Below are 70,932 nucleotides of genomic sequence, written 5' to 3' on the forward strand. Positions count from 1 at the left end.
TGGAAAAGATGGCTTATGCGTTGGTGATGGCATTGCAAAAGCTTCGCCATTATTTTATGGCTCACAAGATAACAATGCCCACCTCATTACCCATTTGCGACATATTTGAAAATCGTGAAGCTACAGGAAGGATTGGAAAATGGGGCGCAGAGATTGCATATTCATTTTGGCCTTCATCACAAGGACTCAGGCTTTAGCGGAGTTTTTGGCAAACTGGACGCTGCAAGCAGAAGCACTAGAGGAAATCCCATTGGACCCGATATGGATCGTGTACTGTGACGGAGCCTGGGGGGCTTCAAGTGCTGGCGTGGTGGCGGTAGTAACTTCGCCATCAGGTTTGAAGTTGTGATACGCTTCCATGCTTGATTTTCGGTCGACAAACAACATCACAGAGTACGAAGCAATTCTCCTTGGGCTTCGAAAGGCGTGAGCATTGGGCGCCCGAAGAGTCCTGTCCAGGACAGACTCTAGGGTGGTCGCAAGCCAAAATAACAAGACATTTTAGGTGAATGAGCCAGAACTAGTTAAGTATATGGCAGCAGTGCAGAGCATGGAATAACATTTCTTAGGGTTTACAGTCAAAAGCATATCAAGAAATGACAACTTTGAGGCCGATGACCTCGCAAAGGTCGCAGTGCAACATCTGCCAATTTCGTTGGATGTTTTTTATCAGAAGTTGAAGGTGTCAGCTGTCGAGGCCCCTTTGCAGGGAACATGTATTGTCACTGTCATTGAGAGCGAAGATTGGTACTCACCTATAATGGCCTACCTTTGGGGCTACTACGAGCTCGAAGATCATGTGGAGGCAAAGCGTATGGCACAAAGAGCTAGAAACTATAAGATTGTGGGAGCTAACTTGTACAAGATGGGAGTTTGTGCACCGATGCTTCGGTGCATATCCCAAGAAGAGGGGTAAAATTTGCTGAAAGAAATACACGAAGGACTATGTGGCTTGCATATTGGACTCGAGCACTTGTCGAGAAAGCATTTAGGCAAGGGTTCTTTTTGCCCAAGGCCATCTTTGATGCGGAGTCCACATTCCGAAGCTGTGTGAAGTGTCAATACTCAGCCAAGGGCTCAAACAGACCTTCAACAAAGACACTGCTCAGTCCACCAGTCTGGCCCTTAATGTGGTGGGGAATTGACATCATTGTATAGTTACTAGTTGCCCTGGGAAATTTGTGCTATGCTATCGTCACAGTAGAGTACTTCTCCAAATGGGTAGGAGCAATGCCACTGGTGAACATAACATCAAAAAATGTTCAAAAATTCTTAAGGCAAAACATCACCGTTCACTTCGGCATCCCTCATGAAGTGGCGGTTGACAACAACACGCAATTTGACAGCGAAGGGTTCAGGAAATTCTGCGAAGACTTGGGAATTAAAGTCCACTTCACATTAGTATATCACCCATAGTCAAACGGAGCTACAAGGTCTGCTAAAAGGAAAATAGGTTGAAGAATTGCCAAAGGTATTGTGGTCAGTGAGGACAACGACAACAAGACCAACATGATTCACATCATTTCGTTTGCTCTTCGGCGAAGAGGCGATGACTCCGGAGGAATGTAAAATAAATCATTTGGGGTCACGTCTGAATCAATTCAAAGTGAAGAATTGATATCCAAGGATGCACTGGAGGAGATTAGAATGCAAGTCGTCAAAAACTTGACAACATATCAGGAGGAAACTAAAATATGGAGAGACAAGAAAATATCACAAAGGATTTCATTCCTGGAGACCTAGTACTGCGAAGGCTCACCAATACTTCAACTGTGGAAAATTGTAGAGCTGGAGGGATGAACTTTTCTTGGTAAAGAGTTCAGTGAGGCATGGGTCTTATCACCTAGCTACTGTCAAAGGGGAAGAACTTCCGAACACTTGGAATGTTGACAACCTTCACAAATTTTATGTGTAGTGAAGATCAAAAAAGGTGTCTTTGCAAGTTTTATATTTGTGCAATTTTAAATTCCACATTTTAATCAAAGCAATATACATGTGTTGTACTCTTTTCCTCATAAGGGTAACCCTTTGTTAGGGTATGAGGTTTTTAACGATGCAGTAACCTTTGTAAACCCTCTGTAATATATATGAAATTACCCTCAAGAAAGCGTGTACATCTATGGAAATTATGCATAATTAATCATCAAAGTGGTGCAAGCCTTCAATAGAAGGAACCACCCGATCGACGATACGAGGTGGGCCAAAGGGTCACCATAAAAGTCGAGGTATGGAATGTCCAAATGGAAGACATCTTACCTTTCGACTTGACGGGTGCAAACCTGCAACATAAATCCAAAGCATATAAGTTACTTCATAGTTGTTCTTATGTTAAAACATTTATCCTTCGGCAACGTTTTCTCCCTTATAGCAAGGTAAGTGTTATTCAATTGCATCCATGCATATCTGTTTGATGCACGGAAAAGTCGAAGTGCTACCCGACCTCAAAACAAGGCGACACACCTCTCGACTTAAAAGACGAGGCTAAGAATGCCTGGTCTCGTACCGAAGGCAAAAGAGACATTCGAAAGCAAAAGCCGAAGTGTTTCCTGACAAAAAAAAAGAAGGCAACACACCTATCGACTTAAAAGACAGGGGCTAAGAGTGTCTGCCCCCACACCAAAGGCAAAAGAGACCTTCAGAAGCAAAAGCTGAAGTGCTGCCCGACCTCAAAAAGAAGGTGACGCACCTCTCGACTTAAAAGACGGGGGCTAAGAGTGCTTACCCCCACATCGAAGTCAAAAGAGACCTTCAGAAGCAAAATTTGAAGTGGTGCCTGACCTCAAAAAGAAGGTGGTGCACCTCTCGACTTAAAAGATAGGGACTAAGAGTGTCTACCCCCGCACCGAAGGCAAAAGAGACATTCGGAAGGAAAGGTTGAAGTACTGTCTGACCTCAAAAAGAAAGTGGAACACCTCTCGACTTAAAAGATGAGGGCTAAAAGTGTCTGCCCCCGCACCAAAGGCAGAAAAGACATTCAGAAATAAAAGTCGAGTGTTGCCCGACCTAAAAAAGAAGGCAGCACGCCTCTAGACTTAAAAGACGGAGGCTAAGAGTGTCTACCCTTGCACTGAAGGCAAAAAAGACCTTTGTGCCAAAAAAATCTAAGCATTTATATTTTATAATAATTATGAAGTAAAACTGAAGTGGGGGACTAATTACATCGTTAATGATAAATTGGCCATACATACTAGACCTTCGAAAACGAGTATACTAGCAAATGAATGGTAAATTTGCCAAGGCAGCGCTTGACATCATAGCCAATGCCAGATAATTCTTCATGCATTTTGTTGCCGAAGATACTTGTGGCTTAAAAGTCAGGAAGGTGTTTTTTCGGTCGACGCTTCACGCACGTTGCTGCCGAAGGTCCCTGTGGCTTGAAAGTTAGGGGGGAGGAGGGACGGTGTTTTTTTAGTCGACGCTTCACACACATTGCTGCTAAAAGTCCCTGCGGCTTAAAAGTCGAGGGAGACTACGTTTTTCCGATCAATGCCTTGCGCACTTAGCACCCGAAGGTCCCTGTGGCTTGAAAGTTGAGGGAGGCATTTTTTTCGGTCGACTCTTTGGCATGTTGCTGCCGAAGGTCCCTACGGCTTAAAAGTCAGGGGGAGATGGCATTTTTCTGATCAATGCCTTGCACATGTAGCACCCGAAGGTGCTTATGGATACATGGTCTAGAGGCAAAGACTCATCAAGGTTATATAGCAAGGAATAATATGTTTATTTAGCAAATTAATCGGCATCAGGATCTACAAAGTCTTTATACAATCGACTGCGACCAAATTGGAAAGCGATGCCCTGACTAGCATGAAAGGGCCACGCTGGATCTAACAGGGATCCAACATAGCTGTTTAAAGATGTACTAGATGAGGTTACAAGTGAAGCACTTTTATCTTCCACATGACGTGTTATTTGTGGAGAATCAGGCCTCCAACGATAGGAAAATTGAAAATGCTCGAGCGAGGGTTCGTAGGTGTTCTCTGGCTCAAGTTTTGGTTCGACGAACATATGCAAAGGCTCAGAGTCCCAAAACGCTTTAGAGTTAGCATTACTAATTTCATATGCCCTAGCCTTCACTCTCCAATATGTGTCAAATTTGATGGCTGGATGGCGGCGGTGAAAGGAATCCCAAGAAGCCCAACATCATAGTGATGGGAACAACATCTTTGACTACCTACGCAGTGTCCGAAGGGAGGACTTGCACAGGGAACAAAGTCAGTCAAACATTTAACAAGAAATAAAAGTGTATATCTGACAATAGGCAACATAGTGTTCCAGGTCTAAGACAACACTTCGCTCATTCCTCACTCTCTCTCTCTCTCTCTCTCTCTCTCTCTCTCTCTCTCTCTCTCTCTCTCTCTCTCTCTCTCCGACCACCTTAGTGGTATCCCCAATGTTTCACGAAGCGGTAGGTTGTGAGGCTGGTGGGGCAGAGGGTCTCACAGAAGAGCCACTACCCTTTGCCTTCACCTGCAAAAAATTCAGAAATATGAGGGAAATTAATAAAAAAAAATTGAGGGTGTAGCTAAGGAGCTTACTCGTTGACAGTTGTTCTTTGTCTCTCGGAGGGCCAGTTTGTGACCATGTTTACACCAATAATTGGTGGTGAATGATCGTGTAGTAGCCTTCGACGCCTTCATCACAGCCGTAGTGGACATATCTGAAGGATAGCAAAACGATGACTTCTGAAGATCCATGTGATGGTCGCAGCTAGTCATTTCAATTGATTGGTCTATAGTTCTGGCTGAGACCATGCTGTAGAAGTCACCATATAGTTGAGCTGCGAGCAGAAGGTTACTACTAGTATCATCGATCCATCTAAGGAGGCCACCTAGCCCAACATCCTAAAGCATTGGAGGTGTGGTCGAAGCACCAATCTTTTCAAAGGTCTAGGATCTCTAACCGCTCTTTAACGATGCTGCTAGACAGGTGCTTCGCTTGCTCTAACTCTTCACGCAGCCATTGGGCTTCAATTTTTTCAGCATCATGGAGGGTTTGAAGCTTTGACACATTAGCTTCGGACGCCGTTAAGTTTTGGCGAAGAACAATTACCTCTTGCTCTACGTCTAGTTTATCTGATCGAAGGGAGCCCACTTCTTTTTTGAGCTTTTGCGACTACAGAACGGCCTCCTTCATCTGCCGCACATACTCCCTCTTCTGGGCTTCAGCTTTCTCCATCCGTGCTTGATACATGGCCCTTATTGCTTCAGCATTTTTCACCCGAGCATATAGGTGCTCCGCACATCTACGTTGAGCATGTGAAAGAAGCATAACATGTGGTACTACAATAGTATGAGCATGTGTATGCAAAGGAGATAAAAGTAACAATACAAAATAACTTTCAAATTGCAACATCGGAAGCATCCAAAAGTTCAGTAAAAGGCTTCCGCGCGAGTTGAAGCTTGAGCTCAAGAAGGGTGAAGCTATTGAACATCTTCTTCACATCTTTCACCTTCCCGAAGCTTGGCATAAATGAAGCAAGCTTCAATGCTTCGGCGTCGATTACCTTAGCATCGCGCACCTCTCTAAAAGAAATAGGATCTTTGCGGAAATGGCGGGGAGGAGTTAGCAAGGTGCTCCACTCCTCTTTGGTTTCAGTGGCCCTGTGGCTCTTGGAGGAGCTAGACGAAGAGCTGGATGAGGAGCGAAAGGATGACCCGACTCCTTTTCCTTTGGTGTCTCTTGCTTCTTCAGATCCCTCACAACCTCCATTCGTTGTTTCCGCAGCAACGTGCGGATCCAGCCATTCATCATCTTCATCGCTGAGCATGAGGGTGGCGAGGTCAACAGGCGCTGTAGCAACAAGCTTCGGCGAGGCGGCAAAAGTTTCTTGCGTATTCTTCAATGGCACCTGTCGAAGAGGCACCACATGAATGGCTTCAGGGCCTTCGAGATCCTCAACATCCACCAAGTCATCGGAGGCCAGTTGGCGAGGCCTTTTCCTCAAGGCTGGAGCTTTCTTTTTCCTGGTTCCTCGCAGCAGAGGGTCTTCATTTTTTCTCTTTTTCTGGTTTTTGGCAAAGGCCTCGGTCGTCCTGGCATTAGGTGAGTGTCCACCTTTGGCTTGACCCGTGGAGGATAGGAACAACTTTGGTCTGTCTTTGTAAACAAGACCCCGTGGATCAAAAATCCAATTAAGTTGTCGATCAAAGGCCTGGTCGGCGCAAAGTTGAGCCTCACCTTGAGTGATTTTTACCAAGACAAGTGCGGCTCTGGTTTCCACTTCAGCCACTATCATATTTGTTCAAAAGGACATAATATAAGAAGGTAGTAAGGAAACAAAGCACGATTAACATAACATGATAACGAGCATACCTGTGAAACCTCTAAAATTAGGCTGGGGCAACAAAGTCCCTCCGGCCCTTTAGCACCGAAGGTTAGGATGGACCAGCCTTCGCTCAAGGGCCACACTCCGGATGCCACGAACTCTTCTACAAGGTCACGCGTGCTCAGGTGCTCCTCACACCGGGTAAAGGCTTCGAAGGTAGCCTTTTGGGAGTCTTTCAGCTGTACATCTGGGGCATGGTTCCTTTTGTATTCTTTGCACTTTGACATATGGTATTCCTTTTGGTCCACCTTATGGTAGAACCACCAATGAATCCAGTCCTTCGTCCACTTGTTTTTGTAGGCTACGATAGGGGTCGCCAGGCCGGCATGGCAGGTAAAGTTCACAGTCGCAGTGAGCCTCATTTTGCATGCTCGACGTAAAAACCGGCTTCGACTGGTGGTGAAGTTTATGAGCTACAACAAAAGCCCTGGCCGAGGCCTTCACTCCTTCTGACCGTGCCGCCCAAGCGAAAAGACTAAGCCGAACGATTGCGTTCAGCGTCAGCTGGTGGAGGAAGACTTCAAACATTTTTCAGAACCTTCGACGCCATCTCATCGCAGGGAAGGCGAAGCCCTGCTCGAAAATAGTCCACAAAAACTATGGCTTCGTCTTCTCCGAGCACCAAAGTCTCCTGGTCCTTCAGGAGTCTGACCTTCGAAACATCGTTTATCATGCCATCTTTGATTAGTCCCACCAGGACTTCTTCATCAACCTTTGATTGCCCGATCCAGTATGTCTTCGGGCAATTGGATTTGCTTTTCAGGGCCATAGGATCTCGCACGGCTTCGAAATGAGACATGGGAGTCTTCGTACGAGAGCAAATGCTTCAATGAGGACGCACAGTAAAAAGTGAGTTGTCGGGTACAATATATATAAAGTGGTAAAAACAAAGGCTAATGACAGGTGGAATGGTGTGTATTGGAAATTGAACCGTGGCCTTAATGACGGTTAAGTACGAACCGACGGTAACTAGCGTTTATGAATCCTAAAAGTCACGTGGGGACAAAATTGTCAACCTAGTAAAATAAAGACAAATGAATGAACAGAGGGGGTTATTTGCTAAAAGGTAAAATAGGTCACTAGATGTCTACAACGGGTCGAAGGGGGCGTCGTTTAGTCATACCATTTGATCCATAGGTTCAGCCCATTGAAGAAGAACCTTATCCATAGGGGGCTGCTATTGGGGAATGCTCTCGCAGGCCCCTTTCAGATGGTAAGTCGAAGACCTCTAGTGAACACTATTACTGACAGAATACAATTGTGTTATTTCAGAAAATGCTTGATGACAAATGGACCCTTTGGGCAAGTGACTCAGACCTTCGGAGGCTGACCAAAGGCCTCCCTACATCGCCCCGAGGAAATCCCCTGAAGAGAGCATTGAAGCTATCATTGCAAGCGAAGCCTTTGATGGGCCTTCGGAGGTCAACCGAAGAGCAATTTGTGACGCCACGACAAAGCTGGCTGAAGGTACACCGAAGGTCCCATCTGCGATAGACCTTCGGGAGCTCGGATGAAGGGGAGGCATTCGCTGGAAACCGAGGATGGTGGAAGGTACAATTGTAACTATGCTCATGTACTCAGCATAGTACTAAAATACCCTCGAAAATGCTAGGAATATGATAGTCAGAGGGGTAAAATTGTAAATTATAACTGAGAGTGGTTGAGTACGGGTTATACATAGGCCGATACTGTAACTAAAAAGACGGATGATATTAATGCTATTATATAGTTTCCTATAAGCGTGTGTCACATAAAGGAGCCTCCGGTTCCCTCGGAGAAGCCGAAGGCCCCTCCCTATGTTCGGTAACCCTTTTTCCCAACACCTAGCTCCCAAGAAATCCATAGAATCTCCAAATCCCCCCCCCCCCAATCGATGCAATCGTTGAGCGGATCTAAGGTATAGGATAGAGGTGAGGTGTAAAAGCAAGAAGAAGTAATAACGGATGGCGGCATGCAACGATATCATGGCTTCCAAAAGGGTGAGTCTTCTTTCCAAATGCATCTGAGTGTCTAGGCTTTTTTGCGTGTTCTCTCCCAATCCCAATCTTTGGAAACGTTAGTTCCGTAGTGATAGCACCATGTTCATCTGCAGGATGGACCCGAGAACAAGTTTTATGTTGAAAAGCATGTTGTTTGACAACAGCTGTAGACCAGAATTCAACTGCTTTTCCTATAACAAAGTGGTAGATTTGGACACAACCAACTTTAAAGACGTTGTTGATGATATACTGAATTCTCACCCTAAGGGTCACAACGAGGTACTTAAAGTGCAATACTATTATCATGAATCCAAAAGCCACCCTCAAGTCACAACAGGCCAAATTTAGTTGCTATGTTTGCCAAATATGACGATAGCAAAGTTATTCGCATGTTCATTGCATATAATGTACCCACTCGTGTGGATGTGTCCATACCTAAGTGGAGTTCACCAGAGAAGGGTCAGGGAGATGATAATGCTGTAGCTGAGCCTGTTGGTGACCCATGCACACCCTTGAGCACAGCTCCATTATAGGATGGTCCTAGTCAGGGCAACCGACAAATCAAGGTTGCTAAAGAAGACACCTATCCAGTGAATCCTAATCCTGAAAAGCAGACACATGTCTATTGATGTGCACAAACACAAGCTTGTCACATGCATTGGCATTGAAGGGACTACTGCATTGTTGATGCACACACACACAACCTTCTCACTTGCAGTGCCATCGAAGGGATTAGAAAAAATTATCAACAAGGTGTGAATCGAGGGCAATCTGGTATTTTTCAGTACCATTTAACTACCGTTGGAGCTACAAGGGATGGAAGTGGCAGAAATGGGACAGAAAAAAGCAAACAGTAGCAAGGAAGAGATGATAACTTTTTAAGTGGAAAATTAAGAATTCCTCTAACATTCAGTGGCTCACAGAATTCTCTCTTCCTCCTCCCCTCTCCTCTTCGCCTATTTTCCTATCGCTAATCAAATGTCTGCGCGTTGTAAAGGAAACCTAAAGTATCAATATCACCACACACCCCCTCCTAGCCCTGTCATCCACACTTATATCATCTTGGCAACGATCCATGTCGACTTAAGGCCCTTTCATGCCACCTTTTGCACAGCTCCTTATAAGCACCTTGAAAACAATTCATATCGACTTAGGGCCTTTCATGCCTTCTTTTGCATGGTTGCTTCTTTTACACCGAGATAAGTACAAGAGTGAAGTTTGTTGGTTGTGCGTTGCTACGGGTAAAAAAAAAAAATCTGGCCTAGAATTAAAAATCAAATTATCCTCACAACAGTCATTACAGAAATGGATGACATTGTATATTAATTCAATTTATGTCATATATTTCTGATAATCAATTATGTTCTAACCTGTTGCACAAAATAATCAACTTGCATCTAAAAAACAGAATTCACCATTTTTTGTTAACATAGGTTTCAAACATTACCACTTCTATTTTTTCCCTAGCAAAAGGGCCACCAGAGTACCCGACCTGCAGTTTCTTTATTGAAAATGCTAACAGGTCTTACAGAATATTAAAAACACAAGGATAAATATAAATGGTAGGCTCGTACAAAGCACCACTGCCTAAGTAAAATCAACTCAGGTTAACACTAAGGTCTAGAAATGAGCAAAATAGATGAACCATAAGGATCAACAAGAGGTATATGTTTTGGAAGAAAAATGATGTACTTCTAGACATTCAGATCGACCACATGGTTGCTGCACTGCAACTCTGCAAGCAATCACGAAATCTAAATGGGATTGCTTCCTGGGAGCACACTCTAAGAAAGCAGGTTAGAAGCACATTGACCAATACAAACTTAGCAAGAGACATTGATAAATAACTCCACACTGCCAAAAAATTGACACTGTTTCACCCCTTTTCAACCTCTCCTAAGTAAATTGTCCTTGGTTAAGAAAATCTGAGCACTAACCATAAGAATACTTTAATCTTGGCATGTTAATTTCACTTGTCAAATAAATTGGTTTGGGAATTGTACACTTTGAACTTTCAAAGCATAGTAGAAAGAGTGAATTGAGAATTTGCCTAAAGAATTCAGCAACCACACCACATGAATGCCTGATCTAGATCACTGAGCTGTATGCCTTTATCTATACAAATCTGCTGCAAATCTCCACATTAGCAACGTGTCCCCCTAAAGCTTCGAAACCTAAACATGGTCAATGCTTGTAAAATCGTCTATAACATGAACTCAGGGTTTCATTTCTAAAATATAATGTACACAAGCTAAAGTAAACCTGTCATTTATGCGAGGTTGCTCTATCATGAGGATAAAATTGAAATCATAGTAAGTGGAAGTGAAACATAGTCTGAACTCTGAATTGCAGTGTCAAAAGAGCATACGTTCATAGTTAATCTTTATGCACAGGAACAAACTTCTATCTATTGTGGAGTGGACTAAAAAATCATTAACAAAAATGTCAATGCAAAGCAAACCTGAGCAAATAATCCTTCAAAAAAATTCAAGGACATGGTCAACTGAGAACTCTGGTTAATACCGGTCCAGCAATAACTTTGCTTTCTTTACCCATGACCAAAAGCTTTGCTTGTACATATCTAACTTCTTCTCTCTTTTTTGTGAAATATACATATCTAACTTCGACATTCCAAAACTTCTGATTTCAGATATCTCAGCACCAAAACTGTGCTTGGACATGCCTCAGCTCCGTCGCCACACATATTAAATAATTGACCAAAGAATGTGGATCGTCAAGGATGCTTAGGTTCAGATACAAAGAAAATCAGATAACCCCAAAAAATAATTCCAAATATTATCACGATATGCTTGTTGACAAAAAAGAGAAATGAAAACTTCAGCAATATACATTGACATAAAAATGCCACAATCATATGAAAAAAGGAAATAACAGAATCCACCACACCTGTAAGATGGTAGTTTTCAATTTTGCATCCTTATCCACAAAAATAATATTTTTCTTCGGAGATCAAACTATCAGAGTGCTCCAATATATTCCATTAAACTAAAGTAAATCGTGCCTTGCCTTTTCCTATTCTTGGCTTAAATATGCGCTGGTAGCTCGAGGAGCCCTATGGCGCGGGTGCACTTGCTTGTGCCCTAAGGCACGGGCCCATTTGCTGTATTTTTTCTCTATTTTCTCTTTGATTTTTATATCCATTTTTTCACTGGTCTGATTCCAATATTTTTATTTTTAGCTTTAGCATGCATATAACAAATTCAACAATTTATTGGACCTAATGTAACAATCTTCACGAGACCTAGCTCAGTTTGTGTTGAACCTTAAAAACAATTTCACAAGACCTAACAACATTTATGAATGACCTGACGCAAAAAGTCATGAAACCCAATTGACAAAGACGTTTTCAACATTTGTGTGTATTTTGTTTTAATAGTATTTTTTTTATTTTTGGGTAGTATATTCGAATTGTTGATATTTTTTAGAAAAAATGCATAACAAAAACTTGAATATATGCTATATGGATCGCATTTTGCTTACTTAATTGTGAACAACATAATGATTCAAACCGTTTTCAACCAAACACTCAATTTGATAGATATTCTCTCCGTTTCTATATGTTTCACTTTCGAATACTTTATTTGTTTGTAAAGTTCACCTCCTTCAAGACATAATTTCAGTATTACCTTCTTCCTCTCGGCCAAAATGGGTCTAAGAAATATTTAGATTAGTTATTATAGGTATTTTATTTATCTCTTATTTAAAATAAGAGATACTTAGGTATGTGTGCTTAGTCAAATTTGAAAAGTATATTAAAAAAGGAGAGAGTAAATGAATTAGAATATTGAAAATGTCAAAAAAAATGCTAGGTATTGGGCCTTGACTCCTAGGCCACTGTCCGGTTCGGTCAGTTGGGCTTCTCTGCCCAGCCCAGCCCAAGCCCATGACGAGTACCAATCGGCCCAAATATTCACCATTCTAGCCCAACTGCCACGTCACTGTACCCAGTCACCCGCTCCATCCACCCAGCGCAGACGAGCCGCCGTTGCCAGAGCAAGAAGATGGTCACGCTCCTCCGCCCGCTCTCGCCCACCCTCCTCCTCGCCCCCGCCGCGCCGGCCGCCGGTTCCGCAGTATCCGTCAGCGATATGCGGTGGAGGAGTGTGAGGCCAAACGCTGGCGGGGGCTGGTTGTCCGGGCTGCTAGGCGGCGGCAAGGGCGGCCGCGCGCCCACGGCGATGACGGTGACCCCGGGGACCGTGAAGGCCGGCGACCCCGTGCTGCACGAGCCCGCGCAGGAGGTGGTGCCCGGGGACGTGCCCTCGGAGAAGGTCCAGGGCGTAATCGACCGGATGATCGACGTCATGCGCAAGGCCCCCGGCGTCGGCCTCGCCGCTCCGCAGATCGGCGTCCCGCTCAGGGCATGTCTAATTCTTTGCCTTGGAAGTTTGCTTGCTTGTGTTTAATCATCAAGAGAACTCATTAGTCACCAAATTGCTGTCCTGTTCCAAACCTTGTGATATTTCTGATAATTAATCGTCAATTGCAGATTATTATTCTGGAGGACACCCAAGAGTACATCAGCTATGCACCGAAGAAGGACATTGAAGCGCAAGATCGCCGTCCCTTCGATCTTCTTGTCAGTATATTTTGCATTGCGTTCGTTCAAAAAAAAATGGCATTTTTTTCCGGGATCACTGCCCATTACCACTTGGATCTTCTCAATCCTCATGCCCTTTCCTTGTCTTCTATTGAAGCCAGGTTATCATCAATCCCAAGCTTAAGAAGACAAGTAAAAGAACCGCACTTTTCTTCGAGGGATGTCTGAGGTTCATACCGGAATGCTCCTTTCTGAATTATTATCAGTTATCACTAGTAGTTCACGTATGAAGATAATGTGTATACGAAAGCTGCACATTGCACTGAATTGTATTGTGTATGATCTCATACTTGTCTTCTGGGCTCGCCAGTGTTGATGGATATAGGGCGGTCGTAGAGCGACATCTAGATGTTGAGGTATCAGGTTTGGACCGAAATGGGAGCCCCATTAATGTACAGGCTTCAGGATGGAAGGCACGCATCCTTCAGCACGAATGTGATCATCTTGAAGGCACATTGTATGTTGACAAGATGGTCCCGAGGACATTCAGGATTGTTGACAACTTGGATCTACCACTTCCCATTGGATGTACTCCGCTAGGTGCAAGATAATGTGGATACCTGGCAATTTTTATCATTAAGTAGAAGTAATTGGCCTTTGTAGGCTTTTAAAACATTTATTCTAGTACAACATTGCATTTCTGCTTCTCCTCTGACTGCTGTCTATGTCTAATTATCCACCCAATAGTAACAATCCTATTCAATTTGAGATGATTTTTTTTCCGGAAGCACTTTGGCAACTGTTCTATCTCTCTCTCTCTCTCTCTCTTTTACGGGAAAACAGAAGGGGAGTCCCCTACGGTTGTATATTAACCATCAAAGGAGGAAGAACAAAAATGTATAGGGTAGAGGTGAATATCCAGAAGCTAAAGCTATTGTACAAAGTTAAGCCATAAATAAAAATCAGCTTGGTTAGCTTGCGTCATCCTGAAGCCATGCATGAGAACATCATTTTTTGAAAGAAGTTTTCCACAAATAGATATCAGGTTGTTGTCTTTGAAAGATTAACGCATTCCTTTGTTTCCATATGTGCCAGTCAGCTGTGATTGTGATCTCTGTGAAGTATGAATTGTTGAAGTCTCTCTTTGCCTGACTGAGCATGTCGAAGAATTGTAATTCAAAGTGCCAATGCATTCCAATAGTGTTCCAACATTGCTGGCTGAACATGCAATGAAAGAAGAGGTGGTTCGTTGTTTCTTCGATGCCCTGTTTGCATAGAACACAGCTGTAGTTATTGTCTTGAATCTTGTGGTTTTTCCTCCGTAGAATATTCCTTGTATTTAATCGGTCCATTGTTCAGTTTGAGATGATTAGGACATATGTTGTCCTTCTAGAACAAAAATTTGACATTTTGTCTATACAACCAGAATTTGGTATTTCCACATGTAGCCTCCTCATCAGTAAAATTTGCACCACTGTAGACCTATGGAAACAATGCTCGGATTTTCATCAACTTCGTAACATTTTTTAACTCCTATCTACCTCGTGAGATTTGAACTTTCCCGCTTAGAGGGGGGCCAGAGATGACGAAGACCCACGAAATTACTGTAGATTATGGTTGGCTTTACATATATGATTGGCCCCCTTTGGTAGCATGGAATTTTAATATACTCTAAACTAAACTAGCAAAAGGAGCCGTATGATAGATTCAACATCACTATGCCGTGTTGTCAGAACCAAATTGAGTATGCAACCTATTCGTGATATAATATTTTCTCCAATATATTAAATTCCATATATCTGTATCGAAGATAGACTGGTGGGTGGTCAAAGGTGATTCAGTTGGGCTATAGACTTTTGTAAAGGTGAGGCATGGTGAAGGTCTTCAAGGAATATTTTGATCTCAAGAGAGAATAAAGAAAATGATGGACAGTGAACAAACTTTACAATATGAAGAATTTTTTAGACAAATATGGTCTCATGTTTGTTGTAGTGCTCAGATAACATAATTTCTGATGTCTCCTACAATCAGGACAACAGGGTGATTATGTTCCTTCAATCCTTCTTACTAAGAAAGATGACATGGAAGTCTATGGAATTCTGGACCACAGTTTCGGAGGCACTAATTTGCAGGTCATGATATGGAAAAAGTAGAAGAGCTTTCATATGATAGATGTAATTCTGCACTATAGGCATAGCCAAATAACATTCAAATGTGTGCTCTTGCTCTTGAGATTTTTATGCTTTACCGGCATGCAAGACACAAAGCATTCATGTAGTGTAAGGGTACAGGATTTAGTATCACAGAAAGGGACAGATGACTTCGGCTAATCAAGCCTCGTGAAAAGAAATGTGATAAATAATGCAGGAAACACAAAGTGCAAATTAGGCTAGTGTATCCTTATCTTAAAGAGGTGTGGAATGATGGAGCAGAAAGAACACTGAAACTGATTGCAATGGTAGAATAATTGAGGTTGCTTTATCGTGATTACTTCGAGCAAATTTATCTCTGCTGCATGAAATTGAGTGCTGTATATAGCAAGTAGGTATCCATCCAGTTCTTTTTTTCCCTAGTAAACAGATAGCGAAAGGGTGAGAAAACCACTCACCACAAATTGGAGACAAAGTGAAAGCCCTGTCAGAACTCTCACAAAGTAGGTCCTAAACTCCTACTGACACCTGTAATATACTAACTGAGCGGCATAGTGAGGTGGTTGAAGACTCGAGGCTCCTTTCTGCCAGAATGATTAGGCATTAGTAGGGATGGCAATACGTCGGATTAGATATGGACAAAGCTGATTTGTACTCGATCCGTCATCCGAATTGTCTAACCTAACCTGCGCCTGCGAAGGATGACAATGTACTCGTACCCATGCCCGTCGGGTACCCGAAATCCACCGGGTTGTCTGCAGGTATATGACTGTAGATGGATATGCACTATGCAGCGGCGGCGGGGCATGGACTGGTGGTGGCGTTCGGTTGGGGAAGGGGTGCTGGCAGACGGCGGTCTACCAGGTGGGGGTGGGACGCTTGCTGGTGGCGACGACCGGCTGCGGGAGGGGCATGGCCTGGCGGTGGGCGGCGGCGGCCGGCTAGGGAAGGGGCGCTGGCGGGCGATAGTGATCAGCTAGAGAAGGGGCACGAGCGGGCGGCAATGGGCAGTTCGGGAAGGGGCGTGGGTGGGCAACGGCTGCCGGTTGGGGGAGGGGCATCAACGAGAGGCAGTCGACTGGGGAGGGTCGCGAGCAGGCAACGGCAACTAGGTGAGGGTGGCGATGGGGTTGTCAGTTGTGGCTAGTTGGCAGGGTGGGTGGGCGGGTGGGCTGTAGTTTAACGAAGGAAAGTTGGGATCATTGGTCTGGGTTGGGTTTAGCAGTGTACTAGGCTGGGCTAATATTGTATATCAAGCATACCCACGGGTATCCGTGTATAGATTATAAAACTCGTGCCTGACCCAATACTTCATGGGTACCTGATCCGCGATGCCTATGAGAAAAAAATAGATTCATATGACGGATACGTTACTCATGAGTTGAATTGCCATCTCTAGACATTAGGATCCTTCAAATCTGGCCTTAATGCAGCAACTAACCTATGCACTAGCTTGTTTCCATCATACAGGCACCATACCGCAGAACAAGGCAAACTGCACATGGTCTGCGGTTTTCTTTATGTTTGTTCTCCTCTTCAAAGAAATGGAAATTTTGTTCCTTGCCTCACCCACTCATTGCAGAATATCCAAACCCACAATCCATTAATTCATTAGTGTCTGGAATATAGGATTCCGCTTGCGTGTGTCAGAATCCACGCTTCTATATAGATGGCCTTGAGAAGACCCATACAGATCAAGAGCCAACCAGTAGAGAAGCAGAGGTATTAGCTATCTAGCAATGGCAGCTCGTAGTGGCAACAGGAGGACAAAGGCAGATCAGTGGCTATTTGGTGGGAAATGGAGAGGAGCTGCAAAAGAGAGAAGACAACCTGTTATCCCTGAGGCTAAGCCCCCAAATTCCTCTACCATTCAGAAGGATGAAGGCATCTGCCTTGAGAAGTCTAGAGTGCATCTGCCTGGTTTGGGGCATAGAGAGATCATCGATGTCGCGCCCGGGAGGAGATCAATGCCGGAGATGGAGATCAACATGAAAGAAGTAGTTGCTGTGCTCGGGGTGAAGGTGATGGCTGCGGACATGCCGCCGTTCATGCAACTGCATGCGTTCCGATGTGCTAAGCGATCCCATGACAGCTTGGACAAGTTCAGCTCGAGGCAGCTGGCCCACGATGTGAAGAAGGTGAGCTGCCTGCAAACTGCTTTGTATACCCCTTGCTTTGTATTCTGAGAAGGGTCCATTACTCTCTTCTTCTACCTGTATTTCCTTTGTCTTTCAGACGAGTTCTCTGCAAAATCGAACTTCACAAACTGCCCGATTAAGCTGGCTGTAACATGCTGGCAGCGTGGAAATCGATTTAGATATCGTTTGGATAGATTGTGGTTTAGAGTTTCTATTTAGCTGATGAATTGGTTGTAGTTGTTAAATTTTAGTTATTAATTTTTAGAATAAGCTTTTACCTTTTCAGCACATCAAAAATCAGAAAAACTCATTTCAGTTTGCTTCCTATCTTCTAGTTCATTTCAACCATAACTATTTTTTTAGCCAGCTAAAAGCAATAAAAAATCGAGACTAAAAACCAACCGCTTGAATAGCTTATGGCTTATTTTAGAAAAAAGCTATAAAAAAACATATGTAAATGGAAAGTTAGCTATCATGGTCTTTGCACTTGGGTCATGTGCAGTATGAACCTTAGCCTTTTGTTTTCCAATGACTTCAGTTGTTGCTATTCCTTTTTCTTGGGCGCCCCTGTATTTTCGTTGACATTGTGTTTCAGAGGACCATTTATGGCTTGGCTTCTAATGCATTCTTCTTGATGTCCAACAGGAGTTTGATAAAGTGTACGGGCCTACGTGGCACTGCATCGTCGGTACAAGCTACGGTTCCTTTGTGACACACTCTCGAGGCTGTTTCCTCTACTTTTCCATGGACAAAATCATAGTGATGCTGTTCAAGACCAAGATCAGGAAAGTGTTAGCATCCTGAACCTTTGTAATAAGATGATGTACTTTTGTATGATACACCTCCATCATGATTCATGAAGGATCAGTCTAGTTTTGTGATACTGACATGGAACAGAACACCTAACTTGAATTATTGTTTTTTTGTGAGTCGCAAGATGCGATGTTAGTTACTCTCTGGAGGTGCTGGTGAGTAGCACCAATAGAAAGAAGGGTGAACATGGGGCCGTACGGCGCTGCTTTTGTTATATACTAGTACAAAATTAACAGTTGAAAAATGCAATGATGAAGTGTTGCTTCGGTGTACTGTCGTTTGCCGATGGACAGCTCTGCCAAGCTACAACGATCACGGTCAAGTTCACGTACTCACGTTGTAAGATTCCTAATCAGCAGATCTGTTTGGGTCAGGGAGGGTCATTGTAAGGCATGGTTTGGTCTTGTCTTAGAACCAAAATAAAAATGGTTGCCTTGGTCATGTAACTGTGGGCTGTGGCTGGTATCACACTTCTTTTTCATGCAATACTCCGTATGGAAATATTTGTTACGCCGCTCAGGGCGACCGTGTTCTTCACTTTGCCCCCCAAAAGTTTACACTTGCACTTTTTCTAGGCAACTGGCGATTAAAAATGAAGCTTGATACACAGTCGACGGTTTCTATAGCACTCTGATGAGATTAGTGGAAGTGGATTTTTGGTTTTTGAGTTCCGGGGGCCACCGGGCTTGGAGGGAGGCCCTGGCCACCGGTGTGGCAGTGTGAAGGAAATGACGTGGCAATATTGAGTTTGTAACACCTAAGGTCTAAAATTAGCTTAGGCTCACTTACACGCTGAGTAGATCCTACACTTTCAACAATCCACTTACACTTTTGTTCCCCTTTCGCATAAAAGGATTAACCCGAGGTTGGTAGTATTGAAACACATAGGCTTATATATTGGTCAATCTCAAGTTAGCCAAATAAGATGAGACTAAATTTCTACACCTTTAAGCATGAACTACACTTGAGCCTAATTTTTTCTTAGACTGGATATCACATACACCCTCCTCTCAAAGAGCCTAATGCCCTCATCGGTCCAACATACCATACCTAGGCAAACAATTAAGAATGTTCCCTCTTAGCACACGTCCATACATCCAATATCAGCACGTGTGCTATGTAGTGCACCCTATAAGACCCACATGTGCCATACGCTACATGTCCGTGCCCCTGGCCCACATGTGCTCATGTAACCGCAAGGATCAGCTCAGATACCATTTGTAATACCCTAGGTCCAAATTGGCTTAGACCCACTCACACGTTGGGTGGACCCTATACTCCTACCAACCCGCTTACGCTTTTATCCTTGTTTCGCATAAAACCCGATGTTAGTGGTATTGAAACACCTAAATTTATACTTCCTCTGATCCTAAATATAAGTCCATTAAGATATGACTAATAATATATATAAAAATATATTCTTTTAAATAGAAAGAGTTATATATTATGAAAGTATTTTAATGATGAATCTAGTAACGTCAATCTCATGTTGTCAATCTATATGTTTTTTTTGGCTTAAAAATATTTGACTTAAGACAAACCTAAATTGACTTATATTTAGGATCATAGGTAGAATGTTGGTCAATCTCAAGGTAACCAAACAAGGTGAGACTAAACTTCCATGCCCTCAAGCATATACAACACTTGGGCCAGATATCACAGAGTTAGTGTGGCTGAGGTTGGCGTAACTGATTTGATCACATGAGAGATGCTAGAGACGGTAGAACTAGGGCGAGATATGGGTGAGTGTAGCAACGCGAAGAGGTAGAGAGAGAAGAGTAGACAAGTTGGAGGTAGAAGATGACTCCTGAGTGGTCAAATCTTGACCGGACGGCTGAAAGTGCATTTATGCCTCCTATGTAAGTTTTGGCTAATTGATGACAAATAATTAAGAGACTAATGGGTTTGTTGAAGTTATGACAAGGTTTTAAGTCCCATTGCATAAGTTAAGAGACGTTGACGTCCCTCAAAAAGAAAAGAGAAGCGGCAGCAGTTACTCAATAGGCTTTAATTCATTTTATTTTGAATTTGAGTCCACGATAGCCGTAATATCAAGAGGGATGCGTGTTGATAGTCTTGAAGGTGTCTCAGTGCTCAAAGTATCCTTTAGAACCGAAAGTTGAGAGACACAATCACCCATAGACATCGGGAGAAATACTTTTGTTGTCTGAGCCCAGATACTCCGGACTCTGATTAGTTGGTTGGAGTCTCCGGGTGAGACTCTGGCAGAGAATCTCGGTTTGAGCTTGAGAGCTCAACCTGGAGTCTCCAGGTTAGCTTGGATACTTCGGTATCTGGTATGTGGTCGGAGTCTCGGTTTGAGCTTGAGAGCTCAACCCGGAGGCTCCGGGTTAGCCTGGATACTCCAGAGTCCGGTTTGTGGCCAGAGTGTCCGAGTGAGACTCTGCGCCAGAGTCTCGGGTAGGCTTTTAAGTGCTTAACTCGGAGTCTCTGGGTTGGCCCGGATACTCCAGGTTCTGGTGTTTCTGGACCTCCGAGGAGGCTCCGGATAGTGTTTCTGCCTGCGTGCCCATATGTTACCTAGAGTCTCTGGGTGAACACGGATACTCCGGGTCAATACAAAATACACAGTAACAGCTAGTTTTTTGAAGTGGGCTATAAATACCCCACACCCCCTTCTTCAGTAGCTACTAAACCAACTCGTGGATAAACTCATTCAAAGCCATTCAATATCCCTCCTAACTCCTCTAGAGTTTTAATTCTTGCAAGATTTGTAGATTAGGGTTTGGGAAGTGAGATTGAGTGCTAAAGAGCTAAAATCTATTTTTGAGCACTTGAGGTCATCACCAAGCTTTCGATTCACGTTCTTTACTCTTGGAGCTTTGAGTTTCTAGATGGCAAGGCGTCACCCGGAGAGCACCCAAGCTTGTGGAGTGCTCCAGGAAGTTTGTATTATCCCTTGATTTGAGTAAGAACCCTAGTTTGATCTTTGTGGTTGCTTGGGTGAGGAAATGGTTGAAAGAGATCCGGCTCTTTGTGAGCTCCTCAACGGAGATGTAGGCACTTCTTTGTGAGGTGGCTGAATTTCAGGAACAAATCCTTGTCTCATTTACTTTATTGCATATTTACTTGTTCTAGTTGATTTTTGGGGATTTTTCCGATCTACTTGCTTGTGTGCGTGTGACTGCAGGTTGTTGGTGATAAGGTATTTAGGCATCTTGTAGAGCATGTGGTAAATTATAGAGTCATTTAGATTTGCTTGAAAGTTCATAAGTTTCAATTTTCTGTATCATCCGGATTATCCGGATAAGCCCGAAGTATCCGGGTTCTGTATAACCCAGAGTCTCCAGATTGACCCGAAGTATCCGGATTCAGTAATCCGCTGTGAAGTTTTAAATTTTAGGAAACACCTATTCACCCCCCTCTAGGCGATATCACGTACATTCCAACAGCTCAGATTCATCGATCATAAAAGTTTATGGTTTCAATCACATGTAGTTTAGCAACGGTTTCAATCGCATGTAGTTTAGCAACGGAAGCAGATCTTGTAACGTTGGTATTATGGACGTCACCTTGCAGTGATCCATCCATCCACCATCCACAAAAATTAATGGCCCTACCTTCTCTTCTCCTTTTGTTCACCTGCGTCCAACTCTACTAGACGACTATAGGGATTCCAGGCCACCGCTCAAGCATCCTCAAAGGCAGGGGCGGACCCCACCCTAGGGGCAAGCAAGGGCGGCCGCCCTGGGTCCCTAGGGCAAACCTAGAGTACCCTGTCCATTGCCCTGGCCTGCCCTTGTGGGCTTGAGTTGCCCAGTTCAGACGTCCAACCTTTTGCTTTCCGAGCAGTCCGCATTTCAGCGTGCTCTCGAGGCGAGGCCCAATTTTCTTAACGATTCCCGAGCGGTTCGCGTGTAGCTGCAGCATGCTCTCAAGACCGAGTTGGATAGCAATTAGCAGGTGGCGGCGCGACATGACATGTCGGTGCCCATTCACAGTCTACTGGCAGCTGATCCGCCTAACACCCTGATAGCCTGATCCCCGAGTGGTCGAGCTCGTCGAGCATCCAACATATGCGACTCCATTCTCTTGTGAGGCAGTGAGGGCGTGACTACGGTGAGGCCATGATCCCATCCGCTCGAGCCTCAAGCAGGTGATGATGGCGCTGCGCCGAGCCACCAATTGCTCGACGATGATAGACAGAAGCTCAGACACTGCACTGTCCAATGCCACCCGATCCCTTATGCCCAATGTCCTGTCCTCCCCCATCGACGCCAAAATTGTAGGTTCCCCCAAATCATAATCGATATAGTGCAATATTGTTTGTCTAATGTAGAGTTCTAGACATTTAGTCATTTATGATGAGCATTGATAGATAAATATTGTATTGATGTGTTGTTCTGTAACTATGTATGCTTGATTCCTTATGTTATCTTATTTATTGTAGGCACTATTTGTGACTAACATATGAATTTATACATTTTTATTCTTATAAGATATCTACTGGATTTTCTGAAGTTTTAAGGGCATCTAATAAGTGGTTCAAGCATTACGAGTCTATGTTAATAAAATTTATTGTCTTTATATCATGTTCTACATTTTTAGTATTTTTATATAGTTCCTGTGAAATTGAATGTAATTTGAACAATTACTTATATTGAACGTCGAATATACTGTATCCTTTTAATTTCTAAGATAAAAGTTCATCTCTGCTACCTTAGAATTCCTAGGTCCGCCATTGTTCCAAGGCGGCGTATTACTGTCTGCACACGTGTGGCAAGTAGGTCACCGCCGAGCCTTTGCTGGGGACAATGCGCCACGAAGCTTCGATTGCAACCACCGGCGGCACCGACAGGCTCACACGGATGGGAGTGTTTCCCAGCGATGGCGGCGAGTTGCAGGTAGGGAGGTCTTCAATTGTGTTTCAATTTGTGTGGCAGGGCTTTGATTTGTGCTTAGATTTGGCTTCAATTTGCCGATGTCGCGCCGAGCTGTGCCGCTACGAGGTTGTCATGGTCACGCTAAAGGAGCAGATGAAGCTTCCATCTTTGCGCACTACCCCATCCCTACCTCAACCTCCAACACCTGCTCCGACAACTGTCCAATGTTCAGGTGATGTCCAAGAGCGCACTGACGCCACCCTCTCCAACGGCGGTGTAGCAGGAAGCTGCTTGTGGCAATGACACTAGCTCTCTACAGGGAGCAAAAAGAAGCAGAAGGAAAAGGCAATGCCGTTGGCTTTCATGGATGGTGGATGGGGAATGTGATCTCCTGACTTCATCAGATAATGAAGTCAGGTGACTTTAAATCGTTGTGCATCATTGGATCGTAAAACGACGGATAAAATCATAATGCTATACTACACTATGAACATTAAAATTTAGCGGAGCTGCTACAACACCATTGCTGCAGTGATCATGCTACTGTGTTTTCCGTTAGGACTGTTCATTCTATCATATTTTACTGTTCTCTTGTGACTTCACACTCTAAAATTAGGGAATCCGGATCCCATAGATAGGTGGACAACTGCATGGTGACTTTCATCCTACCAACGTCAGAGGATATGCTTCCGTAACTAGCTTACCCGTAACATCTTTGCAATCGATCCGTTTAGGAACGTTCAGGCTTTGTTTTTGTTTTTTTTGCCGTTGTGTTTCTCTACGGTCAAACAAATATGAGTAGCCTGCAATTACTTGTTCATGATCATGGGACGACTATCATCAATATGGTACGGAAATGTAACATCTCACAATAGCAACTTCGACGAGTTCCAGCGTCAGGTCGGTCCAAAAAAGGAAAAGGAAAAGAAAAAGCTTCTCTTGGCAGGCCGGCCTAAAACCTGACCTGTCTTGGTTTTCTTGGGCCTAGGAATCTATCTTCTTCTCTTTTTTTTTGGTGTGACAATTGGTTCGACCCGTCAGACGACGACGATTTAATCGGTGGTGAAAAGCAGCGAGCGGCCGGTGCAGGCGAGCGATGGCGCCATCGAGGAGAGACAAGCCGGCGGCGGAGGCGAGGCCGAGCTCGTCGGCGCCGGCGGTGGTGGGGTCGGGGCCGGGGGCGATCGAGGTGCAGCGGCGGCGAGTGGGCGGCGGGTGGACCAGCCGCCGGATCTCCTTCTACGCCTCCCGCGCCTACTTCCTCCTCATCATCCTCCAGATCCCGCTCTTCAGGTTCGCGACAATCCCGACTCCGTGCTTGCTTTCCCCGTGAAATTGCCCGATCCTCTCCCGCCGCAACGCGAGCGAGAGAGTGGAGGGAGCGCATACGTTTAGGGGCTAGATCCGTCATCCTTCGCTAATGGTTAGCACTAGCGCCTTCACTGTTTGTACGCTCTTGGGGGCGTGGGATGCTGTATGTGTGTTTCATCGAGGGTGTGTTTTGTTTCTATAACATGCCGTGGTAAATCTTACTATAATCATCGACCCTGCTCAGCTCTGTCGACGCTGTTTCTTGGCGTCATTGCCAGCTCAAGAAACAGCAGGCAGTGGCACCTTGCAGTCAAATGTTATAATGGTTAGGGAATGCAGAGTATTAGCTTAGATAGCCGAACCGCAAAAGGTACCGTCGAGTTTCATGTACCAGCCAACTTGCCTGAGTGCTCATGCAGTCTTGCTGTTGGGGAAAGTCGGATGGATGGTTATCAATTTGCTTATATTTAACCAGGTACTCTATTTAAACCAGTACTCTTGGCTGCATGTGGTTTCTGGATGTACATGGTTTAAGGGCTTGTTTGTTTCAGATGAGGATTCTGAAAAACAGCTTGTAGCTTATGGATTATGAAAAAAATTTAGATTGTGGATTCTAAAAAACCTTGAAGGGCGGTTCAGTAAAATGGATTTTCACAATTTGTGAAAAGTTGAGGGAAACCAGCTTCTTGGATTCCCACAATCCAACTAGCAGATTGTAAAAAGCTATGGCAAAAAATTGTCTGTTTGTTTCAGCTTCGGATTGTAAAAGCTGAAAGTCACAATCCGAAACCGAAACAAACAGCCTCTAAGGCTGGGCACAGTTTCTGGAAGCCATTAGGGTGGGAGGCCAGGGCCCGAATTCTAGCAAAACTAAGGAATAAGGCAAGTTGAGATTATCTAGAGTTTTTTTAACGACATTTTGTCATATTGTATATCTATTCGGAGTTTCGGATAGAATCAGGATGAATTTCTTGTGCATTTATGAGACCCAATCCAGTGAGTTCATTCACTTGTATGAATTTCCATACAATAATCCTATGGCTCAAATTTGTAATCTTGATTTGTGACTACTTCACGTTTTTATCCTTGTATGCATATACAACGAGTGCCAGAAAGGTTTGATTGTAGTACATGTTGATGTTAGTGCATGATTACAGTATAAAGGAAGAAAAGCATGGGGGAGAAAATATATTGGTTGGCTCTGCATTGAGAAAAACATCAAATTAGAAAATATAATATACATGTTATGGTGTAGAACTTGTGACTACAAAAGGCACCTGCAAATTTTCAAGATGCATATAACTACCTCGAGTGATTACCCCCATGATGTGTACCTTATTGCCCAGCATATCGGTGATTATAATCCATAACTCATAAATTTTAGTAACTTGACAATACAAACATCCCCGTACATGAATAAAGAAGATAAATGCAACAAAATATGATGAGAAACTTAAAGCCATCCTTCTAGGATATCCGTATTTGAGCTAAACGAGAACATGCATTTTCCACTCTCAGGCACCAAAGAGGGCAAAAGCAGTGGTATAGATTGAAGACTGAGATCTGAAAAATGTACTCCAGGCTCTAGCAGGCAGCAGCTAAATTTTAGAGTAACCCCTTTGCTAAATTAACAATAGATAAATACGCTGCATTTTTCCTCTTCTTTCCCTAGCTTGCTGCCATACGTAAGTGCTTACTGTGACTCAGTTTTAAATTGAACGTTTATGGCATTCTTCAGTCTTCTATGAGTATCCTTCTTTAAAACCATAGAGGGAACCATCTCCTTTCTTTTCATATATTTCATGATTATACCAGAGAATACAATAATCTTGTTGTACTCTTTTGCCACAACCCTGCGCCACCTATTGCATTTCCTTTGAGCTCCCTCTTACTCCTGAAGATGCTAGATAACCTTGGCCTGGCTCACTCCCATAACCATACTCACTTATGTTGTCCGTTTTCATTCTGTTGTAGTGTTTGAGGTAGTAATGATGGTGTATGAGAGCTGATTTTGGGGAGTAGAAGAGCTGTAGTAATTTTAAGGGCAGGAACATGATATGCTAAGTAGATTTTGCTTCTGGCATTTCAGGGTCCCTTGTAGAGCAGGCACATGCACAACACCAATTCAAGTTACATCGTGTCAGTTGGTTTCAAATGAGATATTTCCACCGTCTATTGTGAAGGCCATGCTCTACCCTGGAGCTATCGTGACCAGCCTCACTAAAAGCATGGCATTTCCAAGGTGGAGTGACCTGTTTGACATGTACAATTTGACAGAAGCCAAAAATGCTTCTGCAGCAATTGATCTCCAGCGTCTAGAGGTGCTTTTTGATAACCAATCTACAACTCTTTATGGAATAATGTTTGCATGAACTCTTTACAATATACTGTCTCTATCCTCAATCAGATACTGGCGGGGAGCTACTTCTGTGTTGCTGGAGCACTCGTTGGCATCGTAAATCCTGGGAGGATGACTTTGTTTGGTACCCTTTTGGTTATCTGGGGTCTAGTGAAAGAAGCACTATTCGGGAAACCAGTGAACAGTGATCCAACACAATCAGCTTATGTCTACCCGACCATTATGATTGCCCTGATTTGTGCATTCATGTCAATAACTTACAATGTAAAGAAGACGGCAAGAAGTAGTCCTTCTGTTTCTATTGCCAAGCCAATGCAAAGTTCTGCCAAGTCAAAACTGAAGTAGACACCGCTGTTACAACCTTTAATCCTTTTAGTTCATTTCCATTATTGGAGTGTTAAAGACAGTTTCAAGGATAACCTGAACATGATTCTGGTGTATCTCAATACTGTAACGTTTACTTTTCTCCTTTGTATTGAAGGCTCACATGATCACTCCATCTGTAATTTTGATCATAAACAGCTTCATGTTTGTTTCCCCAATATTTCTGCTATTGAGGCAGGAGTGTCTTTCTCATTGTTGAGACTTAAGAGTTCTGGCATTGTGGCCTCCTTTAGCAGGATATTTATCTTGTTGCTAGATCCAACATGGAATTTCTCTTATTTATTTCTCTTGATTTATGTTTGAAATACTGGTATTTATTTATTCCATGGCAACCATGCAGAATAACCTGTTGATTTTCTTTGCCGGTATAAACCTGGCTAAACCCTCTCATTCCAGAAAAGAAAAAGAATGCCTGAACATCTCGGGTTTTTTTTTTTTTTTGAGGGCAACAGAATGAACAGCACTTGCTTAGTTCAGCTCTTTAAGTTGTCCAATAACATTATAATTGCCAATCTTATCACGTTGGTCATAAGTTGAAACAACTTAACATATGTTGTGTTGCTTCTACTTATCTTCTGTATTAGGAATAATATTTGAGGGGTACTTGGAATGTTTATGAAAAAAATTATCTGAGATACCAGCTGATAAATCATACAGACTGAAGTGAGGAAACGAGGACACATGCAGTAGTTACACTTTGCCCTATTTACGAGGTGGTCCATCATTCGCAAGTAATGCTGCTGTCCTAGCATTTGCCTTGTTCTATTCTGCAACAACGGCAAGGCTGCATATGTAACTGCATGTGGCTCTTTGCCCTGTCTCTTGCTCTCTGCTGATGTGTCTGGTGGATGATGAGAGCACATGTGAGGAGACTAGCTAAGCCCCACCGTCATGTGAGTTTTGTCCCTTGGGGTTGTTCATATCTTGTACGCTTCCTTTCTTGCGTTTTATGCTTTTCTGCTGGTGAAAAATCGGAGCAGTAATCTTTTTATTTGCCCATTTTAACAGCTGAAGCCTGGAGTCGAATACTGAATCTTAAGAAGCCAGCAATGCCAGGGAGATGGGAGTTGATGTGTGCTGTGAGCTGAAGTGATAACCTTCTCTGATTGAGATGTGAGGCAGTTTCCAAGTCATGGGTCACAGTCTTCCACAGTGCTTCAGTATTGGTTAGAGTCCCCTACTCACAGAAGATAAAAACAAACATCATCTTCATTTCACTTCAATAATTGAGATTCCTCCCTATCTGTTCCCTTCCTGCCGCTGTTATAATGATTGTTATTGTTAGCCAGTCTGAGTTATACACGTGCATTTGATGTGGCCCCTTGTTTACTAGTAGGTAATTGCTGTTAAGATCTAAGACCCCTTCCACCAACAAAATACTTGTAGCTGCCATATTCTCATCTGTCTGCTTGGAGGAAGAGGGATACTCTCCTAACTCCAACTCTGCCTCTCCAGTTTACATCCTTGCCAGTCTCTCTACACACTGTCACCATACCGTGGTGTTCAGACTTCACAGGCTGCAACTGCCGTGATTCAGATGTCTTTGCAGAGGTCAGTTTCTACTTGCTACTTCTTGAAATTCAGCTTTGTGTTTACCAGTGCTTAGTGTGTCTCTAGAATGCCAAAGCTGTTACACAATTGACTCGAAACCTGTTCCCGCAGAAGCGTAGCCATGTCTCCTAGCTGCTCCTTATCTGACCCACTGCATCGTGTGGGTGGTGCAAGAAGATGGGCCTCTTGTAGATCGCAGTCTTCATGCTTTGCTTATAGTGCAAGACCGTCTCCGATCGTTCTCAAGATCGACAGTGCCATTGATCCCTCCAAACCAAAGAATTTGGATGCAAGTTCCTCTGCGACTTTTCATCCATCAGGCACAGCCGGAGTAATGGGGGCATCTTCGACTTCCTCTCTCAGATTTTTAGAGAAGTTTGTGTGTTGGAGTACCAGGGATGGAGAAGAGGCGCCTCCCTTCGTCGTCTGCCATGATCCGCTTGTCAAGAAAGAGCTACTGTCATCTGGAACGCAACTCACTTCTTACTGTAATATTGCTCTTGGGAAGTTAAGGCAGAAGAGGCTCTTCTTGGAGCAATCTGGAGCATCCTTCATTGTTATGCCATGCCAGTTCTTACATGCCTGGCATGATGAGATTTCACAGGGTTGTTCGGTTCCTTTCCTGCATGTTGGGGATTGTGCCGTAAAGGAACTCAAAGCTGCAAACTTGAAACCTGTTGAGTATGGAAGTAATGTACGTGTTGGGATTCTGGCCACCGACAATACGTTTGCCACGAACTGTTATCTAGACAAGCTGGAGAGCCAGGTAAACCAACTGTTTTTTTTATTATCAGTTATTGTGTGCTTCATGAAAATCTATGTTTCCACTTTCTTTAATAAAGAGGTAGTTATGTTGGCTTTCAATATAAGTTGGGGCTGATCCCCTTTAGTCCAACACAAAGAGGTATCTATTCTTTGTAAGTGTTTTCATATCTTGAAAAATTAAGGAGCAGGATGTAACAAGAAATTGTGTTTCCTACCTTGCTGCTCTGCTTAGGCATTTTAGTAGAAGCAAGGCCTTTCTTTTAAAGTTCATTGTTTAGTATATATGGTACATATTAACCTGGTATGGTAATATATTATTTTGACCTATATTGTCCTATGAGAACCGGCTCTATATATTTACATCAAGTCTATTTGACGGATATCCTTCTTTCCCACAATTCCAGCCAAGGTAACATGGTAACAAAGCATGGTTTAGGATTAGGGTTAGGCTTAAACTAATCCCACCCGAATCCAATTTTTTTTTCCATTGTTCGTCCACTTGAGGCTGCCCGTCGTTGCGAGTGCGTTTGTCTTCCCGTCAGGCCGCTGTCACTGCCATCCTTCGTCGTTTTTCGTCACTGCCGTCCTTTGTTGTGCCCGCCACGGTTTATCACGCCTCCATCGCGCCCTTGTGCTACCACCCGACCGTGTGCTGCCGCACCCGCCGTGGTCCGTCGTCCCCCCCCCCCTCCGCACCTCCACTCGATGTTGCGCCTACGCCTGACCGCACGCCCGCCACAATTCGTTTCTGCTGCTGCGTTGCCGTGGTGCATCGCTCCCCCGTGCCCCACCGCGCGTCCGTCGCGATTCGATTCCGTTGCTATTGTGCACCTGATCCGAAGTAGCCCTGTCACGTCCCAATACCGTAAGCATGTCATTAAGCATGATCATGCATCATGGGCATCATGTTAATCATGAGCTTTGTTCAGTGCTTGTTATTTTCCTATGGTGGTTTTAACTTTTGCTAGTGTTTTGGAAATAACCGACGTTAGAATTTTTGTTAGTTTAATTCTTGCTCAGAAGTGAATCACTGCACAAGCTCTTATAAAAATTTAGCAGCAGTTTTTAGCTCATCTCTCTTAAAAGTGGACCCATCTTGGACTAGCCCACCCCCTCCTTTTTCCCCCACCAGCAGTCCCACCTCCTTCTCTCTCCCTCACTCATCCACGCCCAAGACAGCAGCAGCTGCTCTCTTCTCTCCTCTCAAGCACTCTCTCCATTCCTTCCCACAAAATCCCACCCAAGATCAAGGATTCAAGGTATGCATGCTATGCTAACGCATTCCCCACGTCCTTGGCTTCTAATCCATCCAACTTTTGGTTGCATGCATGGAGATTTGAAGGATTGGCCACCATTTTCGTCACACCTCTCTTTTCTGATTTTTGCAGCAGCTCGTTCATTTCTTCTCCAAGCTTTTCCTTTGAATCTTCCCCAACCGAAGGTCACCATCTTGGGCAGAGGATCTTGGGTAAGTCCCTGGGGTTTCCTTAGTGGAAATGCACATTTTTGGCTCGATCTTAGATGGATTCGTGAGCTTCAAACAAAGGATGGTGAAGCAATATCATGTTCTTGAGGTTTTGAGCTTTTTGGAGTGGATTGAGGTGGAGTTAGTGAATCGTGTTTCTAGAGTGAGCGTAGTAGGTCTAGTACTAAAGTATTAGTGCATGCTTAAGAGTGTTAGTTTTTAACATGCGAATCAAATCAACCAAAAATTGAGCTTTGCAAAGTGCTCTCTGGAGGAATCCGGAGTATCCGGGTTAAACCCAGAGGTTTTGGGTGAGCCCAGTTGAGTTTATCCAAAAATCGTGTTGTTTAGCGAGCAATTTGACTTTAGAACCCTTGTACCAGTGCTCTTACGTGTTTGAGTGGGATAGGGTTTTACATGCACGATGGATCAACCAAGGAAAATCGTTGCGAGTTTCAAGTTTGCTAGAATATGGAGTATCTAGGTCCACCTGGACACTCCGGGTAATTCATTTTAATTTTAATCGAGCACCCTCGCTCGGATTAAAACTCGGACAATTCGACCTAGCCTAGATAATCCGAATTATTTTGAGTTAGGAGTTAACCGAGAACCCAAACCAGAGGTTGACCTAAAGGGTCTGGCCCAACCTAAAGGGTCCAAGCCGGAGACTCCGGCCTGACCCAGACTATCTGGATGTCTATCAACTTCCAATGTAGTTTAGTTCGCAAATCTTCTTTGTTCCTTTGTATGTCTTGTACTCTTAGCTTGATGTTATGACGCATCCACTACAGTTATGCATCATGTAACGCATCTTATTGCATTTATTTCATACTCATCGTTGCACGCATTCTTCTTTAATGAACGAAGGACCGGAGGGTGACGTGGGTGTGATCAGGGGCGATCCGGATTTCATTGTTGTGAATTGTGATCAAGCTGAACCACGAGGCAAGCATATAAGAATTTTCATCATATTACTTTGGATCATATATTATGTCAATTGATAAGTTATATTTTCTGTATGTTTACATGTCAATGAGTATTATGTCAGATTTTGGGTTAGATCATATTGGTTGCATTACCCTCCCTTGATATTGTTTATCGCTTGATCCTTTGTAATCTGAGTTGTTCATGTCACATAATGGTATAACTTAAAAGGAATACATTATTCTTAGCATTTCATAGGTCATCGGTAGAAGTCGAGCGGTGGTTCGGCCATCGTTCACGAGCTTACGATTTACTTTATATCACAAAGATAATGATGATGGAGGATGGTGTAAGTTATTGAGGACGAGCCGAGATTTAGGCGGGCAATAGGGATGGCTCGAGAAGGGAGTCTCGGATGCTATAGGCCTGCTTGAATCGATTAAACACCGTCCATTATTGTAGTTGGCTTTAGCATTTGTCAATACTTACCATGTATCTGTATATGGGACGGATGAGCCGAATACCTTATGTAGCTGTGATCTTTTAGCATGCTAGTCTCGTGTGTTGTCGGTATAATAGGTTTGGAAGGGGTATTTAGTTTACTTTGGGAATAGTTCTAGATGACCCCCGCATGCCGAGATGCATATTCAAACATTTAGGGCTTATTTGGGAAAGGTTTACATGAGTACCCCTTGTGTGGACCTGTGTGGTCACGCAAGCCATATGGTCCTCAAGTCGTGTGGGTAATGGAGTACTCACTGTAGGGTGTAAAACAATTCGAATTATCGCGCTCTCGGTTATGAGCACGCTTCTATTCATTTGCATCAATCATAGAGTTTCAGTTGTGGTCATGATGGTATGTTGGGAAATGTATGGTGATGTTGTTGAAGTTTTAATACGGTTCAAGTTATAATTATGGTATGGTAACGATCTTAGGATATAAGGTTGTTTATGGTTAGGTGTAGATGCTTACATTTGAGTCAAAATTTCTCTTGCATATAAAATTCATTTAACCTTGTGCCCGAGTCCTTGCTAATTATTCAAATTGTATTCTCCTTGGAGTCGGGCTATTTATAAGTGCCCATTATGGATTAAGTCTTGCAAGTGCCTTCGTCCTCACGTGCTTCGTTTGCTTTTTAGATGAGGAAGGTTTAGTTTTTGGCTATTTTACGCGCACCGATGTTGGCGACGGACAGGATTAGTGCCATTCTACTCGTGTATTGTTATTTTGAGATGGCGCCTTAGGGCAAATGACGCTACCCATCTTTTGTCGTCATGTAACTTATTCCGTTGCATAGCTACTCTAGCAAATGCTCGAGTTATGTATTTTATTGTAAAGTTTAATCTACTTAAAAACTTGTAACTTAATTTAATTACTTACTCTTTATTATGTCTTGTGATTATGTGCTTGTTGTAAAGGCGTGTGTTCCGATCTTGAAAATAAATACATGATGAAACTACCGGGGTGATATTCTGGTTAATCATCGTAGTTGTGATTAAACAAATAATTGACTTAATAATTAATTAAAATATTATTTGGATGGTTCCTCACAAACCCATCGTGGATCTTGCCTCCTTCGGCTGTCCTACAGCGAGTGAATCTCTCCAGCCCATCTTTGCCGTTGTACTAGTTGTCACGTCACCCATTCTTCTGCTGCCTCTAGCCCGTGCTACTGCTAGTGGACTGCTGCTTTGTGGAGAATATTTCGAAGGGAGGTACTCATTGGTTGGTTGTAGAACTGTTTATATACTGTTTAGCGTTGTTCATATACTACGATGTGCGCGTACTGTTCATCTATTGTGCTATTTCTATTACTATCTATCGTATTTTGTTTGCTTCCAGAATGTCACAACCTAATGTAATTGCTATCCCTATTAAGCTCGATGGTCATAGTTATTAAGAATGGGCTTTCTCTGTGAAAATCATATTGAGGGTTATGCTTTGGCATCTCACTTGACTGATGTTCCACCTGTTGATCAGTGAAAAGATGGTTCTAGTGCTACTGAAGTCAAGAATTGACAAAATAATGATGGAAGGGTTATGAGCGCCATTGTCGCTAGTATAAAGGAATATTTGATTATGAGTCTTGAGCATCACAAGAAAGCTAAGGAAATGTGAGATTATTTGATGTGCCGATATGTTCATAATAGTGGTGCTCTTTTGCATACTCTGATGATAGGACTTCATGGCTTTCAGCAGAATGATTTGTCCACAGATGAGTACTATACTGTTTTTGATCGTTTGAATGGACTATTGCTCTTAATGGTACCTCAGTGCACCGGAGGATGTTCTGGCTGTCATGATCAGAAGAATGAGTTCAGTGAGAAGTTCCTCATGTACCAATTTTGTCATGGATTAAGATTGGAATTTGAGTCTATTAGAATGTAGCTGCTCAATAACCCCATCACTCCATTCATTGCTGATGTATTGTCTGCCCTGATTGCTAAAGTGACTCATCTTTGTTTGCTCATGTCTACTCCAGTATCAGTACCTCATAGTGTATTTGCAGCTTCTTAGAGGACCAGGACAACTAGAGGCGGTTCTTCTAAGGGTATTCCTTGTGAGCATTACAAGAAAACTAGCCATCATTCAGAGAATTGCTTCTCTCGTCATCCAGAGAAATTGGTTGATTTCCGTGCACATCGTGTCGCTTGTGCTCGTAATATAGCTCCTTTCCGAGGCTCTGTATCTGTTGCAGCTGCTCATGACAATGATTCTCAGTCTTGGGTTTTGGATTCTAGAACTTCCTTCTATGTGACATCTGATAAGTCCCAGCTGTTTGCTTGCAAGCCGATCACTACTAGAGGTTCTATTCAGACTGATGGTACATCTTGTCATATCACTCAGTAGGGTGCACTTTCCACTTCTTGTTTTTTTGTACCTGATGTTTCTTTTGTATCTCGATTATCCATTAATCTCCTCTCTCTTTACCAAGTCACTGATCAGAACTGTTTTGTTAGATTTGAACCTCATCTTGTTTTATTCAGGTTCTTCAAAGCGGGAGTGTGATTGGGACTAGTCGTCACCGTAGTGGGTCTCTTGGTCTTTACATTCTGGACACCTTGTGTCTTCCTTCTTCCACTAGCTCCACTGCTCGTGTGTCATCTATTGCATCGTTCTCTGGTTCATCTTTTGCTAAGTAGTATCATCGTCTTGGTCACTTGTGTGGATCGCGTCTGTCTACTTAGGTTTGTCAGGGTTGTTTAGGTCGTATGTTCGTTGAGTCCACTTTTCATATTCTAGTAGTCTTTTTTATTCTGAAAACATTTTGATCTTATTCATTCTAACGTATGGGGTCCTTCACCTTTTGCTTTAAAATGGGGTCATAGTTATTATGTCATTTTTATTGATGATCATTCTTAATATACTTGGATTTATTTCATGAAATAGAGCTCCTAGTTATGTTCTATATATCAATCTTTTGCTCATATGGTCCACACTCAGTTCTCTACTACCATTAAAGTTTTTTGCTCTAACTCTAGAGGAGAATATCTTTTCTCTGTTTTTGTCAGCTTCTCACCTTTGAGGGCACTCTTGCTCAGCTCTCATGCCTTGGGGCTCATGCTCAAAATGACGTTGCTGAACGCAAACATTGTCATCTTATAGAGACTGCATGCGCACTTTTCATTGCATCTTTTGTTCCTTCTTAATTCTGGGGAGAAGCTGTTTCTACAGTCGTATATCTTATCAATTGGTAGGTGTCTTCAAAGCTGGCTGGCAAATGCCCTAGTGAGGCTCTTTTTGGTACCCCTCCTAACTATGATTATCTTCAGATTTTTGGTTGTACTTGCTATGTCTAGCTTGCACCTCGTGAGCGAACTAAGTTATCTGCCCAGTCGGTTGAGTGTCTTTCTTGGATATAGTCCAGAGCATAAGGGCTATCGTTGCTCTCATCATTCCTCTCATCGTATGTGCATTTTTCGTGATGTGACTTTTGTTGAGGACCATCCCTTTTTCTATAATCCCTCCACTCAGCACATATCCTCTCCCACAGAGTTGACTTCCTTCATATGTCTTCCTTCTCCTTCATCTGATGATCATGCTCCTATTCCATCTCCATCCACCCACTTCTGATTTGGTTTTTTCTACTCCACCATCTCCGCTCCAGATTCAACTCTTTCGTCATATGTTCCGCCTATCATCCATGTCTATACTAGTCGGATTGTAGTTCCTTCTGATCATTTGTCCAACCCTACCTCTTCGGTCATTCCTGATGCTCCTGTCCTTAGATTTTGATGTTATTAATGAGTTGTCTACTGGTCCTCGTTATAATCTATGTGACCGTGCTACTATTGAGGCTCTTGACAGGTTGGGTTTTCCTCGTGCGAGTGCAGTTGTAGCTTAGGAGTCATCTACTTATCAGGAGGCATCTGTTATTCCTGAGTAGCAGTCTGCTATGTCTGAAGAGCTTGTTGCACTTGATCGTACATGTACTTGAGATCTTGTTCTCTTACCATCTCATGTAGTTCCTATCACATGTAAGTGGGTGTTTAAAATTAAGACAAAGTCAAATTGTTCTATTGAGAGATACAAAACTTGTCTTGTTACCAAAGTTTCTTAGCAGACCAAGGGTCGTGATTATGACGAGACATTTGCTCTTGTTGCTCACATGACCACAATTCGCACCTTGATTGCAGTAGCTGTTACTTGTTCCTCGACTATTTCTCAGATGGATGCTAAGAATGCTTTTCTTCATGGTAAATGTTTTTATCTTTTTTAATCTAAATACATTTAGGATCTCATGGCTAGCTCTGGCGTTACTAATAATCGGACAATTGCTACATCTATGGAGCTTCATTTGCAACTTCATCCTATTGATGGTACACCCCTTGAGGACTCCTCTTGATATCGTCGTGTTGTGGGTAGTCTTGTTTATCTCACTGTCACTAGATCTGATATTGCACATACAGTTTATATTTTGAGTGAGTGCTCCTACTTATGTGCATTTTGGTTATTTGCTTTGAGTATTATGTTACTTGGGGAGAGGGGGGGGGGGGGGACATCATCACAGTGCTTGTTCTATTCCCGTTCTAGTCCACTTTAGCTTTATTCTTACTCGAACTCTACTTGGGCAAGTGATCCGATGGATCGACGTTCTGTCACTAGTTATTGTATTCTTCTTGGTACTTCTACTCTTACATGGAAGTCTAAGAAATGGGCTGATGTATCACGATCTAATATAGAGGCAGAACTTCGAGCTCTTGCCACTACCATTTCAGAGATTGTATGGCTTTACTGGTTGTTGGCTGATTTTGGTGTCTCTTGTGAAGCACCCACACCTCTTCTATGTGATAATATTGGTGCTATACAAATTGCAAATGATCCTGTAAAACAGGAACTCACAAAGCATATTGGTGTTGTTACTTCTTTTACTTGGTCTCATTGTCACAAAAAACCATTACTCTTTAGTATGTGCCATCAAAGTTGCAAGTTGCAGATTTCTTCACCAAAACACAAACTCAAGTGCAAGCTTCATCTACTCAAACTCAGTATCTTGAAGGGGGTGCTAAGTATATGTGGTAACATATTATCCTGATATAGTAACATATTATTTTGGCCCATATTGGCTCATGAGGACCGGCTCTATATATTGGTGTCAAATCTATTGGACGGGTATCCTTCTTTCCCACAATTCCAGCCGAAGGTAACACTCATACGCAGTTTCCACAAATTAGACAACTCAACTCCTACGTCAGTGATGGATGGTCAGATTTTTTTCCAGTCGCTTTGCATTGTGATACCTCCCTTTGTCTGAAAGCTCAGGTCACAAAAAGATTGACAACTGCAGGTCTTATGACCTATTGTAGCTTGTCCATTCCTAATTTGCCAGTCCCATGATAACTTATGCAATGCCAATTTGTCATCCTAGTGAGATTCCTTGAAGCATTCTATTTGATATTTTCTTTTGTAGTATTCTTCAGCCATCCGATTGGGGGCATATGATTAAATTGTTTCTTGCTCAAATTTGTTTGTCAGGGGTTTGAGGTACTATGTCCAGATAAAGCTTCCATGGAGCGTACGGTGTTACCATCAGTCGATGCATTTCGGAAGGGGGACATGGAAGGCGCGAGAAATCTACTGCGAGTATCACTCCAGGTTCTTCTCGTGAGAGCTGTCAATATGGTGATCCTTGCATCTGATGACCTTGTAGGGATCTTGCCTGATGATGACCCTCTGCTCAAGAAATGTATGGACCCATTGGATGCCTTGGTCAGAGAGGCCATCATATGCGCAAGAACACCACGACCATGATATGCCTCAGCTTACTCCGGTTCCTCGTATCGGTTCCCAGTGGTAGCTGCTTGCGCTTTTGAGTGCCGATGAGCACATATGTAAATTCTAAGATAGAAAGAAGGATTCATCTCATAAAAATCCTTGATAGTTCAATGCATTATGCATGTTGATTTGGGTATGCATCTGCTTTGCAAGTTGCAACCAAGTCAAAGATGCTGATGACTCCATCTGTGAGCCCAGATATGTAAGTTCTTTTTTTGGTGGTTTGGCTACTCCAGAAAAAAAAATTCCAAACAAGAATCTAGGAATCAAATAGCTGATGTGATGTTTCTCGAGATCAGGTTGTTGATAGGAGTAGAACAAATGAAGACACTGTGGAATCTAAACTTCACACAAGGAGCACATTTTTCTTTTCAGATAAGTTGCAAGTGTAACTGTGACAACATCTCGCTTTGTCGTCTAAAAGAAAAAAAAGGAAAATTTTGTTTTGTTAAGCTGTCATCCTAATCAGAAATAATGTATCTCCATGTTTTGGTGAATACTTTGCAAGTGCTGCAGCTGTTGCAATTTCCGCAATACATTGAGCATCTGTTGTCCATCTTCCACTAGTATTACAGTAGAACTACATACCAGAAGCGAACCTGCAAGACAATTATCAGTGTGTTCACCAGGAGTTGTAACAGTGCATTTGACCTAGGAAAGCTGGTGAGGGCCCTGATCACTGGTATTCCAGAGAATCTGCTGATTGGTGTGGAGAGGGAGAGGAGGAGGGCATGAATGAATGGATTAATGTTCTGAGCAGAGGTGGACTGGAATTGCAAAAGTGGTGCATGATTAGCGAGCAGCGATGCAGGCTGTCTGCAGCCCCTGAACCAAACAAGTGGCTGCTGCTCTTCTTTCTTTCTCCCTGTACAGGAACCAGAGAGTCAGAGACAAGGAAGCAGATGCAGAAAGAAAGAAACTGCTGCAGCACCAATTGGTTTTCTATGCTGAGGGTAAGGCAGGCACTAAGGCTGTGTTTGGTTCGGCTTATTCTGGTTTTACTTCTTGGAAGCTTAAAGTCGAACCAAACAGTTCAGCTGTTGAGTTAGCTTTTGCAAAGCTGAAAAGCTGGTTTTTGAGAAATTAAATTAAATACTGAGAAACTAATTGAGAGTAGCTTTTCTGACTTTTGGTGTATTGAGACGCTAAAAATTTATTGTAAAAGTCAATAAAAGAAAATTAGAAGCCAAAAGCCAGAAAAGTAGTTTTTCAACCAAAAGTTAAAAAGCCTCAGCTCTGTTTGGCACAGCTGAAATTTATGAGCTTTTGCTGAAAGCTGCTTATGACTTTTGGCTATTGATTTTTACAAGAAATTTTTAGATTCTTAGTACACCAAAAGCCAGAAAAGTCAATCTTAGCTAGCTAATTAGTTTTTAGTTAATTTTATCCGAAGTCAATTTTTCAACTTTTCAAAAACCAATAATAAGTTAGCATATTTGTTTCAGCTTTTGACTTCTGAGAAACAGAAGCTAGCAATAAATTTAAAAAACAGGGCCCAAACAAAGTCATAAGGCTAAGACTGAACAACTACCCTTTGTGCATGCTGATGCTGAACAATATGGTCATGCATGTAGAGCTATATATCCTGATGCTTCATGTTCCTGTTCATCATCTCGCACTTTTATTATTTTTTATTTTTTCTTCTCATCTTCGCGCACAAAAGGAGATGTTCCGGATCGATGATTTGAGGCAGCATCTGAGATGTGTAACTGAGAGCTACAGAAGCTTTGCAAATGCATGCAGCAAGTGTATTATGTGCTTCAGCCTTCAGGCCTTTGAGCCTCAACCTCTCAGGTTGTGATGGAAGCCCCAAAGTGGTAACAATTCTCTGCATCTCGCCTTGCTTTTGCGAGTAAAGCCGGGCCATGATTGTTCCCGGAATCTTATCGTACATGCAAGAAGAGACGATCCTGAAGAAGACGTCGTTCACATCGATCAGGGCAGGCAGGCAGCTTAAACATTCAGCATTCTGTTTTGCATATGCCATAAACAATGGTATTAGCAACGGAGGAAGGCATCTAATCTATTTATGGATAGATTTTTGTTTGTCTGGAAAATTCCTGCGCCACCGGAATTGCCGTAAACAGTCAAAAGATTAGAAATAGTCCATGTAATGCTCCATCCACATACATGCATCAATCAGCCTTTTTCTTTGGTACCAAAGTGGCTTAGGAACTTGTTATTAACTGTATAAAGAGAGAGTAAAAGTTGGTTGACAAATCAAGGGAACTCGAATTTTCCTTTCTTTAACCTCTGCTTTTATTAGAAAAAAGGGCGGGACATAGAAGACTGATTATTAGCATCAGTCACACTTTTTTTTCACATATCCTCATCTCCTTTTTAGCTTCAGTTGCTGCTGCTCTTCCAAATGACTAGCCTTCGACCTCGAGTTGTCCGAGGGCTAATTGTATTCATTCGAAAGATGAAAAAAAAGAAAGGAAAAAAGTCCTCGTGGTGCGGCGATCAATCTCGTCCATTTCTCTTCAATCTCGCACGTTTATTTATTTCTTTTCTAGCTGTTTTTCTGTGTGTGTAGTTAGTCGTCCGATCAACCTGAAAAAGGAAAACGGAAACGAAGATTAGATTAGTTGGGAGCACTAGAGCAGTTTGTCGCTGTCAAGCGTAATGCCATCATTTGCAGGTTGAGCACAAGAGTGGTAGGTAGCTGCTTACCGCAGTATGATCTGGGCATATTGCACCTGAAGCACTCGGTTCGGTTGGCGTAGTTCTGCACGTTGCAACCCAGTCTGCAGCACCAAAACATGCAGCAACATTAGCATTCAGAACAAGTACAAACACTGACACACTTGAGCAACTGATCGATCGAGCCTCTTTACTAGTTAAGCACAAGGAATGCAGAGCCGACACGTCAAGAAATTCTATTTGGCAGCTCAGATTCTGCGGACTGGGCAGAATATTCCAAGGACTTGAGTTGACATTTTCGAACAGTGGAGGAGCTGAATAAACATAGTATTTTCTTTTTCTGCATGATCTCCATTTTAATATTTGTGCAAAGTAGGGTGCAGTGTATGTTTGTTCCTTGCCAAAGGTAGTTGAATAATTAAATAAGTGATTTCACAAGTTAAACTGCTAGCTACTGCTGCATGCATCATGCATGCATGCATGTATGATACATGCTGCATTATTCTTTCTGAGCGATTGAGCAATTTAGTTTAATAAGATCGATCGGGGGCCGTCACCTTGGGCAGATCCAGTCGCCGGACTTCATCCCGGCCTGGCCGGCGGCGGTGAATCCCCAGCCCTGCGCGACGGCGGCGGCATCGTTCCTGGCGGTGGGGCACTTGAAGCAGCTGCCGCGGGAGGCGTAGTTGTGGGCGCCGCAGCAGCAGCAGTACCAGTCGCCCGGCTTGACGTCCCAGTCGCCGCCCAGCGCGGCGTAGTCCGTCCGCTCCGCGCCCAGCTTCGCCTCGCCGCAGCGCTGGCACGCGTCCCGCTTGCAGAAATTGAGGTACTGGCACGACCGGCAGCTCCAGTCGCCGGGCTTCCTGCTCGCCGCCACGTTCATCTTCTCCATTCGCTAACTTGCTCGCTTCCTACCAAAACGTAAATCTACCAATCTATATGTGTGCCTGCCTAGAAAATCTTCCTAGCTACTCTCTCTGTCTTGCAACAACCTAGTTATCTAGTAGATATATCTATGCGACGATCAATACCGAATGATCGAGCTAGCTGTAGCAGATCGATGGAATGCTAACTTGCTTGCTCTGGATGAGTGTGGATGGAAGGGCTTGGTTTGGAGAGGGAGGAGGCGCGGGCTTTTATATAGGGTTTGGTGCTGCTAGGAGGCTAGCTAGGCAAAGCTAGTAGGGTCCCACCCAAGAAGCTAGCTGCTGTGCTTTGTGAGCTAAGTGTGTCATGCGTAACTGGGGAATCTTCACGATTGATGGGACCTACACATTCAAAGCAAGAGATCGAGCTGCTGGGGTGTGAGAGCATCGAGTGATGCCTCCTCCAGTTCTCAACTTCATCAGGCAATGCGTGTAGCGAGAGGTCGAGCTGCTGTGGTGTGAGAGCATCGAGTGATGCCTCCTCCAGTTCTCAACTTCATCAGGCAATGCGTGTAGCGAGAGATCTCGTCTTGGAGCCGGTGTGCATGCATGTCACACCATGCTGATAAAAATTTGACTGCTGCATCTTGCTCTTCCGTAAATAATGGTTTTCATATGCAACTTCAGTCTTCATGTTTAAAAGGTACATTGCCAACTTGTTATCCTCAAACATTTATACTTTTTTCAATATGCTGGAAGATTTTAAGATTTTTCGTGCAAAATTACAGTCAGTAATTATTACGAAACTGAAATATCTGCAACAATACTGGTTTACCAACTAAAGAATAAATATATTATACGTTATAGAAAAAAATTTGCGGCCTCCCAATTGTTAGTGGAAAACATACCCTAGTGACTCAAAACTAAACTAACATACTACTTATGAAACTAATGATCCAATATTATTTTGATACAGATAGTATTAAACTTTTAATACTAACTCGCAGCAACATATTTTCAAACATGTACAGAAATTATTATATTGAATTTTGCAAAAAGCATTCAATTCTTGCGTTAGGTAGATGGAGTATTACACTATACTTGTAGGCTAATAATTGATTTTGGTTTTACACTAATGAATCGTTTGAAATATTAGGTCCTATTTAATAAATTATAATATTTTTCTTAAATGACAATTATCTTAATTTTAATATATTTTTTGTTTTATAATTTTTATAATCGTATAAAGTAATAGATTAGTCAAATTGTATTGACTCCAAGAAAATTCCAAACGTGAGTACGTCAGCTCAGTTTGACACAAGCAAAGACTGGCAGTGACATTATCATAGGACATGTCTCTCCTGACGGCAGGCAATTTTACTAACGGCGGGTGTGTGAGCCATCATTGAGAAAAATAATATACTTGATGGCTACTCGTCAGACAATTGGAATTGTCGCGCCAATCTATCTATGTACAAATTTGCCAGACGGTTACGTCAGAAATTACTTTAGTGACGGTTTTATGCATTCTCCTAACAGATTTTTGCCATCAGGAAAGATCGGTTATGTGGTAGAGTGAATGAACTAAATATGTTGTCCCATATGTGAAGGTAAGATGATGAGAAAATGCTGTATGGAACGCTGTGGAGAGGCAAGGACACATATTCTTTTAAACTAGTTTAGTTAGTTGAAGGCTTAGTTGTGCATGTGTTTCACACCACGAGGTGTGCCACAAGTGGTTTCAAACCGAACCAAAAAATACAACATTCCCCAAAGTGTTATTCTTTTTCCAGATTCCATAGTTTTCCTAAATATGTTACTTAGAGACGTACGTCAGCTCATATGCAAGCAGTTATATTACACGTTCCTACTTTTCTTTCAAAAATATGTTATACTCCTACTTTTGCAACTGGCAATGATAATCAACGATTATTATTACCGATTGTTTACTGACGAGTTAAAAAACAGTAGTAGTATCGGTTATGAATCAGCAACAAATGGGGTTTATGCGGTATCGTGATTAAATCTTTGTTAGTGTTGAAAGTGAGATACGTTCATTTTATTTATACCTTGTTCTTGTTTATCCATGGAGCTGGGGCATAAGAATATGGGCATGTACATCAATGACTAGAAAAGGTTTTTCATGTGTACAATTAACCAATCCGAACTTTAGTTTATGATCAGTTTCATGCATGCACCAACTGAGATGCACACATGTGCAGCATGCACTCATTTAAACTATCTAGGCACCAAATTTGTTGGAGCAAGAGATTGTCTTACCCAGCAAATATGATGAGAGTTTCTTCTAAGGAGGAGACTTAAGTTTGGAGACGAAGTTTAAGAGGAAAGAACACCACAAATGTATTGATATTAGAAAAATAGATCGGTCTAGGGGGAGTATCACAGTGTGACTTTGTGTTTGTGCACCTCTGTGTCCTGTGTGTTGCCCCTTGTGTTGTGTTGAGTGTTCTCCTTGTGACCGGTCCCTACCCAGATGACCACGGCCTCCTATTTATAGGGTGGTATGTAGCTTAGTACAAGTTATCACGATGTATAAATATCTAGGATCTGACTGAATTACTGGGCCTTATCCCGAACAATTACTTTTTACCTTACATAGAAGATAAATATCTACCATGGTAACTATTGTGGTGCCTGTCCCATGAGGGGTGAGTCGGTCGCCAATTGTGGCCTGACGCTGTTCTGCTGGGGGTGTCAGGACGACTTTCATATCGTATAGGGGTGTCAGGATAAGCACCACTTACACCAGCATTAATCGCTCGTTACCTCACGTCAGGTCGGTTATAGGGAGGGTGTCCTTTTTTCCATGATATTATCTTCAGAGACCTGCTGCATCTTTAGGCTTTAGAAGGCCGCACAGGCACCAGAGGGGTGGCCCGAAGGGGTCTATAGCCTCCGGGGGTCAGGCCTCCTATTGAGAGTCCGGAGTCGAAGGTTCTAGAGGGGCTTGTTGTAGCTCCAAGTTTCGAGAAGGCCACGTACATACCGAAGAGGTGGCCTGAAGGGGCCCGCAGCCTCTGGAAGTCAGGCCTCCTGCTGAGGGTCCAGAGACCGAAGGCTCTGGAGGGACTTTTGATAGCAATCTTCAACCATTATCCTCAAGCTGTTCTATCCCCCCCCCCCCAATAATACCCCCTCATTCTCTGGCTCTGACGTTCGGAGAGGTGAGAGGATGTAGAGGAAAGCCAACTCCAGCTTGGTATAGTAACAAGAATACCCGAAGGCAATTCCCTATCCCTGAGAAGTTTTTCGGCGGGAACTATGGGTGTTGATAGTGAAGCTCAAGGCTGATGGTGCATTGGTGGTGGCGACATGCCTCGGGGTTTATGTTGAGGTTGGAGGTGCAGTCGGCGTCGAAGTTGAAGACTGAAGACATATTGGCAGAGAAGGCATGCTCAGGAGCCTGTTGGAGTTGGTATATGCGGTATTGGGACCTGAGGCCGAAGGGGCGTCGGTGGAGGTGATGCACTCCGAGGTCCGTGCTGAGGCCAATTTAGATTCTTCGGACTTCTTTGGTGATGGGTCTTCTTGCTATTTGAGTTTCTCAGAGTGGAGATTACATGTGGAATCGGGGGATTCCCCACGTTTGCCTGTTTGAGGGTGGCAGGACGGGATGTGTCACTGGCGTGTTTTGACTGGATAATGTATGGGTTCGTTTAGGGTCTTGTGCCTACGCTCCTGGCATGCGTCAAAAGGAGTCTAGGTCATTAATATGATGGGACGTTCGTGCGAGAAAATGAGGCGTTGCCGTGGGATGTTGCCACGTGTCGGCGGAAAGACCGGAATATGGCCACGGGCCCTTAGGGATTAATTGGGGACGCCATGGAGCGATGTCGCATTGGTTCCGCTTCATCTCTTGGGCGTACGTTGCTACTTGGCCCAGATATAAAGTTGGGGTCATCCGGCTGAATTTACCATTGCCCCACGAGAAAGCACTTAACCTTGACTTGAATATGACATCATCTTCCTTCTCATTCTCTTCGGAGATGTCGATGATCTCGACTGCTTCTACTGGGGATGGGCCATCTCGGCTGCCGACAGTGACGCTGGCGGTCGTCCTGCTTCTGTCCCTGTGGTGTGGAAAGCTGCCTGCCGCTCCTGCTCAACCCCCGGTTCAGGAGACCGCGCCTATCGAGATCATCGATATTTCTGATGATGATGAGGAGACCGACTGGGATCTCCTGCAGAGGGAGAGCGACGGGGAGGAGCAGGCATCTATGGAGAAGCCGACGGTTTCGGTGGCGAGGGAGGAGGCCAGGAAGAAAGGGGAGGAGGCCCCGACAGTGGCTTCTTTGGTTTCTTCTTCATCTTTCGACAGCTCGGGGGCCAGCTACTGCATTAGCTTCCGTGGCGGCAAGCCGCAGATGAGGTGCATACGCTGCTCCATGCGCGACCCTTGCTGGGATCCGTAGGAGGCAAAGGCGACCTTCGGAGGAGCTTCTGGTGAGGCTATGAATATCCCTGTCTTGCCGTTTGACTATGGCCTTGTTGCGGGCCATAGTTGCCTTTTGCCACCTAGTATTCTTTCTCCCCATGGTTTGCTCTTTCGGGGTCTATATCCTCCATAGTGGTCTTTGTACTGTTGCTTCTTTATATGCGTCCTCCGGATGCACGAGTTATTAATAATATAATTTGGACCTCTAGGGGCGATTGTATCTCTTTTTGGGCCGGAGTGTATGGGATCCTTTGAACAGGTGACCACATGTCTGTGTGCCTTCGTTCCATGCTTCTTCATCCCCTTTTGTAGACGATGGCTGGATTTTCAGATGACTGACATACCGAGACTTCACATAGGTCATAGCCGACTTCGTTTCTTCCTCGGTAGAGGTGGCCTCGGGAACCTGGTAGCGGTAGACACGTAGGGTAACTAAGGAGGGTTGGGCGAAGCAGTGGCGACACATCATTCCTGACCATCGTGTACTCCTCAGGTTCGGTGTTGGTAGAGTCTTCTTCCAAATTTGTTCCAGATTTTTGACCCAACAAAGTTCATCTGGAACCTTTGGGGACAAGCTCTAGAGGTGGTCCTCGACCCCCTTAGCCCTTAGCTGCTGCCCGGCTCTGGAGGTAATCTGTTCGGAGCTTGGCGATGGCGTGTGAGAGGCAAAACCGAAGTTCTCAACTCCCTGGGCCCTCAGCCACTGCTCGGCTCTGGAGGTAATTTATTCAGATCCTGACGACGGTGTGTCGGAGGTGAAGCCAAAGGCTAGATGGGAGAGGTGGTCCTCGACCCCCTCGGCCCTCAGCCGCTGCACGATTCCAATGCTAATCCGTCCAGAGCCTAGCGACGGCGTGTTAGAGGCAAAGCCAAAGGCTAGACGGGAGAGGTGGTCCTCGACCCCCTCGGCCCTCAGCCGCTGCATGGCTCTGGAGGTAATCCGTCTAGAGCCTGGCGATGACGTGTCGGAGGCGAAGCCGAAGGCTAGATGGGAGAGGTGGTCCTCGACCCCCTCGTCCCTCAGCCACTGCTCAGGTCTGGAGGTAATCCGTTTGGAGCCTGGAGATAGCGTGTTGGAGGCGAAGCCGAAGGCTAGACAAGAGAGGTGGTCCTCGACCCCCTCAGCCCTCAGCCGTTGCCTGGCTTTGAAGGTAATCCGTTCAAAGCCTGGCGATGGCGTGTCAGAGGCGAAGCCGAAGGCTAGACATGAAATGTGGTCCTCGACCCCCTCGGCCCTAGCGGCTGCCCAGTTCCAGAGGTAATCTGTTCGGAGTCTGGCGACGACGTGTCAGAGATGAAGCCGAAGGCTAGTCAGGAGAGGTGATCCTTGACCCCCTTAGCCCTTAGCCATTGCCCGGCTCCGGAGGTAATCTGTCCAGAGCCTGGCGATGGTGTGTCGGAAGCTGCCGCCTCTGCAATGAACAGTTGGGGATTCCATACTATTTCCCGTGCCATGCAGAGTGGGATTTTAATTAATATTAGCATATCTTCATAAATGACGTATTTATTGTGTCTTAGATGAGACTGTAAGGTGATGATTTTACATTTTACCATACGTGTTTGAGTCACGTGGGCCATACCTCCTCCTACAGGGAGGGGGATTTATACCCCTTTGGTCCATTGGCTGTGCCTCTCGGAGGCTAGTGGGTTTCGCACTCCTCTGGCACAGAGGCGTTTGCCTTCAAGATGCCGGGGGATTTTGTCTGATAGGTTTTTTCGAACCTCTCCGTCTGGCGGAGGTTTTTAGAAGACATCTCCATTTGCGGAGGTTTTGTATCCCCTTTGGTATGTATTAATGCCGAAGGCCCTACACACTATCGGGGCTACGTACGTACCGGAGAGGTGGTCTGAAGGGGCCCGCAGCCTCCGGAAGTCAGGCCTCCTACTGAGGATCCAGACACTGAAGGCTCTGTAGAGACCTTTGATTGCAATTTTCAACAATTGTCCTTAGACTGATCTATTTTCTCCTAACAGAATGGTGAGAGACACGTGTGAATCGCCGCTAGCTGCTGGTAGCTAAAATATAGATCCCGGAACAAGCGTTGTTAGAGATATTTTCTTGTAGTTGGACTTGATTCTGTCCTGTTGGATTTGATTTGCTGACCCATATATTCACAAAGACGCAGTTGGTGACATAAATAGTTTTTGGATCAAAATTTCCTGAGGAGTTCCTGTGCCAATTATTGGAAAGATTTGTTCGAGGTGTTCTTGCTGGCCTACATAGAACAATGCAATCTACTAAATGATGGTAGCTACGGTTATATACCGCTAGCAGTAGCTGCAGGGGAATATATAGGCACAGCCTTTACAACTTAGCAGTTCAAATAGCCTGTTATATAGACACAACTATCACCAACAGGCATCATTGTTGGTCTTGAAACCGATAGTGATTACTTGCTGAAGAGTATCACCGTTGGATTCATAAAACAAATTGTGACAGTGCTAATAGGTTAGTATTACTATCGGTTTTCATCAGCTAAATTATTTATGCCTGTTGGATACAGTGAACCGACAATGATACATTATCATTGTCGGTTTTTATGAACCGGCAATGATCTACTGTGAGGAACGTTGACGTCCTAAGAGAGGGGAGAAGGTGAATTAGGACACTTAAAAACTAAAGACTCCAAAAATTTCACAAGATGAACTTATCTCAATTTCTATCTAAATATACCTTAGGTTTATCTAGTGTGTCTACTTTACCGTTTAAGAGGATTGCAACCTACTCTAACAAGGTAAATTGCAAATATGTAAATACGAACATGTAAATAAGGTAGAGAGACAAACTCCACTAAGACAAGGGTCTCCATGTCACTAGTCCACTTTTGAGCTCCAAAAAGGATATGCTCCCGGTCGTCAAGTCTCCTCCGGTCATAGCTCTTAAGCTACCAAGTCACTAAGACAAGATCTCAAGCACGAGAAGTCATAAGTCACCAAGGCAAGGTCTCACCACTAGCCTCTTTTCCGGTCACTTGCCATTATGATCATTTCGGAGCTTAAGCCACCAAGGCAAGGGTCTCTGCATCCCTGTACACGTGTTTTACCGCCACTCCACACCAAGTTGGAGGGTCAACAAGTTTGAGTCACCAAGGCCCAAGTTGCCGGTGAGTCACCAAGACTCTAAGGCGCCGATGTATTATTCGATACAAGTTAGGATCACTCCTTGATCCCTTCTTTAAGCTGCAGCATCTAGCTACAACTCACTCTAGGCCTATAAGCACTAAACACTCTCTAATATTGTGCTTCATTGCCTTGGTTCACTTTAAGTACTTTGATGGCATAGATGTCTTCTCAAGTGTATATGAGCTTCCTCTAGACTCTAGCAGCATGCCACACCTTTAAGTGACTAAGTGGAGAGGTAGTTATAGCCTCAAACCCACCAACTAGCAGTTTTCCCAATGGCTCAAAAAGTTGTTAACATCGGATGATCCGACGAGAACAGTAGTACTAACACCGGATCATCCTGTGAGTACAAACTTAGAAATTAGCCGTTGAAACTCCACTCAATGCCTCTATGAACACCTGACACTTCGGTGTGCCTTCAAATACATCACCAGACCTTCCAGTGAGTTATCTTGAGCCAGCCTTTGCAGCCTCTCTGTGTAAAATGCTCTGGTGCATTCATCTTTAGAGCACCGGACATTCCGATAGATTGTTCTTTATTCTTCAACACTTGCAATTAAGCCTCTGCAAGAAATACTTTGGTGCTATAATCCAGTGTGCACAAACCAATCACAGGACCATCCAGTGGGTTGATCTTTAGTCTTCTGCATTTGCATTCTTCTTTGCAGGAAATACTCCGATGTTACCCAGTGCAGATCACTAGACTACCCGATGAGGTCCTCAGCCTTCTCCCCATTTGTTAGAAATACTCCAGTGAGTTCATGTCATATTCATCGGACTATCTGATAAGGCAATCGGCCTCTAGACATAATGCTCCGGTGAGTATAAACTCCTCTACACCGGACCTTTCGGTGGATCAAATCTTCATAGGACTTTTCTAATTCAATCAAACTTTATCCCGAATGCAGTGGCCTATTGATGTGTTGCATCCATGAGACCTACTAACGTATATTATTGACAAACATGTTAGTCCTAATGACTATATTGTCATTAATCACTAAAATCACAATCATATCCTAATAGGGTCACTTTTGCTACGATGTCCCCCTTTTTAGTGATTGATAACAACACAACCAAAGCAAGTGAAAAATAATAAATGATACCAATCATAGAGAGCACAAAGTCTTACCATATTGTTTGGATGCATGTTATTACAATTTAGTCCCCTTTGTTGTGGCTCTCCCTTTCTCCACTGCCACTATCTCCTTTGATTGACCCATGCAAAAACTTCTCCCCCTTTGTTAATATAGGTGCCTCATGTTGCTTCTTGTTTCTTCTTCTTCTCCCCCTTTGTCAACTTCAATATTCCTAAATATTTTGTATCTTACTTCTTGCTTTGGTTATCAAATTTCTCCCTATTTGTCAACAATCTCAAAAAAGAGTTATAAACATATGTTGAACTCGAGGAAGAGCGTTAGAGCGTATGAGAGAGAGCTTCATAAATCATGATCTAATGAAATGATACCAATTGTAAGGATATGAGACATTGGTATCAATTGAACAAGGATCATAATTCATGACACTCATATGATATAATCTAAACTCCTCTTTTATGTGTGCATACATATAATGAGACCCGCTTGTGAATACCACTTGTAGCAATGTAGCAATATATGCATATCTAGACAATAAATAAAGGTAGGAAGTTTAAGTCATTTTATGCATAGAGGTAGCTTAAATGTAGAAATGAGTTGACAATGATACAAATTGAAACATTTAAGCATTGCATACCTTCGGGGACGTGTTAATTTCTCTATGAGACTATAAAAGATATGTCTAGCAACACATGTTAGTCTCAAAATCACAATCCATAGGATATACTCCCCTAAATATGTATATACAAGTGTTGAATACTTATGAGACATATGCACTTGTTATTAATAACAATGAGAAGAATACCCTATAGATTGGTTCATGGCACATAAAAGATATTAATTATAAAACTAATGCCATGAAATAAACTTACAACTAATAAACCATAGAGGTTGTTCATAAGAAAGAGAGAAACACAAACAACCTACCATATGAAAACATAAACTAGGCATTGCAATAAATTAAAATATATACATACAATCCTAGAAAAGGCAATAGTTAAAAAACATAAACAAAAGTCTAGCTACTATTACATCATTACCTTTGGATGGGAATTTGTGTATATGATGATCATGATCTTCGTCAAAGCTCTCAATCTTATATATTTGGCTTCTTTGCTTAAATCTTCACTTCATTTTGTGAGCCAAGTCTCCAAATCCTTATAGCTGCCTCGGCTTTAAGTTTTCTTTGGAACCCAAACCGATTGAGGTCCTTTCATGTTGCTGATGACTTTCTTGGGCACCCAAATAGGTTAGTTCCACCCACAATTCTTTCTTCCAACCATATGTGCAACCACCTTGCTATTTTCCTTTTCTTGAGCTTGTAGTAGTTGCTCTTGATCTTGTTTTTGCAGTTAGGCTTGGTGTAGATGTTGGAGGTTTTGTTGAAGAGGTTCATTACTTTCTTATTCTCCTTTATCTCCTTCTTGACTTGGTTGCATTAGAAGGACTTGTGGCATTCTTGATGACATTTGAAGCATGTCACAGTGAACCCCTCCGCAAGCTTCTTCATCATAATAGCATAGTTATCTTGAGAAGATTGGATATGATTTTTTCCCTTTAATCTTACTAAGTCATTCTTGAGCTTTTCGACTTCTTACTTGAGTTTATCATTTTCTTGTACAATGAGTTCATTAGATGGTTCTATAAGAACATTCTCAACATATATCTCATTGCAAAGGAATGAGCTAGATAAATCAATTAAATTATCATAAAAGGTGCAAGCATCTACCTTAAGATTAAAATTAAATAGAGAGATACATTGCTCCAAAGAGGCCTTAGATTGAGATTCAATAGAAACAAAGGTAGCATAAATGTCGTTGAGGGCATTGAATTTCTTAAGTTCGTTAGATTGTTTCTTAAAGACCCTTTGTTGCTCATTAATCAAATGAAGGAATTCATCATAGGAAGGATAATTCTCAACAGATTTATCATCACTTACATCGCTATCCATACCTTTGGTCATAAGGCACTTATGTGATGACTTACACGATGATAACTTGTATGATGATGACATTGAGGAAAAGCTTCTCTTGGAGGAGTGAGTGGTGAAACTCTCATCACTTGAGCTTGAATCTTTATCTTCACTCACCCATTTTTTCATGCTTGTAAATTCTCTGGCTCTTCTCCTTGTCCCCCTCTTGCTTTTGGTCTTTTTCTTCTTTTTGATGCAATCAATAGTTTTGACCAAGTCTTTCATGGAGATTCGTTGATCAATCTTGGTATTGATCTTCTTAATATTTTTCTCAACTTGAGAGATGAGCTTGGTGACTTCGGGATATATTTTTTTTATCACTTGATGTGCTTTGCTCATCATCTTCATTGCCCTCTTCATCTTCATTTTTATCTCCATGTTCATCATCTTCGCTTGAGCTTGACTCTTGCTTTTATCTCCTCATTTTCGCCTTCATATGTGGGCATGATACTTGCTTGCTTGTAAGAGCTAGGTTCTTGGTGTCGGATGAGGAAGAGACTTCCACCTCCATGTTTATGGTCATCTAATGGGCGGTGATCTTTCCGAGCAATTGAATTAGAGTCATCTTCTTGATGTCATTGTTGTCTTAGGTGATAGAGACTATCAACTTGTACTTTAGAAGAAGAGCTTGAAGTATTCTTCTCACCACTTAATCATCGTCAATTGACGTCAAACCTAGCCTATTGATCTTATTGATAAGAATATTCAAACATGAGTATATATCATTAACACTTTCATGGGCAAATTATTTGATGCTATTGAGCTTAGTAACATGCACATGATATTTCTTATTGTGCACATCTTTTGTGCCTTCGTGTATTTCAATGAGACTATTTTAAATATTATGTGCATTGGTAAGAGAATAAACATGATTAATGCATTAATTCAAAGATGGTAAAAAATACTCTTGGTCAAGCATCTAATCGTCTCTCCTTGTTGGTGATACGAGGTCTGATTCTGTCGGTGAATCAGGAACCGAGGGTCCCCGAATCCTGAGGCCGGGCCAGCAATCCGTCACGTGGTGACATCCCACGGGGTCTCCTCCGCGAGGCAAAAAGATTAAGTCCCGGGAGAGGGCGCTCGAGGCCACAATCAGTGGTCCCCGAGTACCCAAGTTTTCCGATGATCTGCGAAGTCTAAGTACCGGAAAGAAAGTGCTCGGGGAGGTATACGGTGACCCCCAAGCACCCGAGTCCCCCGACACCAGGAAAGCTAAGTACCGGGAGAAGTGTGTCCGGGGCCACGAGCGGTGGCCCCCTGGGCACCCAAGTATCCCGAGGACCCACTGAAGGAAGTTCCGGGAGAGAGTGCTCGGGGCTGCGTGCAGCGGCCCCCGAGCACTCGATCCCCCGAGGGTCCGTACAAGCGTGCCCGGAAGAGAGTGCTCTGGGAGGTGAACAGTAGCCCCCGAGCACTCGGTTCCCTGAAGACCAAGGAAGGGCATTCTCGGGAGAGAGTGCTCGGGGAGGTGAACAATGACCCCCGAGCACTCGGTTCCCCGACGACCCAGGAAGCCCCTTGATAGTAGCCCCCGCAGGGGCCCACCGATGAGGTGTCAGCCAGTCAAAGGCCCGAGGCCGCATTTAAAGAGCGCGCGTGGCCTGTCGCCTCCAACTGCTCCCGCCACGCTCGGTGTCAGTTTCTGCCACATTCTGGCAGAAGAGCGTGGGGTCATTAAATGCACGGGTCACATCCCGTGCCATCCGGCCCATCTCGGGATAACGTCATGCGGGTCGAAGCGTTCCGTCTGCCGCGTTGCTGTGGCAGGAGAACAAGACAGGACGGGCACACCGGGCCGCTTTGCGGCTGCCCGGTGGGCCCTCTCCACGGCGCCCGTTGCCAGTGCATTTATGGTGACGGATGACCGGACGTGGGGCGCATTTTCCACCCCCGGTCACTTTGCACAGAGGCTATGATGACGCCCTTTCCATTTATGGTGCCTTGGAACTCGTGCCCTCCCGTTCAGGGCACGCTACTGCCGGCGGGTATTTAAAGCAGCCGGCAGCACGGACAAAGATAGGTTCAATATCGGAACAGATGCAAAACAATCTCTGAGCCATCCCAGAGGAAGTGGGTAGAGAAGGGAAGAGAAGCCCAAGAACACCCACAGCCAACAGATACGCACAGACCGAAGAACAAGGAGCCCCTGGCTCTAGGATAGACAAACATTCTTGTAACCAACAACATCCTTGAGGGACATTCTCAGGGCATTTATAGTATCCATACAGGAGTAGGGTGTTACGCCTCCGTGTGGCCCGAACCTGTCTAAACACCAGTGCATTTACTTCGTTCCGCACTAGATCATTCCACCCCGCCGGCCATCGCATTTATACCCATTTATTCCACCGGCGAACATATTCAGGATCATCCCCCTGGCCGAATCTCTAAAAAGGGGTTCCTCAGGATCCCTGCGACAGGAGTTAACCCTCCGACAGATTCTTTTCTCGGTGACTCTCCAAACATCCAACCAAACCACTAGGGCAAGATCTCATCACTAGTCTCTTTTCTGATCACTTGCCGTCATAATCACTTCGGAGCATGTGCCACTAAGACAAGGGTCTCCATGTCCCTGTATACTTATCTTGCTGCCACTCCACATCAAGTCGGAGGGTCAAACACGTTAGTCCCAATAACTATATTGTTATGAATCACCAAAATCACAATCATAATTTAATAGGATTATTTTCGCTACATCTACGACCATCTTTTGGTGTTTGTATATACAGGCAATGATATGTAGTGCTATTGCAGATTTGCAGTGATAGCGGCTGATAGAACGATATGAATTACTTAATGTCGTGTGTTGTGTGGCAAATGTTTTTGAAATCTACGTGTTATATTTGAGAACTTTATATATAATGTTTTGTTCTACATTAATTTTCTATTAAATTAAAACAACCTTCCACGGACATGTTAAATACACGTAATATTGTGAATACCGTTTAGGGCCGTTTGAAAGATAATTTCTCTATTGTCTATTTTGCATGTAGTGCACGAGCATACCATGAACAGTCACTAATGATTAATTTTACCAAATTTCGTATTTTAGTGTTGCCGATGTGAGAAAAAAATTAAAAAAATAAAATTAAAATTAAAAAATATTTGCGAATACCGTCATTAGTGACAGATTACAACTTGATCTGCCACTGATGATTAGCATAGGACGACTCATCTCTGATGAGTGAATCATTAGTGACGGGTAACTTGTGACTCGTCACTAATGATTGTCCTAGACGACCCGTCACTGATGATCTAGTGACGGATCATAACTTGATCCATCACTAATAACTGGCTTAGTACGATCCGTCACTGATGACCTTATCATTAATGACAGGCACAATTTGATCCGTCACTAATGACTGACCTAGGATAACCTATTACTATTATCGTCAGTGACGTATCATATTACGACTCGTCACTAATGATCACCTATTAGTAACGGGTCTATATCTGATTCCGATCAGAATACATATTAGTGACGCGTCTTTATTGGATATTAGTGACGCATGTTGAGTAGCCGTCGCTAATATGATTTTTTTTTTCTGCTTTCTTACGTAGTTTCTGTTTTCAACATGAATTGAATTGTTTCATATGAAGTTCATGTAGAATTCCTGTAGAACTTCTTTATCCTGATTAAGGAACTTGCTGTTAAAGTATACTCGATCCCCAGCACTCCTTAACTAATCCTTGTCAAATCGACTCATCTATTATTTATCGAGTGGCGGCGGCGTGATTTCCGAGAGAGTGCGCGGCTAGCTACCCAGTACAACAGAGATGTCGTACATATAACACATGTGGTATATAGCATGCATTTGATGCCCTGATCCTGAGACGAGACGACGAGGCGAGCACCCCAGATGCTACTCGGGGGGCCGGGCTTTATGCGATTCCGATCGTGAAAGGGTCTGCCCTGCACCTGATGAGGAGCTCCTAGCTGCTCATGCAAAAGGCGAAGAGGATCGATCGATGCTGTAGTGTCAAAATGTTGTAATGCAGGAAAGCTAGGTGGGCTTGACTATGCAAGGAAGGTCTTATGTGGGGGTTGCATATTCTCTCCCTCTCTAGCTACCCACAATCATGCAGAAGCCCATCCCCAAGGTAGATGCCTCCTGCCGTCATGTATTATTGTCCACACAAATAATCCCACGGTATACATATTCATTTTTACATGTGTTTCTCTCGTAGTACTCCGAGGATACGATAGAGAGATCCTAGCTCTTATATTGAGCACTAGGAATGTAGCTAGCGTACACTACTAATATTGTTTATCATTTGAAAGATTAACAACACTACCAATATATAGTGTGTGAGAAAGAAATAAATCAAAACCTGCTCCAATCCAAGTCTTCATTATCTAAACAGTTTAAGTAGATCTTTATTAGGTTAGGTTGTTTGCAACTCCGGATGCGCAGAGGCTGGAATTTATACCTTCCATTATCTGAAAAAAAATATATATATCCAAGTCTTTATCTCCGCATAGCATCACACATCTTCAGTTATGCATCAATTTGGATAATTGAGTTGTCGATCGATCAGACGGTCAAGATAGATGAGGGAATACACACTAGCCACAGCCATAATTATTCCACGATCGACAATAATGGTGGCATGCATGGAGAGGACCCTTTAATTTTCATGCGAGTCTAGTTGTGAAGACGGCCTCCTCCTGCCCGTGCAGAGATCGCATGCATTCGTTTCGCTCACCCGTGTAGACATATTGGCATCTCGCATGTCACCATGCTGCGCGTACGTGTCATGGAGAATCAAATCTTTCCGCTGCGCTGCGCCTGTCGGAGGGACGACGGTGATAGATCGGCCCATCTGATCTCCATTATTTCGATCTCGATCGAGCTACTAGCCGGGCGATCCGTCTGCGCCCCAGCTCCACAATTCTAAAAGCTCGAGCCCCAGCTGCCACTTCGTCCTTGATTTCGACCGCCTCGATCGAATTATTCACCGCCCCATGCGTGCATGCTATATGTGCATGTGTGTGGATTCTTGCCACATGCATGTATGATGGTTGAAAAAGATCTCAGCGAGGTAATGACTGATGAGATGACAAACCATTGAAGGGAGTTGTTGATGTAGGATTGGAGACCCATTTCGGTCAGTGTGGTTCTGCGATACTAATGCTTAAAAGTGTTGTTTTGACGATTTTTTTTTTTGCAGTTAAGCGAAATCGATTTTTGAAAGCGTAGTTTTGTGACACTGAATGTGTAGTTTTACGGACTGAGTCTTAAAACTGTAACACTACACTTTCAAGAATTAAAATCCAAGAATAACTTGGCACATGTATTTCCTAGGTTGTGAACAACTGGTGCACTAGGGATGCTCAAGGTTGCACTCGCTGCAAGGCTAATTTTGCTACTCTGGTTGACTTCTTGCTGGCCACACTGCTTGCATGGTATTACAAGGGCCCAGCTAGTAGGGGTACAAGAAAATAGTGGGATGAGAGCTCTTGTCCTCTGTACAAATCGACTTTCAGAGGGCGACTTGACCAACCAACGACTTAAATTCACCCTTTTTATTCGACACACGGACTTTTAGAGATGCATATATCGATGTGGCCATCTTATTCTCTTCAACGGGGATAGCTAAGAAGAGCAAGTCAACCAAGGATATGTACCAGTACTAGGATTGGACTCCTCCTGTTACCGAGAATATTATTCGATGGTTGAGCGTTTAATAAAGCAACAAAGTACTGATACACACAGTAATGCAGATGTCACACATGATGTAATTATCTCCATTGCTACAAACTCTGTCATGTCCCACCTTAGATTTTAACTGAGGTAGAGGAAACATGGTTGTTTTTTTAAAGGGAACGAAACACGGTTGTTGGACATACCCTAATAAGTAATGGTTGAGTTACAGCCTTGTGGGAGGGTTAATGTATCTTCAATTTCATATCATGCAATATATATTGATTTTCTAGTTATAAATAATATATTTTATAAGAAAATAATGGTCAAAATCTTATAGATCGATGGTAGTGTTTATAGCGTAATTCAATTTTCTTAACAATTACAATAAATAGGGAACCAAAAAACTTTACTATCAAAGTAATAACTAACAAGATGACAGCGCAATTAATAATAACCATTAGATATTTTTCGAAATTTAGGCTATATTTGGATACAGGAATTTGGATCAAAATTCATAATCCCATAGATTATTTTGTTATAAAAAATTCTTCGCAAAAAAGTTACAAATTTTAAGTTAAAACCTAAAAAAAATTCGAGCAATAGTCTTCCTTATCCGAGTATGGGGGACTTGAGATAGTATTCAGTGCAACAGATTTGGGAGCATAATCGGAACCTGGTCTTTTTTTCCTTGCTATATAAGAGTAAACTCAGCATTTGATCGATCTTGGACATGAGTGTGGAGGGATTTTTAGTTCGGGAGATTCTATTATTTATCACTAAATAAATTATCTGTTCTACGATATGTTATCAGTATATCAATAACATATAGATTCAAGTATTTATTCAGTAGCAAATCATATATAATTGCTTTTAGTTTAGATTCTGTGAACACGCATGTCAAGTCAAGCGGTCGGGTTAACATCAGGACAGGCGAGAGAGATGAAGATCGAGCTGCACCAAATAGAGACTAGCAGATGGCACAAGCACACAAGTGGGGTGCTCCACCTGTCGAATTCCTAGTAGCACACTCACCCGGGCATGCCCGGTTATATACATAGATGAGATCATGAGATGGGATTGACAGATTGTTCTCCAATTTATTTAGGGTTCAAAGGTGCGTGGGCCATCTGTGGCTTTCCAGAGCATGTGATGCGGCTGATCGATCATGCATGCTTGGAGAGCACAAAAGGAGAAAATAAATGTTTCTTTTATGGAGTGATATCTAAAAAGGAGATTAGCATGTTGATATGCATTCATGTAGAAAAGATGGAGAAAATGTGCAAAACATGAAGAAGGGCCTCCATCAAGGTTCAAAAATTCATTTGAACCCCGAAATGCAGAGGTCATTGAATTTCGGATATTCGTGATATTCGAAAAATTCAGTCAAAATTAGATGACAATTTAGCCAAATTCACTTAGTCAAACTGGTTTGACCACAAGCAAAAACCGATCAAATTAGGCATTTAGTAACCGAATGATTTCACCGATTAATCGCTCGATCTTGTTGGTATCCGACCGCATTTTTTGCATTTCATTTTTGATCGAAAACTACTTGATTTCCTTTGAAAACCGCTCAAATTTCATTAAAAACCGTTTAGTTTTATCGAATTCAATAAACTTCAAGAAAAACAATAAAAATGGCTCAACTTTTTAAAATCGATAACTAATTCATCTGAGCTTCAAATAAAGTGAAACAAATATTGTTGGTTTCCTTGTAATATGATCTACATGATAAAATTATTTATAACCAAAAAGTTGAATATTTTCTATGATAAAATGTATTTGCTAAGCCTAGTTAAATGCATAGTTAATTCTTTGCTAATCCAAAAATTATGAAACTAATTTTGTTAGTCTTCTTACATGATCCTATATCTTTTTAAAATACATGAATTAATGAAATAGTTATTGTAATATGCAAGATTGTATAAATGTGTTGCAAATAGATTAATTCATAACTAACCCATCACACCTTCATAATTAGTGAAACCATTTTTATTAGTTTAATTATATATGCTTTATGTAGGGAAAATAATGGTACACATGAAAATGTAAATTACATGCTGTTTCTTAACATGTTCATTTTACTTGTGAACTTTGTAAAAATCATGGAGATATTAATAAAACTCTAAATGAAGTGAAACTAATTTTATAGATCCTTTTAATTACACCCTATACATAAAAAAAATATGTATTTGCATGTGAATATTTTCCTTAACGTGAACCCTACTAGTGTGTGTAATGTCACACGAGATGTTCTATTCTTCGGTGGGCCGCAAACTAGCGATTCTTCTTTGGTTAACTTTTACTCATTGAAGTTGTCTTCTCTTCACTCTATAGAGATGTTAGTGCTTGGCAATGGCGGATCTAAAGCTATGAAGTAGGAGTTCTTCTTCTTCTTCTTCTTCCTACTCTTCATCCTTTTCTCTTCTTTCTCCTATCCCCCCCCCCCCTCATCTTCCACCTCTTCCATACCAAAAAATTGAGGGGGGGGGGGGAGGGGGCTTAAGGGTTCCCATGTGTCGAATATCTAACTATGTAGTATATAGTTATAAGGAGTATACTATATATGGACGGAGTATGCCGTGTGAATACTTAACAACTCTGGATATTATGAAACTGAATCCGCGGTACCTGATATGCCCGGAATCTAGAAGGTGTATACTAGGAATGCCTCGATTGTTTACCAAACTTAAGAAGACTAGTATCTATAACAGATCTATCTACTTAGACTATAAGGAAAATAATTCCCTATCGACTAGGGTTGGATAGGAGGCGGTACATCATTCTTATATAAGATGGAGACCCAGACCCCTTGGGAGAGACTTTTTTCTTTTCGCTTAGCTATTGGAGGCGGGCATCAGGACCTTAGCACAAGAGGAACTCAGTGACTTTAGCCCTATGTTAGACTAGATCTGATCTATTCCTGGTAATAGGTTAGCCACATTGTCTGTACTCGAGTGAATACAAACACATAATCATTCACACAGGACGTAGGATATTACTCAACCGGAGGCCCGAGCATGTATACATTGTGTGTGCCTCACTTCATGTTCGATCTTTGATCCATAAAGGTAACCCCGATATTTCCGGACACATTGTCAGGAACAAATCCACGACAGTTGGTGCGTCAGGTAGGGGTCTTCTGTTTTCATGATCAACTATGTCTCGAGTGCACATCGGCACCGTATTCTCCGACGTCGGCTTCAACAACCACTTTGGGTCAACAACGATCACCCTTGAATCGCCCTTAGCCAGATCGAAGATCGCATTCGAAACTATGATCTTCCGATGGGACCATCAAGGTGAACTAATCCTCACCGGTATTATCGAGTCCAGGCAATTGGATGCATACGGTAAGGTGGGATATCTCGAGTGGGATCCTAAGGAACCTAATGTTCTCCAATGTATGGACATCGACAGCGACGAGGGTGACAATGATGACTCCACCGCCAGCCAGAGTAGCCGAACAGATCGATTCGTGTTCATAGCCACAAGAGCTGATATCCCACCTGCTGACTGGTGGTAGATCCAAACGTCGTGGTAAACAATGGCATAGAAATTCCCGAGGATCCAGCAACTGTAACCGCCGCTCATGGTACCGGTGTTGTCGGCAAAATACCGCCAGAGACATATGCAGCTAGAGCTTTACGTGTCCCTACACAACTCTCCATCGACAAACCACGTGAGGCCAGGTACCTCATGGTCTTCAATGACGACTTCCGATGGGCACACCTCCACCGCTAGCTCCCTCAGGATAGCAACTATAGAGCAGCATCGTCTCGACCAAAACCAAGTCTAGATGGTGATGTTTTTAGCACTACCGATGCTAATATCCAAGGAGCCATCTGATCTAAGATCCCTTCCAGAGTTGGATCCAATGAATCCCTTAACCCCTATGGTTAATCAGGCCAGGACCCTACTCGATGCAGCTTAGATCCAAGCTGCTCGAACGAACAATCCTAGCAACTCTAGGTGCCTCAGTCAGTAAGGTGCTAGCTCGAGGAGTCACAGACACGAGCATCCTTAGGTAGAGGGATCCCAGGCGGGAAGCTCGGGTGATTGAGCTCGAGCACCGCTTTGCGTGCCAAACTGAAATTGTCCTACCCATAGGTGCAGGAACAAGGAAGACCTGAGGAATCATATTCCTCACTATCAGCTTGATCTACATACAGTGATAGACAACTGCCATAAGGAATACCATGAGGACAACTATTGTTATTACGACTGTAGATCTCCAGGATTAGATGGTTGGCGTAACTCCCTTGCTTGGAGCAACATGCGTGATAGTCCCCCCCCCCACCTCATATTGAAGAATTTGATGGAGGCTGCGAAGCTTTCGTACATGCGCTTCGGTCGATATAGTGGCCTGAAAAGTTCAATGCGGGCGCGATTCAGAAGTATGACAGGAAGATCAACTCCAACGAGTAGTTACAGATCTATACCATGGTTATTTGAGCAGCGAGCGATGACAATAATATAATGGCCAATTATCCGCTGACCGTGCTCAATGGACCTGTCATATCCTGGTTGTTGAAACTACCTCCTAACTCGATCTGATTGTGGGCCAAGTTGGAGGCTCAGTTTATATCCAACTTCCAAGGCACATTCGAACGTCTAGGAACAGAGAACGATCTCCATTAGCTGAACCAGGGTGAGGATGAGTCACTTCAAGATTTTATTTTCCGGTTCAGCAATAGGCGTAATACAATCTTGAACATCTCTGACGAGTCAGTCATCATCGCCTTCAAGCGAGGTATCTGGAACACGGATCTACTCGAGAAGATGGCTACTCGAAAGATCCACATGGTCAAAGAGCTTTTTGAGTTGGCTGATAAGTGTGCAAAGCGAGCGGAAGCCCACATACATGCTAAGAATCCTCAATCTGGCAAGGACAAGCTTGAGTCCTCACAGAATGGGGCAGGGGGGGGGGGAGAACAGACCTGACGACAAGTGCAAGGGTCTAGATAGGACCATAGCCACGGTCGACAGGAGTAAGTCATGTAACACTAGGGACAACAAAGGCCTGGGTCGAGGTAGAGGTAAGTGGTGTCCTATTCACTGGACCAGTCAACATGACTTCAACGAATGCCGTGTCATCAAAAAGAAGGTTAATGAAAAGCTTAAGGCCGTTGTTGCTAAGCATAACAACAAACAGGCCAAGCCGAACGTTAACGGTGATGAGCCCGAATTCCACGAGGTCGACCGAAGTCTAGCACACATCTTCGGAGGATCCGGCATGTATGGATCTAAGAGGTAGTACAAGATGGTCGAATAAGAAGTCAATTTGGTTCTAACTGGGCCTACTCGATACCTCAAGTGGCCGAAGGTTCCGATCACTTTTAATCAAGTTGATCATCCAGCTATAGTTACACACCATGGTTGATACCTAGTCGTGGTCCAGCCGACTATCCTCAACATCAAATTTTCCTGAACCTTGGTCAACAGGGGTAGTTCGCTTAACCTCATCTTCGCTAAGACCCTAGGCAAGATGGGGGTTCAGAGGTTGGAGCTTAAGGCGGGAGTTGAGCCTTTCCATGGCATAATCCCTAACTCATCGACCATACCCCTAGGCCAAATCGAGTTGCCGGTTACATTTGTCATGCCAGACAACTTTCATATAGAGAAGCTTACCTTCGATATCGTGGACTTTGAGATGGCGTACAACATGATCCTGGGTCGCCCAATGCTAGGTAAGTTTATGGCTGTGGTGCACTATACGTACCAGATGCTCAAGATCCTGGGTCCCAAAGGGATCATAACTATCAGGGGAGATCAGCGTGCAGCAGTCAAATGCGACAAGCAAAGTCTGGACATGGTCGAACATCTCAGTTGAGCAGCAACCACTTCTAAGGGCGTGAATTTCAAGCGTTAGAAGTATCAAGCCACCGTTAAGATCAAGGACTCCAAGCTTGTAAGTCTTGCTAATACTTTCAAGTCCAATGATGCCATCAAGGGTGAGACTAGCGATGACACCGATAAAAAAAGGGTAGATGGTGGTGTCAAGGCAATACCTCTCGACCTGTTTGAACCAACCAAGATGGTTAAGGTTGGGGTTAACCTTGACCCTAATTAGGAACTCGAGCTCATCACTTTTCTCTAATCAAACCAAGACATGTTTGCGTGGCGACCGTTTGATATGCCTGAAATCCCTAGGCAGGTGATTGAACAACGACTAGCTGTTAAGCCTGACTCTAAACCCATGATACAGAAGCGGCGACGATTTGCAAAGTATAGGAAGCAAGCCATCTAGGAGGAGGTCGTCAAACTCCTAAAGACAGTCTTTATTCGAGAGGTTCATCATCCTACATGGCTCACGAATCCCGTCCTCGTCAAGAAAGCCAATGGCAAATGGAGAATGTGTGTCAACTTCACCAACCTCAATAAAGCCTGTCCCAAAGATCCTTTCTCTCTTCCTCACATCGACCAGTCGTCAACTCCATGACAGGTTGTACATTACTATGTTTTCTAGATGTTTATTTGAGGTATCATCAAATTAGCATGTGATAGAGGATAAGGAGGAAACCACTTTTACCACTCCTTTCAGTGTATTCTGCTATGTAGAGATGCCTATTTAGAACTGTTTGCAACCCCAAATTGGGCGCAATGTAGAAGCGTATGTCGATGATTTTATAGTCAAGTCCAGAGCCAAAGATGCATTGATTGTCGATCTCAAGGAAACATTCAACAGTCTCAGGAAGTATCATATGATGCTTAATCCCAAAAAATGCACGTTCAGCATTCCGTCCAGCAAGCTTCTCGAGTTTCTGGTGTCAAGTCGAGGTATTGAGGCTAATCCTAGCAAAATTGAAGCTCTTGACCAGATGCGGTCGCCTCAAACACTGAAAGAAGTTCAAAATTAACAGAATGCATTGCAGCTCTTAGTCGATTCATCTCTAAGAAGAGCAAGCGAGGGATGCCTTTCTTCAAGCTATTGAAGAAACACGACTAGTTTGAGTGGATGAAAGAAGCGGAGTGCACATTCTAGGATTTGAAAATTTATTTATTGTCTTCATTAATTCTACACCGCCTAACGAAAAAGAAGATTACTTTTTGTATATTGCAGCTACCCCACAAGTTGTAAGCACGATCCTGGTGGTTGAACAGGAAAGCCCCGAGAGAAAGGCCAAGGTCTAGAAACCTGTTTACTATGTGAGCAAAGTACCACACGATGCTAAGGTACGATACCCACAAGTGCAGGAGTTGATATATGCAATCTTGATGCCTTCCCGGAAGCTACAATACTATTTTCAAGCACAGAAGATCATCGTCGTGATGATGTATTCGCTGAAGAATGTCATACACAATAGAGAAGCTACTGGACAAATTGCATAATGGGTGGTCGAGCTCAATGAGTTTGACGTCGGATATGTGCCACACACGTGTGAAGTTGGGAGTACTAGTGACATTCATGCCGAATGAACAAGCATTGAAGAAACAAAGCCAGGTGTGATAGAAGATCACTGGACGCTCTTCTTCGATGGATCACTCACACTTCAAGGCTCAGGGTCTGGTATTATACTTAAATCTTCAATGGGCAACAAACTCATGTAGGTTGTTCAATTTAATTTTAAAGCTTTCAATAATGTAGCAGAATACGAGGGACTAGTAACCGGGCTCCATATAGATGAGTCACTTGGAATCAGGAGATTTCTCGTGAAAGAGGACTCACAGCTAGTCGTAAACCAATTATAAAAGGAGAACCAGTTCTCGGACGATAACATGGCAGCTTACCTGATTGAGGTGCGAAAGCTCGAGCAGAAGTTCAAAGGCTTAGAAGTAATGCACATTAGGAGGAGTGACAACTCCGGTGCGGATGAACTTTTGCTAGACTCGCTCCTTCCCGAGCTCCGGTACCCATAGGAGTCTTCATTGAGAAACTCCTCAAACCATCTGTCGTGATCGTTTGGCGAATGAATACTGCCTAACTAGACCAACAGTCTAGTCCAGTCAGTGAGGCAGAACCTATAGACACGGATGCTGCACTACCCGAAAGCGAACTGACTTAGATGACTCCGTACCAAGCCTATCTCAAAGGTCAAGACATCCCTGATGATGATGCGTCTGCAGAGCAAATTTCTCGTAAGTCTAGGCTCTACGCTTTGGTAAACGACAAGCTCTACTAAAAGGGGGGTAACAGAATCTTGATGAAATGCATCACGTAGTAAAAGGGCAATAAAATGTTGCTCGATATCCATAGATGCATGTATGGTACACATACGTTTGACTACACTTTGGTCAAAAAAGCTTTTCACCAAGGATCCTATTAGTTGACTTCCTTTTCGGATGCTTTCAAGCTGGTAAAAAAGTACGAGAACTGCCAATTTTTTGGAAGGCAGACCACTCGACTTGCCCAAGCTCTACAAATAATTCCTCTTTCTTGGTCTTTCTCTGTTTGGGGCTTGGATATCCTGTGATCGTTCTCAAGGGCCTAAGGTGGTTATAAGTTTATATTTGTGGCTATCGACACGTTCACTAAGTGGATTGAGACCAAACCCATGGAAAAGATAATCGCAAAAGCGGCTAAGAAGTTTATGAGGAGTATAATTACTCAATTCGGTATTCTGCATCGTATAATTACAAATAACGATAGCCAGTTTAGAAGTGGGACCTTCACTGCATTCTGTAAAGAATTTGGCATCAAAACTTGGGTCTTTGATAAGCTAAAGGCTTACTCAAAACGCTGGGTGAAAGAACTTACCTCGGTACTATGGGTCGTTCGTACTTCGACTAATAGGGTCACCGGTGAAAATCTGTTCTTAGTTTATGGAGCAGAGGAAGTACTCCCAATTGAGTTGCAGTTCAGATCACTGTGAGTGGAAAATTACTTGGAGGAAGGGAAAGAATAGTTAAGAGTGGATGACATCAATTTACTTGAGGAGTATCATGATCAAGCATATATTCGAGCGGCTAAGTATAGACAAGTGTTGCGTAGGTATCATAGTAAAAAGATTCAGCCCAAGAAACACACTGCTGGGGATCTTATTCTACGAAAGGTGCAAAAATAGGCTAGGTGGCATAAGTTATCACCTAAATGGTAAGGACCCTATATGATGGTCGAAGTTACCCGACGTAGATCGATGCAGCTATCTACTCCAAACGGTGAGATACTCGAGCACTCATGGAATAGCGACCAACTCTGAAAGTTTCATTTATAGAAAACATAAATTACAGGTAAGTCAATTACATTTAATTCGATTAACTACTCGATTACATACTTTTTACTTTTCGTCTAACCTTCATGGCTAGTGCAAAGTTGACATGAAGTATTCACTTAGCTCTTGCAAATAGTGCAGGTCCTACTCCCCTTTGGACGATTCGAGGAACCTTCTATACTCATCCCTCGGACAACAGCTGATCGTGCTGGGGACCGAACGCTAGTTAGCGTAAGGGCCAGGGAGAGTGGTCGAGGCAAAGACCCTGATGGAGCTGCTGACTGGCACTGATGATGTCAAGTGGCCCTCCATAGGGCACAAAGGCGATCTGGCAGTTGTTGACGGAGAAGAAGACCTCACTTTCTCTAACACTGAAGGTTCGACGGCTCCATCACCGAAGACCTTGTTGGTAACTTGGTCGATGACCTCATCAAGATCACCACCATCTTCATATCCCTCCTGTCCAGCTCTTGTTGCCGACTCCTGTGTCGCTTGTTCCGTAGCATCGACGTCAAGGAAATGCCAGAGGTGATGGGTGAAGGGTCGGTGACCTCTGATGAACATTCTATTCTTTCTCCTCTTAGGCTTTTCGATCGTTTCCTCCTAGTCAGAAGAAATGATGATGACTCCCAAAGGAACCATGACGAGGGGCTTTGAGGTGAGAAATCCTATCTCTTCACTTTCTGGACCGGACTTGGGAGGCGATAGAGGAGTGGAGGTCATGACTTCAAGCTCGACAAGTTCTACTAGGTGTGTGGAGAGAAAGGAAGGAAACAGGGTGAAAGACCAACGACCTTGGTTTTCTCTTTATTTATAGTTATGGAAATGGGTCGCACTGTACACGCTGAGCTGTCATGATCCGGTACCGCTGGGCATGAGAGTGAGGCCGCATCGGTCGTGTGGCACATCTGGCGGAAGTCGAGGTGCCACTGAGATGTTGTGATTTGTCCAATCTCTGCAAAGAGGGGCGCACGGTCATTATTGCATGTCAAATCAAATGTTGCAATGAAAACAAGCACGAACGGGAGTGAGCTTTTATTGCTCATCTACCCGACTGTTCGAATACACCCGATGACCATAACATGATCAACCACCCGCTCTGGGGCTAGAGTCATCGAGTACAGGGTCGAGAAATGGAAGTCGATGCTTATGCTATACTCTCCACTCGATCCAACTATCGAGTGGAGAGTCAAGGGCTACACCATATTTTTTTGGTGTTTCTTGCCTCACTTTCTGTTTTTTAGTTATCATAACAACCTGAGAGCCGAAAGCTACATCGTATAACGTCAGTGCTTATGCCCCACTTTCTACTCGAATTATTGAATGTATGAGATGTCGTCTAGGGGGGGGGGCGGTAAATAAGCGTTTCCTGAAATTTAGAACTTCGCAGTGGATAACAACGTCCGGATACTCTGGGTAAATCTAGAGACTCCAGGTTATACAGACTCGGATACTCCGAGTGAACCCGGATAGTCCGGCCTGATCAGGAAATCAAAAAACTAAGAACTTTTAAGCAAACCTAATTTAGTCTATGAGTTACCATAGGTTCTAATAGATGTCTAAAGACCTATTGATCAACTACCTGCAACTAAACACTCACAAGCAAGTATATCGGGGCAAATCGCCCTAACTCAACTAGAACAAGAAAGTGTGCAAAAAGTAAAGGAAACAAGAATTTGTATCCCAAAGTTCAGCCACTCCACAAAGAAGTGTCTCCGTCTCGTTGAGGAGCTCACAAAGAGCTGAGTCTCTTTCCACTCTTTCCTCACCCAAGCAACTACCAAGATGAAGCTAGGGTTGCTTACTCAAATTGTTGGGGTAATACAAACTTCTCAGGGCACTCCACAAGCTTGGGTGCTCTCCGAACGACACCTAACCATCTAGGAGCTCAAGGCTCTAAGAGTAAAGAATGCAGATCGACGGCTTGGCGATGAACTCAAGTGCTCAAGATTGGATTTAAACTCACTAGCTCTTTAGTCTCACTCTCCCAACCCTACTCTCTAAATCTTCAAAGATTTAAGGCTTTACAGGAGTTAGGAGGGCTATTGAATGTCTATAAATGAGTTTGTCAACGAGTTGTTCAGCAACAAATGAAGGAGGGGCGGGGAGGTATTTATACCCTCCCCTAAAAAATTAGCCATTATTGTGCTTTTTGAATTGACCCGAAGTATCCGGGTCAATCCGGAGACTCCGGGTTGGCACACAACGCATAGCCACAAGCCTGTCTGGAACCCAACATGGAGATCCGGATGAACACAGAACCCGGAGTATCCGGGTCAACCCAGAGACTTCAGGTTAAACTCTTAGGCTCTAACCGAGACTCTCTACCGGAGTAAAGTCCGGAGACTCCGGTCATCCGGAGTATCCGGGCCATCCCGGAAACTCCGGGTTAAAACATTAAACCTATCCCAAGAGCCCGGCTCAAAGCTCTACCCAGAGACTCCGAGTTGCTGTCCAGAATTTAGAGTATCCAGTCCAACTCGGAGACTCTGGGTTCAGACAAAACAGAAGTTTCCCGTGTCCGCGGATTATTGTGTCTCTCAATTTTTTGGTTGTAAAAGGATATCATGAGCACTAAGACACCATCAGAACTATCAATACGCGTCCCTCTTGATAGAGCGGCATTCCTAAACTCAAATTCAAAAATGAAGCAAATTAAAACCTATTGAGTAACTACATGCCGCTTCTCTTTTCTTTTGATTGATGTCATCGTCATTTAACTTCTCCATCGGGACTAAAACCTATTCATAACCTCAATAAACACGTTAGTCCCTTAATTGTTTGTCATCAATTAGCTAAAACCCACATAGGGGGCCTAAATGCATTTTCAATTATGTCATGGAGCGATGGGACAAGGGCCACGTCAAGTATATTTTGGTGCATATGCTCTACTATTTTCCTTGATTATCACATCAAATAGATAGTCATGAGCTATATCGTATACTTTTGATGCTACAGCTTTACTCTTTACTCGATCCAATCATCAAGTAGATAGTCGAGGGCTATAACACCATACACTTTCAATAACATAGGTATGTTCCTTTCTACTCTTAGATCGAGTAATCTTCTCCTTGACCATAGAGTCAGATGCTACATAATAATACCATATTTTTCATAAATTTTGTATATGTATTTTGCAAAAGTTTATCTGGCTTTACATCGATTGCTTTGGATAAGAGCCAGCAGACGTATATGTTAGGTTGATGATGGATAACTACACCTAATAAAGCATAACGACACAAGAGATTGTCAGACATCTCACGCCTAACAGCTATAAAAGGTTGTGAAGTTCTAGTTGATCCTATGTGTGTTCTCAGTCGAGTTCATGTCCATACGCTGGTCAAGTGCGTAAGTCAGTGAAAGTTTGCAAAAGGCCATTATGTTTTCTGTTTCTAGTTTTACACTAAGTCTTTTCCTTATTCTTATGGTTGTCTCGAGTGGTTACTCGAGGGTCAATATTTCTAATTGTTTGTCTAGTTGAGTTTTTAGATATCAATAAATATTCGATCAATAAGTCTTAAAGGTGGTCTGCACGCCTACGAATCAAGATTGCATCTACTCATGCTAACTCTATTTCATCAATAAGGAAATAGCGACAATAGCATGATAGATAGACAAAATATTAGCAACGTTTCATTTCAACTACCAAACAAAAGCATACAAAAGCCTACTACTTGACTAAGGAGAAAGCTTCAATGATATCCATTTACAAGAATGCTACTTGAAATTTCCTTCAAGGAATTTTATGGTCTTAGAAACCTTGTCATGATAGGAAACTCCAAGCACATCATAATCGTCCCGATGGTAAGCTGAGTTCACTCAGCGGAAACTAAGAATTCGACCAGGGTTGGTAACTCTGGATACTGATGGTACGACTTCAGAGGTCATACGTAGCATAATTGATGTTTTTTCACCCAAGGAACATCCTCCCATTCTAATGACTCCCAAATGTCATCACTGAATGCATGGAGGGAAATCGACGTCAATGCATTGTGCTCGGCTAGATCATCAATTTGTTTGCCAACTTCAGGAAAAATGCGCAAGACTCGACCATGAGCAATCGAGAACCATTCAAGCCAGGTTGCTGGATCTCAAACTCAGACATCGATTATTCCAATGTCGCCACAGCCCCCGA

The 70,932-nt window shown here is 43.3% G+C and overlaps 5 protein-coding genes across 9 annotated transcripts; 4 read left to right on the plus strand and 1 right to left on the minus strand.

Annotated features, from left to right (window-relative positions):
* The first annotated feature begins 12,268 nt into the window (after nt 1-12,268).
* On the plus strand, nt 12,269-14,286 carry LOC133904107 (peptide deformylase 1A, chloroplastic-like). Of its 2 annotated transcripts, XM_062345605.1 has the most exons (5): nt 12,269-12,686; nt 12,815-12,904; nt 13,027-13,094; nt 13,236-13,511; nt 13,961-14,286. In XM_062345605.1, the coding sequence occupies exons 1-4, from the start codon at nt 12,327-12,329 to the stop codon at nt 13,474-13,476; spliced, it is 759 nt and encodes a 252-aa protein (XP_062201589.1). In that variant the 5' UTR covers nt 12,269-12,326; the 3' UTR covers nt 13,477-13,511; nt 13,961-14,286. The 2 variants fall into 2 exon arrangements, with proteins under 2 accessions (XP_062201589.1, XP_062201580.1); XM_062345596.1 differs by lacking the exon at nt 13,961-14,286 and having other exon boundaries at nt 13,236-13,646.
* Nucleotides 14,287-16,606: 2,320 nt separating this feature from the next.
* On the plus strand, nt 16,607-18,403 carry LOC133909945 (uncharacterized). The gene is made up of 2 exons (XM_062352470.1): nt 16,607-17,153; nt 17,799-18,403. The coding sequence occupies exons 1-2, from the start codon at nt 16,755-16,757 to the stop codon at nt 17,955-17,957; spliced, it is 558 nt and encodes a 185-aa protein (XP_062208454.1). The 5' UTR covers nt 16,607-16,754; the 3' UTR covers nt 17,958-18,403.
* Nucleotides 18,404-23,816: 5,413 nt separating this feature from the next.
* Nucleotides 23,817-27,056, plus strand: LOC133904129 (uncharacterized). The gene is made up of 3 exons (XM_062345626.1): nt 23,817-24,103; nt 26,211-26,442; nt 26,529-27,056. The coding sequence occupies exons 1-3, from the start codon at nt 23,907-23,909 to the stop codon at nt 26,823-26,825; spliced, it is 726 nt and encodes a 241-aa protein (XP_062201610.1). The 5' UTR covers nt 23,817-23,906; the 3' UTR covers nt 26,826-27,056.
* A 272-nt stretch (nt 27,057-27,328) lies between these two features.
* On the plus strand, nt 27,329-38,139 carry LOC133904134 (uncharacterized). 4 transcript variants are annotated; one of them, XR_009907404.1, is made up of 5 exons: nt 27,939-28,415; nt 28,736-29,181; nt 36,306-36,390; nt 37,008-37,214; nt 37,547-37,679. XR_009907404.1 is itself a non-coding variant. In XM_062345651.1 (4 exons), the coding sequence occupies exons 2-4, from the start codon at nt 28,750-28,752 to the stop codon at nt 37,552-37,554; spliced, it is 525 nt and encodes a 174-aa protein (XP_062201635.1). In that variant the 5' UTR covers nt 27,945-28,415; nt 28,736-28,749; the 3' UTR covers nt 37,555-37,680. The 4 variants fall into 4 exon arrangements, 2 of the variants coding, with proteins under 2 accessions (XP_062201635.1, XP_062201622.1); XM_062345651.1 differs by lacking the exon at nt 37,008-37,214 and having other exon boundaries at nt 27,945-28,415; nt 37,547-37,680; XM_062345638.1 differs by lacking the exons at nt 36,306-36,390; nt 37,008-37,214 and having other exon boundaries at nt 27,994-28,415; nt 37,547-38,139.
* Nucleotides 38,140-40,071: 1,932 nt separating this feature from the next.
* Nucleotides 40,072-41,594, minus strand: LOC133909947 (uncharacterized). The gene is made up of 3 exons (XM_062352471.1): nt 41,047-41,594; nt 40,520-40,593; nt 40,072-40,399 (listed from the first exon to the last, which is right to left on the minus strand). Exons 1-3 carry the CDS (start codon nt 41,379-41,381, stop codon nt 40,395-40,397), a joined length of 414 nt encoding a protein of 137 aa, XP_062208455.1. The 5' UTR covers nt 41,382-41,594; the 3' UTR covers nt 40,072-40,394.
* Between the last annotated feature and the right edge of the window lie 29,338 nt (nt 41,595-70,932).

The sequence above is a fragment of the Phragmites australis genome, chromosome 2, assembly GCF_958298935.1.
Source record: "Phragmites australis chromosome 2, lpPhrAust1.1, whole genome shotgun sequence".
NCBI lineage: Eukaryota > Viridiplantae > Streptophyta > Magnoliopsida > Poales > Poaceae > Phragmites > Phragmites australis.

Coding starts and splice junctions, on each gene's coding strand:
- LOC133904107 (XM_062345605.1), top strand. CDS start 12,327: ATGGTCACGCTCCTCCGCCCGCTCTCGCCCACCCTCCTCCTCGCCCCC. Junction 12,687..12,814: donor AGATCGGCGTCCCGCTCAGG/GCATGTCTAATT, acceptor CGTCAATTGCAG/ATTATTATTCTGGAGGACAC. Junction 12,905..13,026: donor GCCGTCCCTTCGATCTTCTT/GTCAGTATATTT, acceptor TATTGAAGCCAG/GTTATCATCAATCCCAAGCT.
- LOC133909945 (XM_062352470.1), top strand. CDS start 16,755: ATGGCAGCTCGTAGTGGCAACAGGAGGACAAAGGCAGATCAGTGGCTA. Junction 17,154..17,798: donor TGGCCCACGATGTGAAGAAG/GTGAGCTGCCTG, acceptor GATGTCCAACAG/GAGTTTGATAAAGTGTACGG.
- LOC133904129 (XM_062345626.1), top strand. CDS start 23,907: ATGGCGCCATCGAGGAGAGACAAGCCGGCGGCGGAGGCGAGGCCGAGC. Junction 24,104..26,210: donor CTCCAGATCCCGCTCTTCAG/GTTCGCGACAAT, acceptor CTGGCATTTCAG/GGTCCCTTGTAGAGCAGGCA. Junction 26,443..26,528: donor TTGATCTCCAGCGTCTAGAG/GTGCTTTTTGAT, acceptor ATCCTCAATCAG/ATACTGGCGGGGAGCTACTT.
- LOC133904134 (XM_062345638.1), top strand. CDS start 28,750: ATGGGGGCATCTTCGACTTCCTCTCTCAGATTTTTAGAGAAGTTTGTG. Junction 29,182..37,546: donor TAGACAAGCTGGAGAGCCAG/GTAAACCAACTG, acceptor TTTGTTTGTCAG/GGGTTTGAGGTACTATGTCC.
- LOC133909947 (XM_062352471.1), bottom strand. CDS start 41,381: ATGGAGAAGATGAACGTGGCGGCGAGCAGGAAGCCCGGCGACTGGAGC. Junction 40,594..41,046: donor GGCGACTGGATCTGCCCAAG/GTGACGGCCCCC, acceptor TTGGTGCTGCAG/ACTGGGTTGCAACGTGCAGA.